At 45.7% G+C, this 72,089-nt stretch overlaps 1 protein-coding gene across 5 annotated transcripts; it reads right to left on the minus strand.

The window, feature by feature from the left end:
* Positions 1-7,569: 7,569 nt before the first annotated feature.
* Positions 7,570-57,387, minus strand: SLC39A5 (solute carrier family 39 member 5). Of its 5 annotated transcripts, XM_075591307.1 has the most exons (13): positions 57,340-57,357; positions 56,444-56,626; positions 45,100-45,414; positions 44,269-44,444; positions 42,268-42,457; positions 41,027-41,207; positions 29,407-29,576; positions 28,012-28,158; positions 27,851-27,926; positions 26,456-26,677; positions 25,770-25,850; positions 9,636-9,826; positions 7,570-8,327 (listed from the first exon to the last, which is right to left on the minus strand). In XM_075591307.1, exons 3-13 carry the CDS (start codon positions 45,412-45,414, stop codon positions 8,184-8,186), a joined length of 1,893 nt encoding a protein of 630 aa, XP_075447422.1. In that variant the 5' UTR covers positions 56,444-56,626; positions 57,340-57,357; the 3' UTR covers positions 7,570-8,183. The 5 variants fall into 5 exon arrangements, with proteins under 5 accessions (XP_075447422.1, XP_075447424.1, XP_075447425.1 ...); XM_075591309.1 differs by having other exon boundaries at positions 45,106-45,414; positions 56,444-57,387; XM_075591310.1 differs by having other exon boundaries at positions 9,720-9,826; positions 56,444-57,387.
* Between the last annotated feature and the right edge of the window lie 14,702 nt (positions 57,388-72,089).

Here is a 72,089-nt window from a genome sequence, read left to right on the forward strand (position 1 = left end):
CCGTGACGTCAGCGCCGTGACGTCGACGTCAGTGCATCGCGGGCGATTGGCCCAGCGACGTCACTGCCCCGCCTCCCTACAGTCTCCCCCCACCTCCGATCGCGGACGCTGGCTCGCCTGTATGGGCATGAAATCGCCCAGCTTCTGCAGGCAAGCCTCAGCGTCCGCTCGCCTCAGCACGGCTCCCCCCCTCTATGGCCCGGGCCTTAGGGTTGTCACCTGGCCACTTGGTCCTTCATTAGGAATACAGGAATAAGACTTCCAATGTCCACTTTGTTACTGGTGTGAACCCCGAACCCCCTAAGGATTAGGATTCATGGCGATAGACTGTCCTACGGGCACCCAGGGTCCACTATCGGGGGACCCCTGCTGGGATTTTCTAGGGCCTTCGGAACCGAAGTTAGGGCAAATTAACAGATTGGGAGTTTCAGAGGATGGGATATAACACTAATTCTTTCCAGCAAAAAAAATCATTTTTTTGATTACCAGGAAGGAGTTCCCCAAGACTCTGGGGTTTTCACCACAAAATTTCGCTCCTTCAAGCAAGGTGTGGTGGTATCAGAAAGTAGTTGCTAGCCCCAACGGTTCTGGAGATATAACCCCAAACCGGCTACTTAAAAATGGGTCCAATCCCACTTAGCCCACAAACATCACAATACAAACACATAAGAAGGGACAGGGACATACATTCACAGGAGGAACATAGCACTAAAACAGTTGTACACATGTTTCCATGACGTGGGCTGTATATTCAGGGTGCAACCCAGAGATATCATAGCACCCCACGTCACAGTGCTGTGTTTGCTGGCTCCGGACAGAATAAATACTCTTTATTGAACTGCTCTCTCCTGTCTGGTGCCTTGATCCTGCTGTTCTGGTCTCCTGGGACACTCACAATATAACATTCTTGATTAGGCATGTAAAACATTGGAGAAAGCAAACTTGCTGCTTTCTCTAATGTTTTACATGCCAAATCAAGAATTTAACAAATTTTTCACTATTTTCATGTTGGTTATATTTATACATTGATTTTATTAAGCAAATTCCTTTTTCTTCTCATTTTCCCTTTTACACGTCACTCTACAACCTGCCGGGCCATAAAGGGGAGTCTGCCAAAATCGAGAAATAAAAAAAAAAATTAAATTTTCGGACAAAATGCCATCATCCCACACTTGACTCTACAGATATAGCCACCCTTGAAAAACATAAACAAATAAATTGAGGTCAAGAAAATTAATGTGATGGGAGTGATAATGTGAAGTAAAAATAAGATTATTTGTATTATCATTAATGTATTGAATAAACAATAATAAATCCTCCACAGAACCAGTCCAAATTAATAACAAATCATCTATGTAACGACGGTAAAAATAAAGTGACAGTAAGGGTTTCTATTTCCAAACACGTAGGACGCCTCCCACCAACCCATGAAAAGGTTGGCATAGGAGGGCACAAAGCATGTGCCCATGGCTGTCCCACGTGTTTGGAGATAGAAACCCCCTGAAAAAAAGAAAATAATTATGTGTAAGAAGGAAATGAATACTGTCTAAAAGAAAAATCGCATGTGCTGGTGAGAGGGAAGGATCCAGATCCCATAAATATTTGGTGGCCAGAAGCCCATCAGTGGGAGAAATGAATAAATAGAAGAAACATCTAAAGTCACCCAGAGAAAATGCGGTGACCCGTGAAAATTGTGAAACAAAGATAATAATTGAGAAGTGTCTAGCAAATGTGAGGAGAGTGTAGAAACAATTGGTTGTAAGTAATGGTCTATATAAATAGACAAGTGTTCACTAAGTGACCCTATACTAGAAACAATAGGACGCCCAGGTAGTTAAAGAAGGGACTTGTGTATTTTAGGAAGATGGTGAAAGATGGGAGTGATGGGGTGCAAACAGCAGAGATAATCAAACTCCTTAGTTTTAATTTTCTTGACCACAATTTATTTGTTGGCCTCGATCAAAAAGTCCATACAGATATTTGTCGCAAAGAGCACTCTAGAAATACACTTTTACATGCAAGCAGCAGTCATAATCGAAGTCTATTTAAGGGCATTCCATACGGTCAATATATTAGATTGTGTCGCAATTGTTCTTGTTTAGAGGACTTTAAATCGCGACCAGTAGAGTTGACTAATCGTTTTTTATCCAGAGGATATAATAAAGAAATACTTGAAGATGCTTATTCTAAAGCATTAAATAAAACAAGAGAGGACTTGATAGATTTCAGCCATATTTCATCCAATCGTTCTAATCACAGAAGAAGTGGGAGAGTTAATCAGATTAAATTTACAACAGATCTGGACAAACATACAACTAAAAAATATTTTTTTCCAAAATTAACAGGATGCTTTTCTTGCGGTCGTTGCAAGATATGCAAATACATACTTAAGACTAAAACCTTTAGTAATATGGAGGGTAACAGAACATACAATATTTTGTCTTTTATGAATTGTAATATGGAATTTGTCATTTATATGCTTGTTTGTGGGTGTAACAAGAGATATGTTGGCTTAACAACAAGAATGTTCAAGCTCTGTATAATGGAACATATGAGACTTATTCTCGGGAGACCTGATCCATCCTGTCTCCAAACATTTTAGCGAATGTCAACAAGGATCTCTTGCTAACTTTAGATGTATCGCTATTGAACATATTTCAATTCACATCAGAGGAGCGGATAGAATTAATACCCTATATAAAAGGGAAGCTCATTGGATTTTCTGCCTGGATACACTGATCCCTAAGGGGTTAAACTCAGAATGGGACCTGAAATATTTTCTTTAATACATTATTTCTTTAAATCCTTATGAGTTATCGCATCAGCACTATAGGATTGTTGATTTAAATTCTGTTTAAGATGTGATTCAATGGTGATCACATTCATTCTATGGTAGTTTCTTTATGCTGAATGTCACTCATTTAATCTATTACTATTTTTGGTGTCTATGATATAACGTCTATTTCTATAATGTTATTGTTCATATATTTTGAACTATTTAATAGGATAGAAAAAAGATTCTATCTATACTGTCCTTGACATATAAGTTTAACATATTTGAGATCAAGGAAGATTGAATATGTCTTTATATCCAATAGCCCAGCGGTGCGCAAACTGGGGGGCGCGACCCCCAGGGGGGGCGGGAGATTTTTCAGGGAGGGGTGCAGTGTTCCAGAGACCCCGCGCTCTTCCCCCAGGCATTTAAATTAATGCCGGGGGATCACGTGAGGCTCATGCAACGGTTTACTTACCTTGCTTCAGCCAGCTTGTGTTGCGTCGCCATGGCAACACGGCGGTAAATGAGACGTGACATGACCCCGCAGTGTCATCTGACGCGGATGAAGGTAGGCGGGGAGGGGGCGAGAGCCGGGGGGAGCGAGACAGGGGGGCGCAGCACAAAGTTTGCGCTCCCCTGCATTAGACTTTCTAATGTAGCTAGTCAACATCAGTATTGTTATCGTTTTAGAGGGAGATTTGTTTGTTTACTATATGGATATGTCTTTTGCATATGTTCTTTACTTGTGTCCATTGACATTGAAATGTTATTGTAATTTTAAGATGTATTATATGGTATTGGCTCTCATGATGTGATTCACATTGCAGCTTTTTTGACATCACTATAGATTGATAAGTAATCTTATGATCCAATATTGATCATAGTAACCAATTGAGATTAGATTTTGTTGCCTATCCCTTAGAGAATGATTTCCTGAATGATTTGAATTTCATTACCTGCAAGTTATTACTAAATCATTGATTTCATCAGAGATCCACGCAGTGGTTTAATTCAATTTAAGAACATGTATATGTTTAGTGTCTAGGACTGATATAACTTTCTGATACACTTAGGTCAATTTGTTGCAATTTATTTACACATTATTTATTACAAGTTATGCAGTTTGTGTTCACATTTAATGAGAGCCTTTGCCATACCTAACTATGCCTTAGCTGTTCATTCTAAATAATTACACTCAGATGTTCTGAATTAGAAGGAGGGGCTATATCACTTACCTTTGTGTATGCTCCTGTAGACTCCTTGAGAAAGTGCTGTTAGCATGAAACGCGTGGGAGGAGATTTTTCCCTATTTTGTCCTTAGACTGTTTTTTTTTAATATGTGACCCAATAAACTTTTTTTACTTTTGTATTACCAGGTGAGCTGATGGTGGTTTTTCGCTGGGTTGCTGCTCAACCAATCCTTGGTTATATTCTGTATGCTGATTCCCCGATTGGAGTGACGCTCTGCAGTGTGGCAGGCTCCGTTACACAGGACACACACCATCGGTTACAGAGGAGACATTATCACAAGCAGCTGGGCTGAACCGCAAGAACACAGAGATGGAGGCAGAACTTCAAAGTGGAACGGGGGCTACAGAGGTAATTCACCTATCCTCCGCAGTGTAGACACCCCCACCAGTCGTTCATCATACACTCCATGGCTTACTCTCTTTGTCCTGATCTCCTCCATGTGACCGTCACACCTCCACTCAACCATACCATACACCGTTATCCCTACAATCACCCCTCCCTTCCACCACCACCTTTTAGCATCCATCTACGTATAAACACACAACACATCCTACCCCTACACAATCACTACACCAAACCATACCCTACATCATCAAACATACAATCCCCCTTCCTCTCACCCCTCCCCTACTCCCCCACCTCACATGCTCTCAATCACCTCTCCATTCAACACACTCCACTACCCTGTACCCTACACTCACACTCACTTTTTCAACCACCCCCACTGCTCTTTTTTAACCCTCCCTTAACACACTATTAACACCCCCCCTTCCCACCCACTCAACACCACAACCGTCTTTCAACCAAACACAAATAATAAATTGTACACACTTTGACAGGTCGCACAACAACCGGTATTTTCAAATCAACATCTACCGCGTGTCACACACAACATTCTACTCATAATCGGTAAGTGTGTTACATCCATGTACGCTTAAACACACAACACCTCCTACCCCTATACACAATCACCTACACACTCACTACAACATCACCCCTCCACCATACCCAAAACACTGAACCCTACAATCACCCCTCTACTCCCTCCTCCCCTAACCCACCAGCTCCCATCTTCTCATACACCACTCAACTATCCCTTTACCTCACTACCCTCCCCACTCAGCTACCCCCTCCACTGCCCTCACCACTCCACTCCCCTCTACCCATCACCACCCCCCTCCCCCACCCTCACTATCCACCTCCACTCAACATCCACACCACCACCCTCCCCTCTCCCACACTAACCTCCCCACCAACTCCACTACCCCAATCCCCTCTCCTACCCTCCCTATCCACCTCCACTCAACATCCACACCACCCCCCTCCCTCCCTCCCCTCTCCCACACTAACCTCCCCACCAATTCCACTACCCCAATCCCCTCCCCTACCCACCTCCACTCAACATCCACCCCACCCCACTCCCCCCCTCCCCACACTAACCTCCCAACCAACTCCACACTACCCTCCCCCCTTCATCCTCACCTCACCCATCCACTCCTACATTCACCCCTCCTACACATTCCCCCCTCCCCTCACCCTCCTCTACTTTAACCCCCCTCTTCTACACAAAAAACACCCTCTTTCAAACACACCTCATTAGACCACATATTATTATTCAATTTGATATACTTTCACATGTACCACAAGTATTTAATTTACCTGTTGTTCAAACCATTCCACTGTTAACCGGTAACTGTATTACACCCATGTACGCCTAACTGCTACAACTTTTACCCACCACTACAACCTTTAACAACACCGTGGTGCACAAAAAAAAAATGTATTTCACTGCCACCACTATTCTGCCACACACATTGAATAAACGTTAACACCTCACACATATAATATTGAATTCTTATACTTTTTATTTTAAACAACATCAATTTATTTTATCTATTTACATTACGGGCAACGCCGGGTCTCTCAGCTAGTAACAATATATTGTGGAACTTTGACAGCTCTGGAATATTTTTGTCAGTCTTGGAGCTTTGAATGGTTAATATATTATACATGCCTAAGCTGGCAATCATTTCATGCTCCGGTTATAAATCTGTCAAAATCCTGATTGTGTGACTAACGAAATGGCCGCCTTCTGACTTCGTGATGCAGTCTGTGAAATGCTGCAGCTGATATGCAACATTATATTACTAAATGTATCACATTGTTTCAGCTTTCAGAGTAATAGACTGATCTGTTTGTGATACTTTGTTGCCAAAGGAAAGAGCTCATAAAAAGGTGCGTGGGGGTCTGTTTTAAAAGAGGAAGTGGATATGACTTTCTAAATAGTTGCTGTAGCAACCAAACAATTATCAGAACATTTTTAAAAAAAAATGTCATCAGGAGTTAAAAAATGAAAAATGCAGCCAGTATTATCCAATACTACAGAACTGATTAAAACATTTTTTTATTTCAGCACCACTTGTTCCATTTTTTTTTTTTTAATTTTTCATATGTTGAATATGTCCAGAAAATTAGACATTCCTTTGAAACACATCGGGACTATTTAAGTAAAGAAAAGCATGCATTTGAAATGTAAAGAGAGAGGTTATGTGCAGAAGAAACAAGTGATCGCGCTAATCTGAGACAGTCACTGTAACGGCTGATCGGCTAATTGTGCAGCTGAGAAGACTAAACCAGTTTTATGAAATCCCCTGGATTTTGTGTATCCGCATCTGACACTGCATCAGTCTAGTCGATAATCTTCAACAAAACTATCCAGACGACCTTGAAGCGTCTCGCAGAACAATACGTTCACTTTTCCTCTTCAATACCCCAAATATTAAAAGGCAGAATATGGTTGACCATGATCTCTAGGATAATTTCCCCAATGTTTAAATGATGCTGCGTATTTTTTTTGTCCCTGCCTATGGGGAAAAAGTATTAAGTTGTGTTTGAAGCGAATAAGAAACAAAACACAACTATGGGCCAAGACAGTATATCAGCATGATCTCTGTAAAGCGCTACGTAAAAATAGTTGAGCTATACAAGAACAAACTATTATTATTTCAAACAGATAACTTTACCATTAAGAACCTCCCCCTGTATTTCTCATGTGGGCTGTGCTTCTACATTACTCCGAGTTCCAAATACCTGCTCAAGGACTCAGAATTTACACCCAAAACTGTTTCATACAATATTGATCAATTGCACATTGGAAATCATGTTTTGTGCATTACTTAGTAGGTTCGAAATATATGAAAACACTTTATTTTGCCTACAAACATTAAAGCAGCAGTCCAAGCTGCCGTTTTTTTTTTAAATGTAATATCTTTTCCCCCTTTAATATGTGCATCAATACAATCCACACAATGGTAAGTAATTAGCCAAGTTGCCGATCGATCCGTTCTCCTGTGATTGATCGGCGAAGATTCGGTTCGGGGGTTCACAAAAATGGCTGCCAGTGCATTGACTCACACTTCCTCCCCCTTGTTATTTTGTTTAAACCAAGTATCAAACCACAGATAAAAGGGATCAACAATTACCAGATAATGTTAGAACTAAACAGAGCCAAAGAAATAAGAAATGTATTCATTTTCACACAGTAGCAGAAAAAGTTTAAATTTTATTTCCTAAGGAAGCCAATACAATAGTTTTCTAAAAAAACAAACAAGATGTGGGACGTCCCCATAAAAAAGAGCAGAGTCATATTATTTCACATTTTCCTCATCGTATTACATTGTAAAAATGTAGATTTGCCACAAGAATCTAAAATGATTTATAGCATAACCTTACAATTGCATTTGGTTGTAAGATAAACAGAACAACATTTTGATGGAGGCCAAAAGGATGCTCGCATTGGGCGTCTAGGAGTTAATAGGCAAATATCAGGAGTGCTTCTCTTAACGAGTGTACATTCAAGCTTGGTTTTAAAAATGATTTCAGAAATAGGCACTTGTTTATTCTTTTATATTCTTTGACAATAGATGTGGCGCTGTACATAGCAGAATGACACAGGCGCAATGTTTTTCTTGGTACCAAATTCATGTTGTACAGTTCACAAGGAACCAGTGTCTCAAAGCCAAGTACTTTCGCAAAGCGTTTGAACCGAACGTGTTCCTCTTCATGTTCCTGTTTTGAAACTTGTACTTCCCGCCACGTGCCAACGTTTTGGTCACAGAATAGAGCATTATCAAAATATCCATCTCGCTCGGTTTTGCTATAAATCCACGAATACCATCTGGTCCTGGAAGAGAGCGATGCAGAACATAATCCCAACGCCAAGCAGGAAACCAAAACTGTGGAGGATGAAATCCTTAACCTGGCAGGAATCGGAGGCCCCGCGGAGTAACATTTGGGGAAGCTGAAAAGAGGTTGTGAGAGAGAGAGAGGTTGTGAGAGATTAACATTATGCTTACTCAATTGGGCACTGTGTCTATTTATCACAAACACTTTCACATAAAAAAAAAAAAAAAAAGAAGGTCATAGAATTGTAATCCAAATCCCTGTGGAAATGGGAGGGATAGACAGGCTGTCCTAAATATAAAAGAAACCCAAGGACCAAATAAAGTCTGAGTTTTTACAGGAGAGAGGAAAATGGGCAGACTAAGGGGTTCTTATCTACCATCAAATGCTAGGAGTCTGTTGGATCCCTCGGATAGCCGAGTGTATTAATCCCCAATTATTACATTGCTTTGCAATGCGCTACAGACCCATCAACACCAGTTGAATCAAGATTTTAACCCTTCTATCCCACCAGCTTTTTTTTCCCCCATAAAATTATTTCATTTTTTTAAATCCTGATCATATCCATCGTTGTCAAACCCTCAAGTAGTTTTTATGTTTTGCAAAAATATTTTAGTAAAACTATTTAGGGGGGGGGGAGGGCGAGTTTCTTAAATCTGATGGACATCTCGGCCCAGATCACTACAACGTTGGAACCCCTGCTGCAATCCCTTCTCAGTTACTTAGGAGCCTTTTACTAACCCTACATGGAATCAATATGTATTGTATACTCTTAGGCTGCGCTTATAGTGCCGGCGACAGCGATGTCACGCTGCGGTCGCTGTAAAAATCAAATTGATGACTTCCAGCGATCGTGACCAAGCTGTCGTGACGCTTCTACTATAAGTGCATGCGATGGCAGCAATACATTTGTTTTGCCGCGACGCCGGCAATATAAGCACAGCCATAATGTGCTCTGTTCAGGGATATCGGAGCTTGATCTGACGTTAAATGTCATTGACTTGTATACTAGGCGCCGTCGGATTGAGCTGCGATTTCCATTATCAGAGCTTCATGAATCTCCCCTTATGTTTGACAGTTTTCTCTCCCCAAGTCCCCGGCTTGTCTCATCGCAAGTAGGAAGCAGTGACATCATCAGTCTGGAATTAAAGCCTCATCGGATTCTACCCTATTGCTGTATCCCAGGCAGCAGGGTTAGAAAGGTTCCGGAAGATTAGCCAGGACCTGCAGGAATATGGAGGGATGGCCTTTCGGAAGTTAAAGAACATTATATTATAGATTATAATAATAATATATTATATAAACATTTTATTAGTAGAGGGAATTACACCTTAAAGGGTTTGTGCCTCAGAAATCCTGCTGTGCATGTTACTCGTGTCTGAAATAAAAACCCAATGCATGTGTCCGACTCGTTTTGCTGACGTACCATATCCACCAGCGCCACATACAGAAATATGCCAGCTGTTACAGCAAATACCCAGGGAGTGACGTGCGCTGAGCTCTGACTGACCATGGTGCCAACCAGCATGCCCAGGTAGGACAGGAAAGCCGACACAAGGCTGAAGAAAAGTACCCTCTTCACCGAGACGCCATTCTGCATAAGTACCGCAAAATCCCCTGGGACAAAAAACATTGAAATTGTGAGTGACATGAAGTTTGAGCAGAGAAAGGGTTATTAATGACAGCAAAACATTCAACAGCCTACGTGTGTATTTTTTTGTTGTTTTTTTTTAATAAAAATCTGTTTTGTAGTATTATATAATACTTACCGCATTTAACAAAAAGTATCTATTTGTAATGTGTTTTAATATACTGAGCATCATTTGGTTGCTATAGCAGGTTTTAGCACACTTCCCCAGCAGTGCAAGATCGTTGGTAAATTATCACAAACAGGAAAGTGTGGCAGTGTTCCCAGACTGTGTCTGAGCTGTAAGCTGTAACAATAGATAATGTTACCCTAGTAATATAGTAATGATGCAGAGAAGGAATAAACAGACAGGGCAATACATGGATGAAAGGGGCAGTGAGACACAGGACCATACATCCATCAGCAGTGTGCAGGGGGGGGGGGGGAAAGAGGGGCTTAATAGTAAAATTCACAGAGGCGCAGGGAGAAAACATTACAAAAAATGATGATAGTCCCCGTAACAGCAATAAATCTCCTTGTTTTAGTGTCAAAGTGTTGAGTACTTTTAAACATTCCATTGAGGATTTTGATTGTTAAGTTATTTATGGAATGATCTGGGTGTGAGAAGTGGTGTCACACTTGGGTGCAATATCTTCCTTCTTCATGGTGTGTTATTGTGCGTCTGTGTAAATTCATTCTGGTTTGAAGTTTTTGGGTGGTTTCACCAACTTACCATCCTTTGTCAGATTTGCGGCATTGAATCATATACACCAGGGGTGCGCAAGCCGAGGTGCGCGCGAGATTATCTGTGGGGACTACAGAGGCCCCGCGCGCTTCATGAAAGCATTTCAATGAAATGCCGGCGAAAGCCTCTGTAATTTCTCCTTACATTGGTTCCGACCGCTTCTGGTGACGTGTCGCCACGGCAACGTGACATCATGATGCCAGAATACCAGAGCCAAGGTAAGGAGGGATGGTTGGGGGGGGGGGTGCGCGAGGAGAGGGTGACAGCCGGCAGGGGGCGCAGGAGAAAAATATTGCGTTCCCCTGAAATACACCACATTCCTGGATATGCAGCAGAATGTTCCTTTAACATTGAATGTTCTATATTTGTGACTGGCTGTGGGATCTTGGCATATATGTTTACAAAGTTTGCAACGTGTGTTGTTGCACGGTCTTGTGCCATTAAAAGCGTCCTTCAGTTCATTATGAAATTTCTGACTAACTTCTGTCTGAGGTTTGGCGGTTGCTAGAATGCAAGGATGGGAGGTTTGGTGAAAATGTCTTAATGTTTCATCCTCTGTCACCATAGGGTTGCAAATCTTTGATTATTTTTCACATTCCCTCTAGGGCCGGGTTGTATGTAGCCACTAATGGTAGAAGTGTTTTTCTTTCTTCTTGTATTGGAGCAGGTGTTCGCGTGGGGCTTTAGGTGCAGTTATTTGATTGTTGTGGCAATAGTCTTTGGCTTGTATCCCTCATGTCTGAATGATTCAGTCACAGTTGTGAGATGCCGGTTTCGGTCTTCGGTGTCAGAGCATATGCGGTGGTATCTTATCGCCTGGCTGTGTATGATACCTTGTTTTGCGTGAGTGGGTTGGACGCTGGAGTTATGGAGGTAACTGCATCCGTCTGTGTGTTTCTTGTATACAGATGTGTGTAATTTGCCATTCTTCAGTGTTACTGTGGTATCTAGAAAGTTCACTAGGTTTGCTGAATAATGTATTTTGAGCTTAATTGATGGGTGGAATGAATTCAAGGACTCATAACATTGTTTGAGATTTTCTTCACCCTCTGTCCATATTATAAACAGATGATCAATTGTAAGGTTTGTGGAGGCATGTGGTAAGGAATCTCTCTTCAAAATTGGCCATAAAAAGATTAGCATATTACGGTACCATCCAGGTGTCCTTTGGAGCCCCCATTAGTTGTAGATAAATGTCCTTGTTGAAGCTGAAGTAGTTGTATGTGCGGATGTATTCTGTTTGGTAATTACTTCAGCGCTGTATTTCTGATCCAGGGAAGATGTTGCCAGGAATTGTAAGCATGCCTCAGTGCCATCCCTGTGTGGGGGATTTTACTGTACAGTGATTCTACATCCATTGGTAACCAGTAGTGTGTTGGGTGGTAGTTATTTGATGTTTAGTTTGAGAAAAGCTGTGGTATCTTTTATGAAGCTGTTGGCGTTTGGGACTTGTAGTTCTAGAATATTGTTCCCTAGGCCTGATATTTGTTCAGCGAATATCTATACTTGTTATAATTGGTCTGCCAGGGTTTCCTGGTTTGTGGATTTGGGAAACATCTAGAAGATACCAACTCCTGGGTTGTTAGGTATTAGTAGCCCCAATTCTGGTTGCAGGTGATTAGGGAATGATTTGATGAGATTCTGGAGTTGTTTTGTATATTCCTGGGTTGGTACTTTGGTCCGTTTATTTAGGTGTTGTCTGTTAGTTGTCTATTGCTTCTTCTATGTATTTATTTGTATCCATAACCACCACCGCGCACCTCCTTTTATCTGCTGGTTTGATGGTGATGTTGTGGTTGGTTCGCAGTTCCTTGATTGCAGATCTCTCTACGGGGGATAGGTTGTACATTATTTTTTCTGCTGTGCTGATGCTTGTATGGAAACTCGCAATCTAGCGATCTAGTTTTCAGGTTGCGTCATGTTGGTGGTGTGAAAGGGTGTTCCTCTTCTTGTTACTGTACTCCATCATTCTGTGGGTGCTTCCTTTTTTTGTGTGGAAAGGAGAAAATTTAAAACAACTTACCGTAATTTTCTTTTCCTGGAACTATGGCAGTGGGCACCTTTGGGTTAATCCCTTCTCACTCTAGGTAGGACAGGAAATAGACTTTTGCAGGTAGGCCATATAAGGCCCCTCCATCTACCTGCACCTTAGTCTTACGATTCTTCCATAGCTGAAATATATAACTGATAGGCATTAGACATACATAGGGAGGGTAACTATGTGCCCACTGCCATGGTTCCAGGAAAAGAAAATTACGGTAAGTTGTTTTAAATTTTCTCCTTTCCTGATCACCCTGGCAGTGGGCACCTTTGGGACATACCCAAGTAGTGACAATTTTAGGGAGGGATACATCAGAATAAACACCACCAGTTAATGCCTTTATCAGTTTGACCTTTATTAATACACTTTACACTTTATTTCACTACAGATTCTAACACTCTACGACCAAAGCTGGCGTCAGCTGATGATTGTACGTCTAGTCTGTAGTATTTCAAGAATGTATTGAATGAGGACCAGACTGCCGCTTTGGATATCTGTCCTGGTGTAGCCTGGGCTTTAAATGCCCATGAAGTAGACATGGCCCTTGTAGAATGAGCTTTAATGTTCAAAGGTTTATCTTGTCCTTTGCTTTCATAAGCTTTTTTAATACAAGACACTATCCACTGGGAAATTGTTGTCTTTGATGCTGCTTGACCTTTCTTCGGTCCCTCTGGTATGGTGAATAGTCTGTCTGACTTTCTGATATCTTGCATCCTTTCCATGTACACTTTTAGACATCTTACCACGTCTAATTTATGCAGTCTTTCTTCTTTCTTATTCTTTGGTTCTGGACAGAATGACGGAATCACAATTTCTTGATTCATGTGGAACTGTGATACAACCTTTGGCAGGAATTGATGCACTGGTCTGAGAACTGCCTTGTCTTGATGTATGACTAGGAATGGTTCAATGGCTGATAGAGCCTGTAGTTCTCCCACTCTCCTTGCTGAGGTGATTGCTATCAAAAACGCCATTTTCCATGATAACCATTTTAAGCCCATCTCCTGTATAGGTTCAAACGGAGCTGCTGTTAGTACATCCAATACTAGGGACAAGTCCCATGTAGGTACCCTGTTCTTGATTTGAGGCCTTAATCTTTTAACTGTCTGCAAGAACCTGATGACTAATCTTTCCATTGCCAGATTTCTTTCCAATAAGGCTGTGAGTGCAGAAACCTGTACTTTCAATGAGCTAAGACAGAGACCTTTCTCAAATCCCTTTTGCAGGAACTCTACTATTGACACAATTCTAGGTGAAAGGAAATTTTGTTTTTCTTTATCACACCAATCGCGAAAGCAAAGCCAGATTCTATGGTATACTTTTGATGTGGAACCTTTCCTTGCTTGTAAAAGGGTCTGGATCGTTTTGTCTGAACAACCCTTCAGTCTCAATGTTTCCCGCTCAATCGCCATGCCGTCAAGGCCCATTGTTTGGCGATCGGATGACATATTGGCCCCTGTCGCATCAGTCCTTTGCGATCTGGTATGTGCCATGGTGTATCTACTGCCATATTTACCAAGTGTGTGAACCAAAGCCTTCTTGGCCAGTATGGTGCTACGAATATCACCTCTGCTTGGTCTTCCCTGATTGCTTTTGGAATTAGGGGAATAGGAGGGAACAGGTATACCAACTTGAAGTCCCATTTAAAACTGAGAGCATCTGTACCTTGTGCGCTTGGATGAAACTGTCTGGCACAGTAGTTCCTTACCTTGCGGTTCTGATGTGTCGCCATGAGATCTATGTCTGGCTGACCCCATCGCTCTACCAGTTCTTGAAACACCTGTGGATCTAATACCCATTCTTCTGGGTGTATGATGTTCCGACTTAGAAAGTCTGCTGTGACATTTTCCAGTCCTGGGATATGTATGGCTGTAATTTCCGACAAGTGGCGCTCTGCCCAAAAGAGGATTTCTGCTGTGAGGTTCATCAGCTTTCTGCTCCTGGTTCCTCCTTGCTTGGCTATATACTTGACAACTGATGTGTTGTCTGATTCTATTTTTATATAGCCACCATTTATTTGGTCTTGGAAAGCTTCTAGGGCCCTTTGTACTGCTTTTAGTTCCAGCAGATTTGATGGAAGATGCTTTTCCTGGTTTGTCCAGGTTCCTTGCACCAATGTTTCTCCCATTTGGGCACCCCAACCTGTGTTGCTCGCATCTGTTGTAATTCTTACCCACTGTACTGGGTGTAGTGTTTGTCCTTTTCCCAGGTTTCGGGTATCTTCCCACCACTTTAATTCCTGTTTTGTGTGTGGGTGCAACAAGATTCTTTGTCTTGTGTTTTTGTGATTCCCGTTCCATTGTTGCAAAAAATTGTTTTGTAATGGTCTCATATGTAGTGCTGCCCATTTTGTGACGCTTAATGTTGAAGCGAATTTTCCCAGGAGCTTCATGCATTCTTCTGCTGAAGTCCTGGCAGCTTTCCTGAGCTTCTTTGTTTGCATGGCTATGTCTTGCCTCTTTGCGTCTGGTAGTCTCACTTCTCCTTTTGCTGTTTCGAATTCTACCCCCAGAAACCTTAACAGTTGAGTGGGCATGAGAAGGCTCTTGTCTCTGTTTATTAACCAACCGTGCTGTTCCAGGAAGGTTATTACCATCTTCTGGTCTTGTTGTAGTTTCTCCAGACTTTTTGATTTTACCAGGATGTCGTCCAGGTATGGGAATATTTCTATCCCTCTCTCTCTAATTTCTGCCACTAGAGGGGCTAGAACCTTTGTAAACGTCCTTGGGGAAGTCACCAGACCAAATGGCAGTGCTGTGTACTGATAATGATCTTGATTTACTGCAAACCTTAGAAATCTTTGGTGTCCCTTTGCTATGGGCACATGTAGATAAGCGTTTTTTAAGTGTATCGCCACCATCCAGTCTCCTGGTTGTACTTCTTGAATAATCAGGTTCAACGACACCATCTTGAATTTTCTTATTCTCAAGAATGCATTTACCTTTCTTAGGTCTAGGATTGCTCTGTAATCCCCTGTAGGTTTCTTTACTAGAAATATTCTGGAATAAATTTCACTTCCTCTGTCTTCCTGAGGTACCTTCTTTATTACTTCCGCCTGTAATAACTTCTTTAAAGCCAAATTCATTTGCCTTCTTTTTTCCTTGGACTGTATCCATGTTATTAGGCCCATATTTCTACTTGGCATCTCTCTGAATTCTATACTGTACCCCTGACGAATGGTTTCTAATACTCAATTGTCCTGTATTGTTTGGGCCCATGTTGCAGAAAACTGCTTCAGTCGCCCTCCTACTGGCAACTGCTGGGCCCTCTGACCTTCATGTGGGCTTGTTCTTTGCAAATGATCCTCTTCCTCTGATGCCACGAAAAAGCCGGTTCTGGCCGCCCCTCCATGTTGTTTGTCTTGGAAATGACCTGCCAGGTCTATATGCCTTTGCTTCCTTATACTGGTTTCTATTAGCCTGTTGGAAACCGAATCTTCTGGCCCTGTTTTCCTGAGGTAAAAAAGTGCTCTTACCTCCTGATGCTTTTGTTATTATGGCATCCAGTTTGTTGCCGAAGAGGAACTCGCCTTCAAATGGTAGTCCACATAAGCTGTTCTTTGATGCTGTGTCAGCCATCCACTGTCTGAGCCATAAAGCCCTTCTTGCTGATACCGCTAGCGCCATAGATTTAGCTGCTAATTTTACCGCATCCAATGAGGCCTCCGCTATGTAGTCTGTTGCCCACTTTACTTCGGACAGTGCTTTAAGAATAGCACTTCTTTTTACACCCTTGTCTATTGCCTCTTCTATGTTGGCAATCCACACTCGCATAGCCCTTGCTGCTGACGTAGTTGCTATGGCTGGTTTGTAGGATGTTCCTGCTGTAACGTATGCTTTCTTCAATACGTAATCCATCTTCCTATCCATAGCGTCCTTTAATGACGCAGCTTCCTCTATTGGGATTGTGGTCTTTTTTACTATTCTGGATATAGCAGTATCCACCTTTTTGCTGACATCCCAAAATTTTACCTCCTCTTGTGGGAATGGATACATCTTCCCAAACCTTTTAGGCGTAAATACTCTGGCGTCTGGTCGCGCCAACTCCACCTGAATGAGGTCTTTAATTACCTGATGGATAGGAAAGACTCTACCTTTTCTTTGTCTCGCCCCAAAAAGTTTATCCTTCTTGTGGGTTAACTCCTCAGTATCTTCTATTCCAATGCCTGTCTCATGGCTTTGATGAGTGGATCCACCATTTCTACATCAAATTCAGATTCCTCTTCCTGAATATCTTGATCTGATGAATCCATTTCACCCTCTGATACTTGAAAACAATCAATGTCAGACTCATCTGATGAAAAACCTTTCCCCTTATCCAGACTGGTTTGGGATCTAGATCTTTTCTGCGCCGGGTTAACTGCTTGCTGGACAGCCGCATCAACACTCTGTTTAACTGCCTCCTTCATCAATACAAGGAAAGTGCTCATTTGTTCCTTGGAATCCCCTGCAGCTGCCTTAAGACAATCTTCACATAATGTCTTCCCTATTAGGGCTGGTTTCTCGCAAGCTGCGCACCATTTAGTTTCTTAGCAACCTTTCTTTTATGTTGCAGGGATTCCCCCGTACCCTTTGAAGATTCTGCTTCTGGGAGGGTAACCGCCGAACTATTTTATAAAAACAAAATACAGGCATACCCCGCTTTAAGGACACTCACTTTAAGTACACTCGCGAGTAAGTACATTTCGCTCAATAGGCAAACAGTAGCTCACGCATGCGCCTGTCAGCACGTCCTGAACAGCAATACTGGCTCCCTACCTGTACCGAAGCTGTGCGCAAGCGGGGAGACTATAGAGCCTGTTACACATGCATTATTTACATCAGTTATGCACGTATATGATGATTGCAGTACAGTACATGAATCAAAAGTGGGGAAAAGGGAGTGCTTCACTTTAAGTACATTTTCACTTTACATACATGCTCCGGTCCCATTGCGTACGGTAATGCGGGGTATGCCTGTAAATACTAAACATACACCCTAATGTATATAGCCCATCTCTCTTTCCCATGTAGAACTAAAACTAAGGACTCACCTAGTCTTGGGAACTGAACTTTTAGGTGTCTCCATTTTCGAATCCATTTCCAGCACTTGGCTTCTCCCTGCTGAGCGTTCCATGCTGCAGTTTCTCACTCACACATACACACAGTGTGTCCGTCGCTTCTCTGACGTCATCACAGTGCTTGTGCACGGCCCGCGTGTCTGTGCACGCATCTGCCGGCCGGAACGTGACGCGCGCGCTCCCGTGCACTGTTTCCTCTACCGCAGCGTTCCCGACGCTAGCGCGGTCAATTTGTGCCTTTTCTCCGGTTCGCAGCTATGGCTGCTCCCCCCTCCGCGATGTAGCGGGCTCCTGGGGTACTTTTACCGCAGCGTACCAGATGCTAATGCGGTGAGTCTAGGCCTCCACGGGCTCTCAGCTGCAGCTGCTATGCTACCCCTCCTTTCGTTTGGTACTGGGGCTTCCTTGCATGTAAGCTTCCACGGCCCGCGGCTGCAGCTGCTCCCCACCCCACGGATGCACTGGGTTCCTGGGGTTCCCCCGACTCTTAGGGGTCTCCGTCTTGCCACCGCATGGGCGCGTCGACCGGAGCTTCAGGGCTGAGAGGCTGAGGTCCCTGGATATCTGCACAAGGTGCAGTAGGTGAGTCCCTTTACAAAATAAAAAATCCTACTCCTAGCTGTGAGGACAGGAAAAAGACTAAGGTGCAGGTAGAGGGAGGGGCCTTATATGGCCTACCTGCAAAAGTCTATTTCCTGTCCTACCTAGAGTGAGAAGGGATTAACCCAAAGGTGCCCACTGCCAGGGTCATCAGGAAATATTATTTTCAGTTGTAATCTCCTGAAGAATTCTTCTAAGTCGGAGTGTAATATAAGAATACATTGTAGCTGCTGAGTTACACTGACTGAAGGATTGATTCAGGAGCAGTCATTATGTGAATCCAGAGAGCAGGATATTTGAAGATCGTTCACAGGAGAACAGATCGTTAAGTCAGCTTAGGTAATTAGTTTTCAATAAAGGTAATCAAATGCTGCATATATTAAAACAAAATGCTGACTATTTAAGGGATATTGAAGAGAAAGAAGTTAAAGGAGAAATGTACTTTGTGAAGAGTCAAGATGTTAAGGGAGCAAAGGGCTATTTAATATCAACAAACAGTACCACACAAGGATTGTAGCACAGATTATATATACATACACACACACACACACACACGTGTAGAAAAATCATATAACATACACAACATAGTGATATAAATACAGCTAGATGATGGAACTCATCGGTGTGACCTACACCTTAAAATAATTATTGGGATTAGCAGCATGTGTGGGAAAAAGTCCTATAACACATATAAAGTGAACCAGAGAGGAATAAATAATCATATATTAGTGGAGCCGTTGGCACTAATAATCATATCCATAAAGAGATATCCATATCCATAAAGAGATATCCATATCCATAAAGAGATGCACATCAACTGTTCTCATTAAATATAATCATCTGCAAGTAGCCTGCAGATCGTTGACCAAACTAACCCAGACAATTGGCCCTCGACCACAACAGCATCAATCTCAAGCCGACATTTGACATTAGGGACAATTTGGTTAAAATAATGAAGCCTACAGCTACGAATAGTACGCTACATGCCCCGTGCCTGCATACTTAATCCACCATAAGAAGCATACCAACTAGTCCGCTTTTAAGATTTAGGAGAAATTGTAGTGATTCTCTGGACTTGTACTCAGCTCACTGTATCTAGAGCTATAGGCTCAAAGAGAGGCTATGGTTTGCAATTATGAAAACACATTGCTTAAGAGAGAGAAAGTGGTTGGATTTTTATTTTTGATCGTGTTCAACCAAATGGTTTAAATCAGGGGTGTTCCAACCTTTTTTGCAGTCCCACCAATAAATGGGAACACATTATTGGCCGGGCCGCTGTCCTGCTGCCCTCTATAGCCAGGTCAAATTAATAGCTAAATCTAAACCATGCTAAAAGGTAAACAAGTATAATAAAAACATATTACAACATTTTTTATTGAGAAAAGATAAAACTTGAAATCCCCCCCCCCCCCCAAAAAAAGAATCTGAATGTGAAATGTGTCAATGGGATTTCTGCGCTTGCATCTCATTCACAGTTTCTCAATATTAGGATTGATTTGAGGTGGATAACAGAAGCAGACGGCGCCCACATTAGCGTCTGTCTGTACAGATCTGTATTTATTTTTTAACAAAGTTCATTGGCCAAAATGTCTGCTCACAAAAAAAATATGGGAAATAATTCAATTACAATTAAATTTAAGTTATCTAAATTGATTTGATTTATGTTATGTTTTAGATTGGATAGGTTTCCCTCATCATGCTCATTTGAAAGATTTTGTATTGTTCCTTGAAATCAATTTTTCCGTTCGATTTTTATTTTTTGCTCCTTAAATCAGGTGGGCCATTCCAAATGCCATAGAACCGTTTGTCCTGCCGAGAGGAGGAGGTATCTCCACTCCTGCAGCCAGCCGCGGGCTATACGGACTTATCTGAATGGTGCAGAGACTGTACTTATTCTTGGGCAGCAAATTAAACTTTCATCCGTCGGAGGCTTATTCTGCCATTTTGGAAAAACATGAAGAGATTTGCAAGTATATTTGACTTTGAACTTCCTTCGCACACTGTTGGCCTTTGTTTGGAGACTTACCTGTCTGAACCCGTATAGCACAGAGAATGCGCCCTCTGTCACCATACAGCTATACCTCCTGCACTAAAACACACACCTACAAATCATCCTCACACATTCTCTTTCTGTCCATGCTTCTCCTCCTTGCTTCTGGGGATATCTCTCCCAATCCTGGTCCCTGCCTTATTTCTAGTTGCTCTCGTCCTCGCCTTCCACATGCAACTTCTACTCCTTCTGGTGTAAACCCCTCCAACCTCATACCCATCCCCTGCCACCCTCCCTCCTCTCTCCCTTTCTCCTGTGCCCTTTGGAATGCTCGCTCCCTCTCTAACAAGTTCCTCTCTGTGCATGACTCTCTCTCACTCCCTGCTTCTCTTTGCTATAACTGAGACCTGGCTCACTCAGTCTGACTCTGCTCTGGAAGCTGCCCTCTCCTATGGTGGCCTTTCCTTCTCCCACACTCCACGCCCTGGTGGCAGGGGTGGAGGCATGGGGCTCCTGCTCTCCTCTCTCTGCCGTTACAGAACAGTTTCTATTCCCCCCTCTCTTGCTTTTCCCTCCTTCGAGGCTCACACAGTCCAGATCTTCTCTCCTCTCCCGGTCCATGTGGCGGTCATCTATCGCCCACCTACCTCTACTCATCCCCCTTCTGCCTTTCTCTCTCACTTTGAATCCTGGCTCTTGTTCTTTCTCGCCTCAGACTCCCCTGTTCTTCTCCTTGGGGACTTCAATTGCCACATTAATGACCCCTCTCTCTCTTGGGCTTCCCGCTTTCTTTCTCTAACCTGTTCTTTTGGCCTTCAACAGTGGACTGCAGCCAGCACCCACAAGGATGGCCACTACTTAGACCTGGTTTTCACTAAAAACTTCTCTCTCTCCGACTTCTCCATTTCCCCTTTTCCTCTCTCCGACCATCACCTCATCTCATTTTCTCTCTCTTGCTTCTCTCCATCTCCATCTCCCCCTCGTTTTTGCAGAAACCTGCGCTCTATTAACCTACCAGCTCTTGATTCCACTTTACGCTCCTCCCTCTCCTCTCTCAGTTCTGCTTCAGACCCTGACAACCTGGTCAGGAACTACAACTCTGCCTTATCTTCCTCTCTTGATCTTCATGCCCCACTTTCTCTCTGCCGTCCTCGCCCTTCTAACCCCAGACCCTGGCTAAACTCCCACACACGCATGCTGCGTTCCTCCACTCGTTCCTCTGAACGCCTCTGGAGGAAATCTCATACGCTCGCAGACTTCATTCACTACAAATTTATGCTATCCTGTTTCAACTCTGCCCTCTCGCAAGCTAAACAAGCCTACTTTTCATCACTAATCAACACACACAAGTCTAACCCACGCCGTCTCTTTTCTGTCTTTGACTATCTACTCAGACCACCCTCAGCTGCCTCCTCTTCTTCCTCCATCTCACCTCAGGACTTTGCTGACTTTTTTAAGAAAAAGGTGGCGTCCATACGGCAGAACATCCCATCTGTTGCCTCCTCCCATCCCACAATGCTTCCCAACTCTCCTCCTGTCTTTCTTGACTCTTTTTCTGCTATCTCGGAGGATGTATCACTGCTGATCTCCTCTTCTCCCTCTACCACTTGCCCTCTTGATCCCATTCCCTCCCATCTCCTAAAACCTCTTGCTCCTTCTATAATCCCTATGCTCACACAGACCTTTAACTCTTCCCTCTACTCTGGTACCTTTCCTTCATCCTTCAAGCATGCAACCGTTATACCATTACTCAAAAACAGCAATCTTGACCCTACCTGTCCTTCTAACTATCGACCTGTCTCCCTCCTGCCTTTTGCCTCCAAACTCCTTGAACGTCTTGTATTCTCTCGATTGCTACACTTTCTCAACACCTATTCTGTACTAGACCCTCTACAATCTGGCTTCCGCACTGCTCACTCTACTGAAACAGCCCTCACTAAAATAACTGACGACCTCCACGCTGCCAAAGACAGAGGTCATTACACTCTGCTCATATTACTCGACCTCTCTGCAGCATTCGACACCGTGGACCACCCTCTTCTCCTTCACATTCTCCATACTCTTGGTATTCGGAACAAAGCTTTATCCTGGATCTCCTCTTACCTCTCCCATCGTACCTTCAGTGTCTCTTTTGCTAACACCTCCTCCTCCTCTATTGATCTCTCTGTGGGGGTACCCCAGGGCTCTGTCCTGGGACCCCTTCTCTTTTCTCTCTACACACTCTCTCTAGGTGACCTAATCACATCTTTTGGGTTTAAATATCACCTCTATGCTGACGACACACAAATTTACCTTTCAACCCCTGACCTTACACCTGCTATACAGACCAAAGTTTCTGAATGCCTCTCTGGAATATCATCCTGGATGGCCATCCGCCGACTGAAACTTAACATGGCAAAAACAGAGCTCCTTATACTACCTCCCAAACCTGGCCCTACTACATCCTTCCACATTGCTATTGGAAATACGATCATTCACCCAGTAGCCCAAGCACGCTGCCTAGGGGTCACACTTGATTCCTCTCTCTCATTCTCTCATATTCAAAACGTTTCTAAAACTTGTCGCTTTTTCCTCCGCAATATCACAAAGATACGCCCTTTCTTCTGTTACTCAACTGCTAAAACTTTGACTCAGGCCCTCATTCTCTCACGTCTCGATTACTGCAACCTCCTGCTGTCCGGCCATCCTACCTCTCACCTGTCTCCCCTACAATCTATCCTAAACACTGCTGCCAGAATCACTCTACTCTTTCCTAAATCTGTCTCCGCATCTCCCCTCCTGAAATCCCTCTCCTGGCTTCCGATTAAATCGCGTATCTCACACTCAATTCTACTGCTCACTTTTAAAGCTTTACATTCTTCTGCCCCTCCTTACATCTCAGCCCTAATTTCTCACTATACACCATCACGACTCTTGCGTTCTTCTCAAGGATGTCTTCTTTCTACCCCCTTTGTATCTAAAGCTCTCTCCCGCCTTAAACCTTTCTCACTTTCTGCCCCACACCTCTGGAATGCCCTTCCCCTCAATACCCGACTAGCCCCCTCGCTATCCACCTTTAAGACCCACCTTAAGACACATCTGCTTAAAGAAGCATATGAGTAGCACTGGATAATCATGGACACATGACACAAAGCTTGGCCCCCTGCAGACGCACTTACTAGTATTCCCTCCTACTGTCTCTGTACGTTCTCCCTACCTACCAATTAGATTGTAAGCTCCTCGGAGCAGGGACTCCTTCCTTAATGTTACTTTTACAGAATGTCTGAAGCACTTATTCCCATGATCTGTTATTTATATTTGTTATTTATATGACATGTATTACTACTGTGAAGCGCTATGTACATTTATGGCGCTATACAAATAAAGACATACATACATACAATGTGAGGACTCCTGTTGCACTGATTTTTCTGACTCTAACTAAGAGTCTGGGTCAGTTTGGTCAACGACCTGCAGCCTAGTTGCAGATAATTATATTTTATGACAACAGTTTACCTGCATTTCTTCACAGATATGATTATTAGTGCCGACGGCTGCACTGATATATCATTTGTTCGTTTCTGGTTCACTTTATATGTATTATAGGTCATTTTATTAGGGTCTTTTTTCCCCCATACATTTAAGTAATACCAATGAGGTCCATCATCTAGCTATATTTATAGCACTATTTTGTGCATGTTAGATTGTCTTAGGCCACAATTATTATTTTTCTACACTTATTTCTAAATAAATAAATATATATTTTTCAGAATTTGCACATTGAGTGCATCATATTTTCAGAGCGCTTTGTGTGGCACAGTTCCGGTGTGGTACGGTTTATTGATATTACTGGTATGTCTGTGTGATGTGATCTGATTTCATCTATCAATTGAAAGAACTTTAATCAAATTAACATCTTACCTGGTATGAGCTAAATAGGCAGACCCCTCCCTTAATTGTTAGCCAAATTAATGTGTTTAACTATTTAAGTCAGTCTCTCTTGGCTGTGAGCCATATGGCTGTGTGTAACATCAAAGTGTCACATTGAAAGTGTCTGGAGTTAATTTTGGAGTTGAAGTGACAAAATAATATTGCTGAAATGAAGATACTGTTGATATAATACTGAAATGGACTGAGGGGGGAGGGGGGTCTTTGGAGAAGGATTGAAAGTGATGTTCAGTTTCCATTTTGTAAAGTCAGTTATGTCTTTAGTATCCATTGTTTGTGTAAGATGTGTGTGTGGTGTGGTTTCGCTTCTACTGTAAGTAGATTTACGACTGTGTCTGAAGTAACGCCCACAGTCCTAGTGGGAGATTGTACCACGTACCTATTCAGAGAAGTTTTAAGCCAGTTCTAACCAGGTTTAATGAGCTGTAAGATGATTGGTTGAAGAATTAAGGAGTGGTTAGTATAGTCTGCCTAGTAACACATTTTAGACAAAGGAACCAAAAATGTATAAAACAGCCTGCTTGGACACTCCCTGGGAGAGAGTCTTATAGACTTTTGAATGAGCATGATCATACTTTGAAATAAACTACTTATTATCAAATGAACCCCGTTTGTCAGTTTGGAACATTGACAGTTGATTAGAAGATCTGGACCCTGCAGCTGTGAGAAGTTAACATTCTAAATGCTGTGATTACTTGAAATCTTCCTATCCTCCAATACCTGGGAAGTGTCTCCTCCTGCATCTCACTATGCCCTCCCTATTGCTTTTTCTGTTTCCTCACTCCTTGGTGAACGTTTCTGTTCCCTCCAACTTCCCCACTGCACCATTATTTATACACCTCTCTCCCAACAACTTCTTTACCCCTCAATAAAAATCACACACACAAATCCTCTATTCACACCCTCTATCTACTCCTTCCTGCTGCTGGGGATCTCCCCTAAGCCTGAACCCAGCCATGTACACATCTGCTCTCACCCACGCCCCCCTGCCATCTCTTCCCCTGTAAATGGTTCAACCTTCTGATTTAATACTGACTAACCTTAAACTCACCCCACAAATTAAGCATCCCAATTGCCTGCACTCATGGCTATTGTCCAACAGTCACTACTACCACCCATTGTGGCCAAGCACTGTCATCTACAGCACTTATTCCCACACCTGCTGTCTCCAATCATACCTCTTAGATTGTAAGCTCTTCGGGGCAGGGATTTCCTTTCCTATTGTCTGGTTTTGCTGCGTTTTATTGTATTATAATTCCCTGTACTGTATTCTTTGTGAAGCGCTGAGTACACGTTTGGCGCTATATAAATAAAGACATACAATTGCATATCAAGTTCTGATTGGCGTACCTCTGACTACACCGTTGGTCAGACCCTTGTGCAACCAGTAGCGGTAAAGAGTGTTCTGCTTTTTAGCAAAGTGTTATTTGTCTCAAAGCGTGAGAGGGCTCATCAGGGAGACTCTGCAGGCAGTCCAAAGGAAGGGTTAAACAGAGGGACTATATCTAGGTCTCGCCAGAAGCAAAAGGTTTCCTACCCCATGATGTGTGCGCTTTGGTTCTGTGACTTACCCAGTTCATGGGGCAGCTCATGACAAAACACAGCAACTGTGGTACTCAGACCACCAGACAACCCAGAAGAGAATGCAGCTCCTGTAAAACAAACAACACGCAGCTTAAATATGCACCTCAGCTACTCTGATGCATCTAGTGTTTTATTGCGTATCAAATCCCAGACTGCAGGGAAGTCTGGTAGAAGCTACCCTAATAGTGTATTGTTTTATTGCCCATTGTACTTCCTTATCATAGGCGCCATGAGAATTAAAATAAATACTCTAGTACCGGGCTACACCAAGATCCAGATTCTGACTTCAAGCCCAATGTAAAATTCGTCCCCATTGCCCTTCTGCTGCACAGCTCACAACGTGACAGATTCAGTAGTTTGGATCTCTCAGACTGTGTGGATCCCACTGATTTGCATGATCTTACTGGGTTTTTTATTTAGTTTTTTAATACCTGCAGTATCAATGATAGAAGGCAGTACTTTTCTATCAAAATTTCATTTTTGGAACCCCTAAATCTTAGTGACTTGTTCTTTTGGAGGTTGACCTCACCAATTTAGGCTGGTGAAATGTGGCCCTCCTGTATTGACAATTGAGCTGGAAGACAAGTTTATTGTATTCACGACAACAGCAGCCTCGGCCAATGAGAGAGCTCCATTCCTTAAAGTCCTGTTCATATGATCAGAGTAGCCTCACCTATAGCTAGTCCATCCGTGAAGTTGTGGATTCCGTCCCCTAGAACAACCATCCACACGATTTCTGAGATGCCTCCCACTCCTGTGCTATGCGAGTGCCCCGAGTGATCGTGATGAGAAGGTGAGTGGGTTTCAATGTTCCTTCTGGTTTCCTCTACCTGAATCTCACTGCTCCTCTGATGCAGGTCACCAGCTGTCCCGTAGACCTCACAGAACTCAGGGTCTGCAGGAAAGTCCAGATCTTAACCCTTTTGCTGCCAGAGGGGCCTTGCAGAACCATATGGAAGCAACAGAGTTAACAGTAATGAAAGGGGGATTCCGGTGTAGGTATTAATGCTGAGTGTAACTAGCCTCAACTAGAAAAATGATTATGAATAAGGAAAAGTATGTAAACTGTAGGGGAGCTGCAGAGTGATAGTACAGAGCAGTACTAGATAAGAGCACTGGTTATGGTAAAGCTGTAGGAAAAGTTGTAAGAATGCTGCAATAAGCTGTGTGAGTGCCGTCTGCAGAAGGAGATGCACAGAGCAATGGAAGAGCTAAGTCTGCGAGGAAACGCAGGGAGAAGTGTTGGATTGCAGTCACTCAGGGGTGCAAGAGCGCGGACTGTGAGTGAGGTCCAGTGAGCAGTATCCCATTTTGGCCTCTGGGGGAATGCAGGGATCAGTGTAAGAGTGCTGTGAGTTGGTAGAGATGCAGGGAGTAGTGTAAGGCTGAGATGATACTGTGTGCATGAGCGCATGAGCGCCTTCGCGCATGGCGTGGCGCACACCCGACGCTCAAGCGATCGCTGCACATACTGATTCAGGCGATGGTGGGTCGTGGCGGAGGCGTGGCTATGATGTCATGGAGCAGGTTCGCCGTGATTGGCTGAACCGTTCACGTGATGCGACCGTTGCCTGAAAATATTTTTTTTTGCACGCATTGGGGGCGGCCTCTAAGGATCCTGCAATTTGTACTTGGTGCGTGTGCGTGCACAAGCACCCTCGCACACAGTATGATCTCAGCCTAAGAGTGCTGTGAGTTGGTGGAGATGCAGGAAGCAGTGTAAGAGTGCTGTGAGTTGGTAGAGATGCAGGGAGCAGTGTAAGAGTGCTGTGAGTTGATGGAGATGCAGGGAGCAGTGTAAGAGTGCTGTGAGTTGGTAGAGATGCAGGGAGCAGCATTAAAGTTCTGTGAGTTGGTGGAGATGCAGGGAGCAGCATTAAAGTGCTGTGAGTTGGTGGAGATGCAGGGAGCAGCATTAAAGTGCTGTGAGTTGGTGGAGATGCAGGGAGCAGTATAAAAGTGCTGTGAGTTGGTGGAGGTTGAGGGAGCAGTGTAAGAGTGCTGCGAGTTGGTGGAGATGGAGGGAGCAGTATAAGAAGTCTTATAAGTGTTGATCTGTTTGCCTCACCAGCAGGATGCCCAAGTTCCCATAACACAGTTGTGCAGCCCTCATCCTGGGCACGCTTTTCCACCTGGGGGCGTCTCTGTGTATTGGAGAAGACACACAGAGTAACGTAGATGTGGAATAAATTGGAGGCAAAACATTGTCCCTTTATCAGGATCACTCACCTTTGTCTTTCTGTTCCTCAGCAGCCCCATAAGGTTCTCAATTAGGAAAAGCAGGTATAGACCACCCAGTACACAAAGCCCCTTCAGGACCGGCTTCACAGAATGGGGTCCCTCATCCTGCCTGGACTCTTTGTGTTCTTCCTGTGCCTGCAACACAATGTTACTAGAGACTAATTGTACCTGCCCACTGACTCCAAGTTACCTGTGTCATGGAATCTTTCTGCAGATCTTACTGTACTATACATGTTTCACAGAGATTTAGCATCAGCAGTGTCAAACTTCAAAGGGGGCTTACTAGTGTAGCTCCCTTTTGAGAACCACTAGTTAGTATAAGGGGCTAACAGCCTTAGTGTGGGATCACTCCTGTTACTCCCCTCCCCATCATGTGATGTAGGATGACTTGCAGAAAGGATAGCCACTCCCCAATAGGTATCGTGATGTCATCATAAGAAGATGGGAGGCTCCCCGGAAGGTTCTAGAACCAGGTTCCTAGGGAGGGACAGTTGGAGGGGGCCTCACCGTGAATCATGTATATAGGTTTAAGTGTATAGTTGTGTGTAGTAATCATGTCCTCTCACGTTTGTTTTTCAATTAGGGAACGTACCCTATATAGTTATATATAGTAGTAATGTCCTAAGATTGTTCTCATTCAAGAGGAGGAGTAAGCATGTGCTCAGCAGGGAGTTCTCAGAGTAGAAAATTCAGAGCACAGTAGGATCGGGACCACTGGAACATCCTTAGCAAAGTCCCGATCCAATAAGCCTGAATAAGGTAGGCACTACACAGATTGATGGATATTGCTCCCCGATGGATAGTGTACAGTATTCCCACCGGCAGGTCCTCAGTAAACTCACGATCTGATAACCTAACCATTACTAAAAAGGGGGAAGGGGGGGGAGAAAGTGTGTGTGTGTGCTGAGCACTCATATTTTAAGTGAAACGTCTTTGTCTTTTGTCACAGAAATTGTATTTGTGATGGTTTTAATTAAAAATCGAAAAACAATTTCAGTGTCAAAACGCAAAGAAGTTTGACTTAGAATGTGTGTTTTAGCTATTTGCAATTCTATATTTATCGTAACTGTGAATTCTGTGTGTGTGTTTGTGTCAGTTAGTGTGTGTGTGTGTGTGTGTGTGTGTGTGTGTGTCAGTTAGTGTGTGTGTGTGTGTCAGTGTATGTGTCAGTTAGTGTGTGTGTGTGTGTGTGTGTGTGTGTCAGTGTATGTGTCAGTGTATGTGTCAGTGTGTGTAAAACAAAAACAAACAAACCCACTGTTTTCCCACTATAATGCAGTTTTCTATATAGAATCCCCAAATCTCACTGATGTTAGTCCGCGGACGTCCTAGGAGAAGCTCTGGACCTAGTGATCTGCAAATAACAGGAGGTCTGTGACATACGTGAGGCAGGAGGTGCAGTAAGGCATCACCACAGAGGGTCCCCACGGCCAGGGCCACCAGGAACCTCAGCAGGTAGCGGAACAGAGGGCGTCTGAGGAGCGTAACGAGTGTCACGGCCAGGAGTGAAGGGGCACTGACCAGGGTGACAGCAAGTGTGCCCCAGCCCAGAACTGCAAGACAGAAGACACAGACACCAGTGAAAAGGGGCACACGACATGTATTATCATTGGTTATCATTTTCATTTAACAGATTCAACATGCTAAACCCATTAGTTCTGTTTGGACTTATAAGTGACGCCCCTTTTTTTCCCCATTAACCATTCCACTGCTGTTAGTTCAACATAGTAAATGAATGATAGTGGCATAGCTAATGCATTAAATATAGGTGTTATCCCATTTTAAAAAAAGTATACTATACATTTTTTTTTACAATTCAAATGTTAATGTCTACATAGTCGTTAAATACTTTAGTACGTTTTTACAATCTTTACTTAAATGTATTTTATGATAAGAATCAAAATCAAATTAGAATTACATGGACCCAAAGAAAATAGAAAGGAGAACATTTTACGAAGGTTGACTGAATTTAAGAAAACCAGTTACAGTGATAACCTGATTTAAAAGACCCTTCCTTTGCTTGCTATGCTAGATGGACTGGAACTACTGTATCAAGGAACTTATTTTATTTGTGGGAACCATGCGTACCCTTGGTTACCATTTGATTGGTCCAGATCATGTTATGTGGAACACGTCATTCCAGCCATGAGACATTTTACCCATTTGAATGCAACAAGATTCAGGTTGGACTCATGGAGACACAAAAAAGGTCAACATCATACAAACCCAGATCTATTGCTGAAAAGACTGACACCTTGTTGTTTCTCACTCACAAAACCCTCAGTCATTCAGGTTCACTGGATTTCAAACATTTGAGCAAAACTGAATGGTTCTTTTCCGCTTTGTTGCCAACTTATGGTCTTATGCGTGCAGTTGACCAAATAAGAGACCTTGCTAATCTGATGGAACAAATAAGCAATGACACTGCAGACACTTTGGGACAAAACCACAGAAATGCCTGCTATAGGAACTATAGCTTTGCAAAATCGAATGACGAACTATATATTGGCAGGAAAATGGGGAAAGAATGTTGTACCTATATACCCGTTAACAACAGTACCATTCATGATCTAGTTCAGCATATTCGAGACTCAGCATCCCAACTCCATGCAGAAGGACAGACTTTCACCACTTGGTTATCTAGTTTATTTCCATCCTGGGCAATGTGGCTTAAACAACTTATTTTTTGTGGTTTGGCCATATTGTTCGTTATTATTATGTTATATCTGTTACTTAGGTTGGGATGCTGCATGTGCACTCATCTTCCGCAGTTGAAGTTACCTCACAAGGAACAAAATCGTAACATAGAAGAAAGTAAGAGTCCAGGTTGGGGGAAGAGAGGGAAGAAATCGAAAAGTTGATGGAAACACAAGTCTAAATTTTCAGTGAGGCTTCAAATCGCCTCAAAGTTTGTAATGTGGAAGTATAATATTTTTATATTAACATACATATGTATAACTATAAGAAAAGCCATGCTTTGTGTTACAGTGTATTACGGGAAGCAGTAGAGTAGACATATGAAAGAAGTTTAATTCTTCTCTGAACTTATTCTCACCTTTATAAAAGCTGACTATTTGTTATCTTTTCCTAGATGGGCCGCTCGCTTTACTTCTTATCTGTAAAAATTCCTTTGAGCAGTTAGGTGAAGGAGGGAAAACAGCTAAGGGTTTTGGCGGAGTGAGGGTATCTCAACCCCTTTATAAAACACTGTGCTTGGAGTCCAAAGAATCACATTGCGTTATAAGCGAATCGCGTTAGAAATAATGTACAATTGTATACATTGTACAATAAAGTATTTAAGATACCAATAATCGTATACAATAAAGTATTCATAAATACAAAAATTGGGAGCCACGCTTGCATCGCGTTATAACGGGGTTAAGACACAGCAAACAGCACGGAGTTAATCCAAAAAAACTGTAATCAAAACATAGACACACGTAAGGCTTACGTGTGTCTATGTTTTGACAACAGTTTTTATGGATTAACCCCGTGCAGTTTGCTGTCTCTTTACTGGTCCTTGGATTGGTTCGTATGCTGTGTGTTTCTCTATGGGACTAGCATCTGCTTTTTTGCTTCATTACAGTGTGCTGACTGGCCTCTTGTGGAATATATATGTAACGGGTTTTGTGAACCGGCCTGACCCACCCAATCTCACATTGGCCCCTGTGGTCTAACCGGTCCCCATTACAGTGTGATAGTGTCTGGTGGTGCACCTGTTGGCTACAGGACTCCTGAGTCTCCCGCATGATGGTGTGTGGGGAGGACCCGTCCAGACAGGCAGCTGAGGTAGTGTGCTGAGTCCTACCTAGTTCCAGTGCAGCGCCTCCACCTCATCAGGGTCCCTTCGGTCACTTGGGGATGGTCCTGGCGAGGAACTCCTCTGTGGTGCTCCTCTCTGTGCAATTACTCCACACATGCACACGAGAGGGTTGGTAATCAAGAGCATCTTTATTGCTTGAGGTGGGCTAGCTGCCCCTCGCAGTACTTTCTCTAGCCACTCATCATCATTCAGTGCTTCCCTTTGAAAGGTGTAATTCTCCTTTAATAGGGATTCCCTATCCCAGCCGGGATGTCTTTACCCTGTGCCAGGTCCCTGGACACAGTCTTCTTACCCAGCTACTATAACATAACTCTACTCTTCTCAGAACTCCCCTTAACCACGCAGAACTCAGAACTCAGAACTAACTTTTAGACACAGTGCTGTGCCTTATGTACACTCTGGAAGCTGACACACCTCTGACATCACTAACCATGGAGTCAGAGCCTGTGACCACTCCCATCCATACACAGGGCACCCCACCAGGGTGTGAGGGCAAACCTCCATAATTACTGCTGGCATGCCCACAACTTACCAGGCCTTACTGTCAGCAGGAGAGATGACTGTAGCCATTTTACATGCCCGCTACATTCTCCCCCTGGTGAATCCCATCGTCCTCGCTGGGACCTAAATTTAAATACCTTCTTCCAGGAAGCACTGTAACACATAACACATAATTGTTAACATCACAGATTGTACATTATACAAAAAAAATGACCACAGCGACATCTCGCCAAGCCCGCCCCGACCAGCAGCCACGAGCCCGCAAAATGTTTTAGTACCCCCTAATAATAGTGACTCGGGTCAGGTTTCTTAACCTCTCTACCACCCATGTCCAGGACCATGACATGATAGTGCCTAGGCAGTCCCCTCTCGGGCCTATAGGTCACCCTGTGTTTGTGTATATTCCTCCCTATACTCCACACTCGCATCAGGTGATCTATTCTGTCCTCTGCTCTCCTTCCTGTAACTTCACTCCCCTTATTGACTAGGTACATCTCGATGGTTTCCCTAAGCCACCTTTCTCTGTTCTCTTCTATCTCCTCCATGAGGGGTTCAGGGACATAAGGGTACTCCAACCCGTGGGAAGACTTATATCGAGCCATTATTGCCCGTTCCGCTCTACTGATCCTAGTTAGGTCAGCCCTACCTGCCCTCCCAGGTAGCACCCATGATAGGGGTTCGTCAGGATCCACAGGATCGGACAGTGTCTCGGGACCCATGGGCTCTATCTCCCTGTGCTCAATCTTATACCACCGTTCCTGCAGCTCCCTATCTCGCTGTTCAGGGGTGAATTCTCCCTTGGCCCACCAAAAATCAACTACATCCTCCCTTCGAATAAGGAATCGCGTACGATCCATCCAGGCCGCATAACCTTCAAAGAGTGGGGCCCACCAACGGTGTTCCTTGAACCTATGTGAATCCCCTGAGTCACTTTCTTCCGCATCCCCCCATGAGAATACCCCCGATGTCCGTGCTGACCGTGGTACGGACCACCGTGATGACCCCAGGGCCTTGTCCTCGGTTTTATTGGTCGCAGGAGGCAACCACCGGCCTACCGCAGCCTTTCCTAATTCTCCCCCTCCCCAAGAATTGCCCTCCGTAGCGCAACTGCGCTGTCTTTCCCCAGTCCTTCTCTCCTCCCCCCCCAAAGGTATGTCCACAAGTTCCAGGCTAGGCGGGGACCCCGTGGGACAGGTGATGGGGGCAGGGGTTTTACCTAGGGCGTGGGGTTGGGCATAAGGGCAAGATGGGATACGCCACGGGACTACGACCCGTTCCCGGCTGTCCATGGACTGATCCAAGGAGGATAGCTCACCCTCATCCGTCTGCGGTTCTCCCATCCAGCTCTTGGGCCCTTGAGGTGATCGGGGACCTTCACCCGATCGCCGGAGAGTTGCTGCATCCTTCCCGTCTGTTCCGCCGTCGCCACCGGAAATGATGTCCTCACCGGAACCGGAAGCGCCGCCATCTTGGGTAGGACCCCCATGCGGGATCTCTTCCTCAATGACGACATCCGGAAGCTCCGCCGTCGTCTCCACCGGAAGTGGTATCTTCTCCGCACGTGCGTCTTGGGCCTGGCACGGCCTTGTTTCCGCTACACCGTCTACCGGAGCAAGGTAAGTAAGTGGCTTTCTCTTACCATTCCGCAGGGGTGTAGGCATCTCTCGCCCGTCGCCACCATATCCTGGGGCGGAGGGACTCCGTCTCTCGGCTCGCCGATCTGCGGGGGACGCCCTGCTTTCCAGGCTGCTACTCACGCTACGGGGTGTCGTCCTCCCCGGTTCTGTCCTGGGCCTCGATTTCACCTCCGCTAGCTCGCGGAGATCCTCATCCGAGTATTCTCCCTTCCCCGACTTAGGGGTCACCGATCGGGGCGATAGTCTTTTTCCAGTGCGGTCGGGGGGTGACCCGACCGTCTCGGTTGCTGCTGACCCAGCCGATTTAATCGACTCCAGTCCCCTTTCTCCGGGACTTGCACGACTGATCCACAGTGCACCAGGGGACTCGGCGGAGCGCCTAGCCGTATCCCCCGGGGGGTCAGCAGATTGGATCGGAATGAACGTCGGCATTGGCCACAAGTATAATGTCCCACATTGTGGGCAGCGTGCCGCTGTGTTAACAATGCCTCCGGGCAGCCCGCATTGAAGGCAGAGCCCGACCACCGTCTCGGTGTTGGCCACCCTGACTACCAGTACCCCGCCGGGTACCGAGTAGGGCTGGGTGGAGACCATAGTGCCCACAGTGGAGGAGCAGGCCATTCTTTTAGTAGGGACCACTTTCAGTATGGGTCTCTCCAGGTCAGTGGTTCCTCGCAACTGACCGGTAGAAGCTTCTGGGCCAGCCGCTTCGGCTCCTCCTTCCGCTGGCATAGCTGGAACCCGCCCCCAGGGGTTGCAATTATGGGCGGGTCCCACAGGGGAATAGCATGCCCCTCAATTAAGGCCGCGCCTTTCTCAGTCCTGGTGGGCGCGGTCTGCGTTTTCGCGCCAATTTCCTCATCAGAGTGGGATTCTTGGCCCGCGGCTAGTTCCCGCCTTCTCCTGGCAGCTGCTTTCCGTGCAAAATATCCCTCCTTTTTGCACGTTACCTCCGCGGCCGGAACTACTTCTTGTAGTGGCGCCGTCTGGATATCAGTCCCTGGGCCCAGTGGGTGCATTCCCACAGGCCATAGTTGAAAATCACTCCCCCTGGTGGAAATCAGGGGAGGGTCCCATAGACTAAGCGGTTAACTCAGCACAGGGGCCGAGTGAGTCACTGTCCATGAAGGCGCAGCCATAGCTTTCGCGCCATACCCCCCATTAGGGCGGGGCTCTGCTGTTCGCGCCATTCCCGGCCAGCTTTTTGCAAGTTCTGAATCAGCCATTTTCTCTGCGACTGGCCCACGCGGTCTCCCTAGCAAGCGGGAGCCGCCATTTTGGATAGCTTTTAAGCCCGAAATGTCAGTTTGTTTGCTTTCCTCACTGGGTTCCCCCCCAGTTATCACAATGTCCTCACACTCTTCAAGGGTGGCCCCTCGGTGTCCCAGACAGGACCAAAACGGGGCAGCCACAGCCTTCGCTCCACTCCAGAGCAGACTAGTTAAAGACAGCTCAGCGACAGTTTGCTCTTCAGTGGGGCGCACGCCACGGGTGCCTTCCCCATCAGCCTCTGGTCGCCATTTTGGGCTCTCCGCACCACGCGGATCCTCCATTCCTTGGGTTGTCACGCTCTCGTACCAATTATCGTACATGGGGCTCCGCTCTGCGGGGCAGCCACCACGCCAGTACAATAAAGATTGCTCAGATGCACCACCACATGTGTACCTGATCTAGGCTGGACTCATGTTGCACTACCTCAGGCTAGGCTCACTCTCTCAGTGTCTGCTGTAACTCCTTCCTCCCAGTCTGTGCTCCCTATGGTAAGTGTCTGGAATGGGCTAGAGTACTCTGGCTCTGCCATGCAGTACTTGGGGCGTCTACCTCTCTTGGTCAGCCTAGCGCAGACCCTCTCCAGGATTCCTGACCACGTTAACAGGCTATCCCTTCTGGCGTCCTACCAACTAGCACTACCTCAAAGTGACTCGGTCAGCTATAGCCCGGCTCCAAACCCCTCACTCCTTTCAGGCCCCTAGGTCGTCCCTGCGAACTGACAATACCCTGCCAGCCCCTGACCACCCCTAGGTCCGTCCCTACGCAGCACAGAGTGGCAGCAGACGCTCTCCCTGTTTCCCAGTGTGCCTAGCTAGAGCCTGTCCTGTTGACAGATCTGATCTCAGCAGCTCGCCTCCAAATGTAACGGGTTTTGTGAACCGGCCTGACCCACCCAATCTCACATTGGCCCCTGTGGTCTAACCGGTCCCCATTACAGTGTGATAGTGTCTGGTGGTGCACCTGTTGGCTACAGGACTCCTGAGTCTCCCGCATGATGGTGTGTGGGGAGGACCCGTCCAGACAGGCAGCTGAGGTAGTGTGCTGAGTCCTACCTAGTTCCAGTGCAGCGCCTCCACCTCATCAGGGTCCCTTCGGTCACTTGGGGATGGTCCTGGCGAGGAACTCCTCTGTGGTGCTCCTCTCTGTGCAATTACTCCACACATGCACACGAGAGGGTTGGTAATCAAGAGCATCTTTATTGCTTGAGGTGGGCTAGCTGCCCTTCGCAGTACTTTCTCTAGCCACTCATCATCATTCAGTGCTTCCCTTTGAAAGGTGTAATTCTCCTTTAATAGGGATTCCCTATCCCAGCCGGGATGTCTTTACCCTGTGCCAGGTCCCTGGACACAGTCTTCTTACCCAGCTACTATAACATAACTCTACTCTTCTCAGAACTCCCCTTAACCACGCAGAACTCAGAACTAACTTTTAGACACAGTGCTGTGCCTTATGTACACTCTGGAAGCTGACACACCTCTGACATCACTAACCATGGAGTCAGAGCCTGTGACCACTCCCATCCATACACAGGGCACCCCACCAGGGTGTGAGGGCAAACCTCCATAATTACTGCTGGCATGCCCACAACTTACCAGGCCTTACTGTCAGCAGGAGAGATGACTGTAGCCATTTTACATGCCCGCTACATATATATATGAGCATAGTGTTGTATTTACATTTGTATATATAAATGTAAATACAACACTATGCTCATCTGCATGTCTTAGGCAGGTCTGCAACCCCGCCTTTCACCATTATCACCCAGCACACAGCACTTCCACTGCAGCAAGGGATTCTGGGAAATGACAAGCAAATGAGCACACAGTGCCACGGCCGTCACATCACCCACGTGAAGCGGGTGCAGTTTTCGGCCATGGTAGACGCACCATCGATGGGCGTGTCTAGGGGCGTGCCAGTGACATCACAGAGCTGGTTCGCCCTCATTGGGCAAACCGCTCACTTGACCTGTCTGGCGCACCGAAAAATCAGTCTCAACTGATTTCTCGCACAAAGCGCGCCACTTCCTGTTTCCACGCGCCCCGTATGGGCGCAATCACTGCCTTAAGGCAATCTGATTGCGCTGCGTGCGGAAGCCTCTGCGCGGTCTGAAGCAGCATGGCCCCAGCCTAACCCTCTAGGAGCACCGAGTTGAGTAGGACTGGACATTGCAGAATAAAAGAAAATCTTGAACATTAGACAGAGGCCAGAAAATGTCAGCGTATTATAGCCACCTATAAAACAGGTGTTTATTAGGTCTCAGTGAAGCTGTGAATTCCAGTGAACATACCCTACCATCATTTTACTGAGTCAAGGGGGTGAGAAGGGGGGGGGGGAGAAAGAGAGGTGAGAAAGGGGGGGGAGGGAGAAAGGGGGGGGGGGAGAGAAAGAGAGGTGAGAAGGGGGAGGGGAGAAAGAGGTGAGAAAGGGGGAGGGGAGAAAGAGAGGTGAGAAAGGGGGGGGGAGAGGTGAGAAAGGGGGGGGGGAGAAAGAGAGGTGAGAAGGGGGGGGGGAGAAAGAGAGGTGAGAAAGGGGGGGGGAGAAAGAGGTGAGAAGGGGGGGGAGAAAGAGAGGTGAGAAAGGGGGGGTGAGTAAGGGGGGGGAGAAAGAGAGGTGAGAAAGGGGGGGGGAGAAAGAGAGGTGAGAAAGGGGGGGGAAAGAGAGGTGGGAAAGGGGGGGAGAAAGAGAGGTGAGAAAGGGGGGGGAGATAGAGAGGTGAGAAAGGGGGGGGGAGATAGAGAGGTGAGAAAGGGGGGGGAGAAAGAGAGGTGAGAAAGGGGGGGAGAAAGAGAGGTGAGAAAGGGGGGGGGAGAAAGAGGTGAGAAAGGGGGGGGGAGAAAGAGAGGTGAGAAAGGGGGGGGGGGAAAGAGAGGTGAGAAAGGGGGGGGGAGAAAGAGAGGTGAGAAAGGGGGGGGGGAGAAAGAGGTGAGAAAGGGGGGGGAGAAAGAGAGGTGAGAAAGGGGGGGGGGGAGAAAGAGAAGTGGGGTCAGGGGGTCAGGTAAGTGATTAAAAGCCTGCATCTTAAAAAATCCACGGGAGAGGGTGGAGAGGCGGGCAGTGGGCCAGAAACATATCCGATAAGGAAAACCTTATTTTGGGCTGTAGTCAATGTGGCTGGTAGGGGAAAGAAATTTCTTGATGGGTCTGAGCTCCCTTTCAACACTCACCAGTTCTGGCAGGTTTTTGGCTTGCTAGTCGCTCTGAAGTCCGAGGAGAACCCGCATTGAGGCCTGTTTTCTGGTCTTTTGGGGATCCTTCTTGCGGGTCTGGAACGGATAAGCCCAGGGATCTAAGAAACAATCCAGTTTCCTCTGGGTACCTGATGGACATATATTTTCCATGTTTTATTACGACCATTTTAAATGGAAACCCCACCGATAGCGGATGCCTTTATCTTTCAATAATAGAGTTATGGGCCTCAGCTCACGCCTTCTGGTTATTGTGACTTTAGACAAGTCGTTAAAGATTTGGAGGGATTCGTTTTCAAACGGGATATCTAAATTTTCCCTGCTGGCAGACATAATCCTCTCTTTGGTTGAGTAATAGTGAAATTTCACTATGATGTCTCTCCGCCGTTTAGGATCCTCGGATCTGGGGCCCAGGGCCCAGTCAGTTTGGAGTTAGTGTTCTTTCAGGCCAGGGACCAATGAGATGAAAAGCTTATTATGGTATTAGCAGAGGTTCTCCGTCAGGACTGCCTCAGTTATATTCCCAATTCTCAATTTTTGCCTTCTATCCCCGTTTTCTTGGTCTTCTAGACCGTCCTTTAAAGAGTTTATATCGTGGCCCAGCCGCATTATTTTATCATCCGCTGTTGATTGTAGCTGGAGGGCCTCCTCCATTGTGGTTTCTAACCCCCTCTGTTCTCTGGGACAGGGAGTTCATTTCTGTTTTGAGCTCGCCAATAACGTTTTTCAAGTCGTTCTGGAATCCTTGGCACATTCTTACAAAGAGAGCCTCCGTATATTGTTTATTCAGCGCTCCTCCTGTATCTAGATGCGCCTGTTTTCGGTCTGTCGGGAAGCGCACGTGTTCCGTCGCTATCTTGCGTGTCGGTACTCGGCCCCGCGGAGCACCGAGTTCCCCCGAAATATCGGGATACATCCTGGGTTGTTTGTTTAAGTTTCCCAGCTATTGCTGGACCTTCTGGACGAAAGCCGTGCCCAAAAAGTTAGAAGTTTGGGATCAGAAAAAGCTTTCTTTATCTAGGTGCAGTAAGAGGGTCTCAGGAGCTCTCTCCCTAGCATCCCATCCCCTGCGACGTCACCGGATGTCTCGCAACACTAGTTTCTTTTAATGGGGCGACATGACAGTTCTTCATAGATTGTGATAAAGATAAAAATTGGACTAACACATGCTAAGCGCTCAACCTATAAACACAAAAGTGATATACCTACAAGTGCAATAATATACAGGAATAATAACCTCTATAATGCAGCAAACAATGTGAAACCCCCAAAAAACATACGAATGAAGCAAGGGGATGGCTGCCCAGGGACAAACAACAAGCCTTTCCATATAGGCTGATATGAATGGAAGTGAAAAAAAGAGAACCGTCCTTGGCGCACTACCAGATCAATAAACCTGGATGAGAGTCCAAAACGTCCATACGTCCCACTGATGGTATTCTTGGGTTCTCTAGAAGAGTGGATCAATATCTGAAATTAAATGAAACAGAAAAAACCATTGCGCAGTACTCCCTGGCTATGGAGATCACACACAACAGAAGCTAACTACTAAGTTGTGTGTGATCTCCATAGCCAGGGAGTACTGCGCAATGGTTTTTTCTGTTTCATTTAATTTCAGATATTGATCCACTCTTCTAGAGAGCCCAAGAATACCATCAGTGGGACGTATGGACGTTTTTCAGAGGTTTTGGACTCTCATCCAGGTTTATTGATCTGGTATTGCGCCAAGGACTGTTCTCTTTTTTTTCTCTTCATAGATTGTACATTATAATTCAGAGCTTTCGAAAGCTCACAATTACTACAAAAACTCAAAGAGTACCATAACAGCACATAAGGAAGTATATTTATCCTACTGAGAAATCAAAAGTCTACAAAGAATATATATTTCAGAATTTTAAACTCCCCATGTCAGTAAGATCTTTGGATTAATTGCATAATAATGGAAAAATAGTGACTTCTGTTAGTGAGATTCCACTAAAATCAGCGAGACTGCCTCAAGACACTCAGCAAATCAGCAGGTGTTGAAAGTCTCTAAATCTATGCAAGTCCATGATCAATACATCTACTAGATCTTTCAACTATATTTATGTCACTGAAAGTATAGGTTGCTTCACATACATTTTGGGGACGAGTGAAGACAAATCCCACCAGTGGGTCTGAGCAGGGAGCTACAACGTTTATATAATTTTTCACTGTTATATGCACATTATATGTCACTATTTTTCACAAGAGCATATTGCCATTTATTGTTTATGGTCACAGTTAATGATCACTTTTAGTGTTTAGCGCCTTTCTTTCACCGTCACTAAAGGGTGCAGAGGTTCATAATTACGCTTCTGGCTTCTGCTTTCCCTTTGACAGACCAAACCTAACCTGTTCCCCCCTCACTACACATCAAGCGCTGATCATTCCTGTGTCATGTGGCATCCCAGGAGAACAAGGACTACCTATTTTCCAAAATAGCATGCGTTATCAACCCGGAGTCTACCCCTTCAGAGGGCATTGCCTTCACCAAGGGATTCAGTCTTTGTCTCTGCCCAATGTGACCTCTGTCATGAGTGTCTGGCCTGTTGTACATCACAAACCTTGTAGCAGTGACTGCTGGGAGTCTAGCTGTGCAGGGTCAAGCTGATCGCTGTGCTGGATGCACACGCGGCTGTCTATCTGATAGAGCAGTGCCGGGCAAAGGAGGGTGAACTGCTGCGGGGTGATTTCCGATACCCAGCCCAGCCCAAAGTTCAGCAGCAACTGCTTCACATTCAGGCACTGCAGGGGGGGGGGAGAGACGGCAGGTCAAGAGCAGAACAAAGCAGGAGAGAGATTTGGGGGGGAGATGTACCAACATAAAGAAAGTGCACATAGATGTTTGTTTTGATGCATTGCTCCATTTTCTGCTTGCGTTTGAGTCAAATGTAAGGAACGTCTTCTTATAGTTCACCCAAAAGCAAGAAGAAAATGGAGCAAATTGTTGACCAGAAAAGTTTACGCCACCTCAGACTTGGCCGATTTTGTTTACGCAAATACAAGATTAAAAAAAAGTTATGCAGAGACACAGAATTTGCTAGATCTCATAATCTGTGCATGATGTAACTCCTCCCTAACTGCTTGTCACTCCCAAAATCGCAATGTGAGGCTCTATTGATGTCTATGGGACCAACGATGCTAAAAAAAAATTAAAAAAAAAAAAAAAAAAATCAATGGAAGTTTGACATGTTTGAGACACTCACAACTTAGCCTGCCAGCCCCACACGTACATCAATTCTCTCTCTGCAGTTCACTGTTCTAAGAATAGGAGGGAATAGAAATGAGGCCAGGGCAGAGCACAGATTGCAGCTCACATTTACCAAGCAGTGCTTCTATATTAGACACCTTCTGGTGCTGGACAGCTCACTGCTTAGTGCCACTTGGTATACATGGGATCACCCAGGTGAACAAAGTCATCTTTGTTGCCAGGCGTTGAGGCCCATATATACCAAACTGCACTGTCAAAAGTGAACAAGCTGTTAAATGTAGTTAATAATGCCCTGCTTACGACTCAGTTACGTTGGCATTACCCCAGTGGCCATTTTCTCTTCATGGTGGATAAAGTGACATATTTCGGCAAATCGGGGGACTCTCTGAAGATCGGGGAACCTGGGTTGTGGTGATATTAAAAAAAATACGAGCAGCAGAGACTGCGGCTTTAAGGTTGTGCCCAAAGGAAATGTGCTGCATATAAGGTTGTGCTATTCACAGGATGTGGTATACAAAGGGAGACTGGGGAACTTTGATATACAAAGGGAGGCCCTGAAGGCCATGTTATGCAGAGGGCTGGTGGCTCCCTTACATCCTCATGTTGATGAGAATTATGCAGTCGCAGCAGGTGCTCCAAAATGTCCCTTGGCGGCCACCGTCTTCCTTCTGGGTGAATAGTGCCCAAATTCCCAGCATGCTCTGTGACTCTCCTGGGCTCAGACACCTGCATCACGGGCCTCTGTGTGCGCACCGGATGGGTAGTAGGGACGCTGACGCTCTCTCTGCCATACCCAAGGAAAAGACAGAAGCAGAAATGTGTAAATGATTGGAATTTCGTGGTTTTTAAACATCAACGCCATCACCACAAGAAGGACGAGCTCAGTCTGCATGGGATAGTGGATGGAACAGCTTATCGGTCTACAAGCCCAACCCTGTCCCACCTATCTGCCCCAGTGGTAGTCAGGTTGCCTTTCCACGAGGAATAACCACTACTGCTCTCGGACCACTGACCATTTCATGTGTAATTGTCCTGAAGCTAATAGAACAATAAAAAAAGGACAACATCTTTGAAGAGCACAGTTCTAGAAGCTGTATTTGCCCTGTAGATGTGTCAATTTATTGCAGGCTGTAATATTTTTGTTAGACTACACAGTAGTTAAAATGCCTGAGATTAGTGCTACTGGGCGCCCGGGCCTGATTTTAAAGACGTACTGTACTGTATACTTATTAACCCCTCTTTAGAATTAATTTTAGAAATCTGACACACTATAAACTAATATCATCACCGACATCATGCTTCCAACACTGGGGCCGACAACAGTTTCCTTCTGTGATCTCCTACAGGGCAGGACATACAAAAAGCAACCAATAGGCCGGGCAAGGTTTTCAAGGATTTCTACAATTAACACTTAATTAACTAATTAACCTAACAAAGTATCATCATGACAACTGGTTTATGTTTGTGTTGCTCTAAAAGCCAAACCTGCTGTTTGCTCTTGAGAGCTTAACTTGGGGAGCCCCGAGTTTGTAGATCAATATGATGTATGGGGGAAAAAAAAACCCTCTTTGGCTTGTCGAATAAAAATAGGTGGAGATGGATCTAACGTTTCCTAAAATTATTCCAGCGCCATATTTCAAGGTTGGGATATATTTGCAAAAGGTTGGTTACCAAAACACTCTGTGTTACGGTCACCCTAATTAACAACTGTCAAATCCTTTCAACCCATTTATGTATCTGACAACAGTATTGGTGCAGGAAGATGCCTTTCTATCATCAGCTTTTTCATTGAAGTTCTATCTTCACAGATCACATAGAATTTGTATAACAAAAAGTATAAGGTATAGACAGCACTCTGAAAACGAAATGTGTAAGAGAACAATAAATCGAATAAAAGGTCCAACAGTAACAAAAACAGGGACCACAAAAGCCCCCAATAATACTCACACAAAAAACTCAGAGTTCCCAGCACTCAAACAAGAAATAATAATAATAATAATAATAATAGGTCCAGCACACAGGAATACGTCAACCAAGAAAATATTTTACTGAACAGATTGAGCAAAATAATCATATATAAATAGAAACAGATGCAGTCCATACACAGGATAGATGGAGATACGATATGATAAGCAGTAAAAATAAGGGGGGGGGGGGTAGGGGATGGGACTGTAGAGTGAAAAAACAAGGGAGGGAGGGAGGGGGAGAGAGAAAGATAGCACAGAGGGAATACATGGGGGCAATGTTTTGGGGGGAGAGACCCTTCAGGCCCATTCCCGCAGATTTTAAAAAGTAATCTATCACAGGAGCGTCTCCGTTATGGTAATGTGTCGGCACGCATCACGATAACAACGGAGACGCTCCTCAACCCCGAAACGTTGCCCGCTACCTTTCTCCCTCCCCCACTTTTTCACTCTACAGTCCCATACCCCCTTTATTTTTACTGCTCATCAGTCCAATTTCACTTGGAATTCTATTTTTTACCATTGATCCTGTGTATACACGGTGTTTCTTTTCATTTACGTATACCCCATTTATCCTGTGTATGCACTGCGTCTGTTTCTATACCAAGTTCACATGGTTTAGCACAGTCACCTTGTATTGTTCTTCTGCTTTGGACCAGCCCGTGTCAGAGGAGTGGCTATGCTGGAGGAAGGGGCTGTGTGATCCAGACTGGAGTGCACGTGGCTGTGTTTGTTCTCCTGAACTTCTAGCATGTCCAGGTGAGAGACGTGATCATGCCCTAGTTCAGTGTGTTGTATCGTCACCACCTACAAGGATAGGAACACTGTGTTATCTCATCCTTGGAGAGCATAACAGACATATATCCCATTACTCATACACAAAGTGAGCGGCTATTCTTTGCCCCACACTCAGGAGAGACCGCTTATTATCCAAAGCTCAGCGAATGCAACCATGTAGTCAGACTCACTTATTACCCTGTTTTTAGAGGGAGGGAAATCGCATTATTTCATCCTCAAAGGCTTTAATCAAATTCTCAGAGAAATAGAGCCATTACCATTCCAGACTTGGTGTTTTCCTAGGGCATAAGGAAGCTCTCACTTTTTGTGAGTACTGTATTCTACTATACATTGTCCTGATAATGCAGTGAGAAGATTAGTGTAACTCTGGCATCATTTCAGAAAGCACCCACTAATGCCACCCTATCCTCAGAAAGAAACCCATTATCCTAGCCCTCCTATTTTTCAGAGAGACCTTATAGTGGCCAATCCCTGGAGACCATCTTTATAGAAAGGAAAATGTGCCAAGTCTTCATAGGACGTCCTGTTACACATTCTGCTCCATATTCAGATATCAGTGTGTTCCTGTAGTAAACCTGAAATTTCCACCTATATTTCCCTCTGCAGCTCTTCCCATCGGGCCTTTCAAGGCCCTCTCCTCTCTGCGATAACAGTGGCCATATACCTGCACCTTGCCCAGCCCCAGGTTCTGCAGCAGCTGTGTGAACCCCTGGTACGTCAGGGTGTCATTCTCCCCATACAGGTGGAACAGCTGTTGGAGGTAATATCCCTGCTCCTTTTTGGCATCTTCCAAAGATAGTGCATTCCCCCCATCTCGAGGTGTCCTGCCCAGCAGGGCCCGCCTGGGAGTCTGTTGCCTGCTTGAATTGAGGCTTGGATGAGAGGTGGTTTTCCCCTGACAGGCAGAGAAAGCCCAGAAAGTCCATAGGTTGAAAACGAGCACCAGAGATACTTTATGGTCCATGGATAGGATCATCATCTGAAAAGACAGAGAGAGGATAAAACATTTACAAAAACGCCACTGATCTAATAAAAGCATCTACACAGAAACTGAACTCCCACCTCGGTTAGAATTAGGGTAACAACCTCTTGCAGTCCTTTTTCGCTTACTTCTTAAATGTTGGAGAGCCCGTGAAAACAATACCTTGGGTCAGATTGTTGCTTCAATCAAAACATTGAAGGCATCCTAGCAAGTGTCCACAAATGCCACTCTAAATATGGATGTGCAATTCTCTAACACACCAACCAAGTTACTGAGATCAAAAATGATACCAAAATAAGTGTCACAGAGGTGTATCCACAGGCGAAGCACAACATGGCAAAGTGCAACCCGCTTTCTCACCATGCTCATAAGAAGAAGGTGAAATAAGAGTGTGCCTTGATTTTCTTTAGCAAACATGGAGTTTTTTGTATGTATCTTTATTTATATAGCGCTCTCCAGGTACATAGTGCTTTGCAACAGAGGTCCCCACCTCCAATCCTCAAGGACCGCTAACAGTGCAGGATCTGAACCACCTGTGCTCTAGCAGGGGTATCCGTAAAACCTGCACTGTTAGTGGTCCTTGAGGACTGGAGTTGCGGACCTCTGCTTTACAATACACGGGACATAGTGTAACACAATGGGAATACGTACTTCAGATAAAACAAAAGGGAAAGGACTCCCTGCCCCGAAGAGCTTACAATCGAAGCGATTATTTATACCAATTTTTGCATTCTGCGCAATATTTTATTCAATAACAAGATACAGTATATGGAAATCATACAGCAGAAAAAATACAAATGGATTCAGGCTGAAAGATGGCCACCATAATTATTCAATTCACAAAAAGCAATTTCCCCCAGATTCATCAAGTTCCAGTAGGGGGTTGACACACCCGAATGGATGTGAACTGCTTGTGACTCGCGTTGGGGTTAATCCCCATTCAGGTGCATTAACCCATAATGGAGCTTGATGAATAATGAATTTAAAATGACTTTCAATGCATCGCACAAAGTTATTCCAACATTCAATTTTACAAGTTCACCACTGATAGTATTTGCTGTCCGTGAAGATGCTAGTCCATATTATTTCAGGTCATTGTCCTATGTGCAGCATATCTCTGTCTGTATAGGGTTGGGATTGTGGCTCAAAACATTACGGGCTATGGATTACTTTATTAATGAACACCTCAGCCTTTTGACAGGATCGAATGTTGGAACAAATTTCTTCAATGCACCACCATTGTGTGCGCGCGCGCTATACTTTTCTAAAGATTAAAACGCAGTAGACAATTGGGACAGAAAGGAGACAATCTTGGGCAGAGTGCAAGATTAACAGTACTAAAATCAGGAAATCACATCTGAAAAATAAATAAAATTGAGGGGCGGGGGAGAAATCATTTAAAATGCAACAGGAAGCGTTAATTAAGGAAGGGAAAAATAAAACAGTATTTTCCTTAGACAGAGGAACAAATCTGTGAGGTAGGGAGGACACTCAATTGAAGGCAACAATAAGCAATGTTGGAGAAAAGGAACAAGCCACATTAAGGAAGTAAGAAGCCCTTGGACGAATATTTGAGACACATGAAAAGTTTCAAGGGAATCAACATTGGGAAGTATGAGGCTAAATCGGCACTGTTTGCGGACGATCTGCTGCTCCTTGTGTCTAATCCCGAGGAGGCGTTACCCAGCATATTTAAACCTATTGAGGAATTTGGTACATTTTCAGGGTTCAAAGTTAATGTCACATAAGCTTATATTAATCAATCCTCACAAATACGAATGATGTAACATGAGGAGATGAGAAGTTACCATTTGACAAGGAAATGTATAAAATATCTAGGTATTAATATTGCAGCGGACCTGGGGAAAACTATATGTAGACAATTTTAAGAGTATTTTTTCAGAAGGAAATTAAGGAACTGGGGAGATCAGGGCATCAGGGAGATGCCAACTGGTCAAAATGGTCAGCTTGGCCAGAATTCTCTACCCCTTGCAAATGTTACCATTACTAATAAAACACACAGATACCAAAGAATTAAATAGAGCCTGTAGTAGCTTCATTTGAAGAGGAGGGCGACCCAGAATAGCAATTAAAAAACTGCAACTATGCAGAGAATTTACGGGACTGAATTTCCCTGATATCATAAAGTATAATTTAGCACAGGGGCACGCAAAGTTTTGACCTTTGCGTGCCCCCCCCCCCCCAGCCTTCTCACCTCCCAGCTCGTGCCCCCCCTCCCCCCACCACCTGCAAGGCTCCGGCGTCAAATGACGTCAAGTTGGATATCACCTGACTCCACGGCGCCATTTGATACCGGTTACCATGGTGACGCGTCGCCGAAGATCAGGTAGGAGAAGCTGCAGAGGCCTCGAGCGGTCCCCCCGACACTTAAGTGGCTTGGGGTAGAGCGCAGGGCCTCTGTAGCCACCGTATCCCCCCCCCAGAAATTCTCCCCCCGCCCCACTTTGCGCACCACTGATTTAGCATATAAGGCATGTGGGAGATTGGATATAGGAGAAAAGTTTCCACTCAAATTTAGAGAGCGAGCAGCAGCAGCAGGTAAGGCCTATCAAATACACACACACACAGTGGGGAGCCTTGCGGCGAGAGATCAAAGATAATATGTTGGTAAGAGACACTTACGCAGCATGGGGGACAATAAGGTCGAGTATGGGATCATACACAATCTCTAAATTTCTGCATATTAAGGGAAACGCAAACTTCCTTCCATGCGAAAATCAGGCATCCTTTCAATTGTGGGAAGGGAAGGGCTTAAGGTGTACAGGACATTTGATAAAGGAAGACCAGGAAAGGATGCTTACCTTTGAGGAATTAAAGGAAAAGTGGGAGATACCTAGTTCACATGGTTATTCGTATGCACCAGGGACACATTATTGTAAATCACTGAAGAACTATAAAAAGGAAGTATTGGCAAATAATATATTTGATAATTTCTTTAGTCTTTCCAGAGAGAATAGGTACTAAAATGTATATATCTGATAAAGTGTAAGAGACAAAAATCATGAGAGGCTTTTTCAAAAAGGTTTTAGAGGCCTGGAACAAAGATTTCAAGGAAATAACAGAATTAGATATACATTCTCTCGTTCCATCAGAAACGTGGAGAGAGATGCAACTAAAACTGACACGAAGGGCATATTGTGCTTTTAACATAAGTTACAAGTGTAGCACACTTTCCCCCTCCCCCTGGGGGATGTGTGGCTACGATGTGTGTAGGGTGCGATACCTGTTTCTCACAGGAGGCCTGAGCCTCCGCTGCTGGGAGTCTGGGATGTACCTGAGTCGATGATCGGTAGCGCCTCCACCTGTACGGGATTCTATATGTAGAATGACCCTGTTACAGGAACCCCATGCAACAAAACACACTTGGGTAAGTATAACAGTTTTACTGCGCTATATATATATATATATATATAGCGCAGTAAAACTGTTATACTTACCCAAGTGTGTTTTGTATCTACTATATATTTCAGAAAGCACTGTATATCTGCGTCCCAAGGGCCAATCGCATAGGACCTTGGACCTGTCACTCCGGCTCAGGCCATGCCCGCCCCCGCACACCTCTCATTGGCCTGCGTCCAACACCAATGCCACACTGTCCCACCCCTCACTGAGCTAATACTTCCACACTGTCCCACCCCTCACTGAGCTTTGGGAACGCTTTGTATTTGCAGCACAACCTTCACTGCTCTGGGGCCACGCTTCACAGCTATCAAAACCCTCAATCAGGTACAGAATCAGCTACACACAACACCTACACACAACACACGATAACACCAAACACTGCACACACACATTCACACAACACCAAACACTGCAGACACTGCACACACACACATTCACACAACATTCACACAACACCAAACACTGCAGACACTGCACACAAACACATTCACACAACACCAAACACTGCAGACTGACTCTTCAAAACACCACCCTCGCCCACCCCCAACCCCCCCCCCCGTTCCACGCCACAGATCTCCCTCCGCAACCGCACACCCTCTACAGGCCGCGGCCTACAGTCAAACACCATCGGCACCGATCGCCCTCCCGCTACCTCACACACTGTACGGCCCGCGGACCGGGACGCACGCCACAGATCTCCCTCCCGCTACCGCGCCCCTCCCATCGCCCGCTAAACAACATCGCCACCGGCTACCTACTCACTTCGGCAGCCTCTTCCGAACGCCAGCGCACGACACACATCTCCCTCCCGCTACCGCACACCCTCTACGGGCCGCGGACCGGGACACACGCCACAGATTTCCCTCCGCAACCGCAGACCCTCTAGAGGCCGCGGCACCGATCGCCCTCCCGCTACCTCACACACTGTACGGCCCGCGGACCGCCCACCATGCCACACATCTCCCTCCCGCTACCGCACACCCTCTACAGGCCGCGGCCTACGTGTGGGGGGGGAATCAGTGTGTGTGTGTGTGGGGGGGGGACAGTGTGTGTGTGGGGGAGGGGGGGACAGTGTGTGTGTGGGGGAGGGGGGACAGTGTGTGTGGGGGGGAGGGGGGACAGTGTGTGTGTGGGGGGGAGGGGGGACAGTGTGTGTGTGGGGGAGGGGGGGACAGTGTGTGTGTGGGGGAGGGGGGGACAGTGTGTGTGTGTGTGAGAGAGAGAGGGGGGGACAGTGTGTGGGGGAGGGGGGACAGTGTGTGTGGGGGGGGGGAGACAGTGTGTGGGGGGGGGGAGACAGTGTGTGTGGGGGGGGGGAGACAGTGTGTGTGGGGGGGGGGAGACAGTGTGTGTGGGGGGGGGGAGACAGTGTGTGTGGGGGGGGGGAGACAGTGTGTGTGGGGGGGAGACAGTGTGTGTGGGGGGGGGGGAGACAGTGTGTGTGGGGGGGAGACAGTGTGTGTGGGGGGGTGGAGACAGTGTGTGTGGGGGGGGACAGTGTGTGTGGGGGGGGGGGACCAGTGTGACTCCCGGGCAACGCCGGGTCTCTCAGCTAGTATATATATATATCTGTCTAAGACATGCAAGACATATACAGACCTGTCTAAGACATGCCACCCCGGCTTTCACCATTATCACCCAGCACACAGCACTTCCACTGCAGCAAGGGATTCTGGGAAATGATGTGCATGACTTCTTTCTCTCACTCTCTGCTCCTATTTGCTATAACTGAGACCTGGCTCACTCAGTCTGACTCTGCTCTGGAAGCTGCCCTCTCCTACGGTGGCTTTTCCTTCTCCCACACTCCGCGCCCTGATGGCAGGGGTGGAGGCATGGGGCTCCTGCTCTCCTCTCTCTGCCGTTACCGAACCCTTCCTATTCCCCACTCTCTTGCTTTTCCCTCCTTTGAGATTCACACAGTCCAGATCTTCTCGCCTCACCCAGTCCACGTGGCGGTCATCTATCGCCCACCTACCTCTACTCCCTCTGCCTTTCTCTCTCACTTTGAATCCTGGCTCTCTTTCTTTCTCTCCTCAGACTCCCCTGTTCTTCTCCTTGGGGACTTCAACTGCTACATTGATGACCCTTCTCTTCTTTGGGCCTCCTGTTTTCTCTCTCTAACCTCTTCTTCTGGCCTTCAACAGTGGACTGCAGCCAGCACCCACAAAGATGGCCACTACCTAGACCTGGTTTTCACTAAAAACTTCTCTCTCCGATTTCTCCATTTCCTCTCTCTGACCATCACCTCATCTTCTCTATCTCGCTTCTTCCCCTCTCCATCTAGGCCTCATTTTTGCAGAAACCTGCGCTCTATTAACCTACCAGCTTTTGATTCCACTTTACGCTCCTCCCTCTCCTCTCTCAATTCTGGTTCAGACCCTGACAACCTGGTCAGGAACTACAACTCTGCCTTATCCTCCTCTCTTGATCTACATGCCCCGCTTTCTCTCTGCCGTCCTCGCCCTTCTAACCCCAGACCTAAATTCCAACACACGCATGCTGCGTTCCTCCACTCGCTCCTCTGAACGCCTCTGGAGGAAATCTCATACGCTCGCAAACTTCCTTCACTACAAATTTATGCTGTGCTGTTTCAACTCTGCCCTCTCTCAGGATAAACAAACCTACTTTTCATCACTAATCATACACACAAGTCTAACCCACGCCGACTCTTTTCTGTCTTTGACTCTCTACTCAGACCACCCTCGGCTGCCTCCTCTTCTTCCTCCATCTCACCTCAGGACTTTGCTGACCTTTTTAAGGAAAAGGTGGAATCCATATGTCAGAACATCCCATCTGTTGCCTCCTCCCAACCCACACCGCTTCCTAACTCTCCTCCTGCCTTTCTTGACTCTTTCTGCTATCTCGGAGGAGGATGTGTCACTGCTGATCTCTTCTCCCTCTACCACCTGCCCTCTTGTTCCCATTCCCTCCCATCTCCTAAAACCTCTGGCTCCTTCTATAATCCCTATGCTCACACAGATCTTTAACTCTTCCCTCTACTCTGGTACTTTTCCATCCTCCTTCAAGGATGCAACAGTCATACCTTTACTCAAAAAACAGCAAGCTTGACCCTACCTGTCCTAACTATCGACCTGTCTCCCTCCTGCCTTTTGCCTCCAAATTCCTTGAACGTCTTGTATTCTCTCGATTTGCTACACTTTCTCAACACCTATTCTCTTCTAGACCCTCTACAATCTGGCTTCCGCACTGCTCACTCTACTGAAACAGCCCTCACTAAAATAACTGACGACCTCCATGCTGCCAAAGACAGAGGTAATTACACTCTGCTCATATTACTCGACCTCTCTGCAGCATTTGGCACCGTGGACCACCCTCTTCTCCTCCACATTCTCCATACTCTTGGTATTCGGAACAAAGCTCTATCCTGGATCTCCTCTTACCTCTCCCATCGTACTTTCAGTTTCTCTTTTGCTAACACCTCCTCCATCGATCTCTCTGTGGGGGTACCCCAGGGCTCTGTCCTGGGACCCCTTCTCTTTTCACACTCTCTAGGTGACCTAATCGCATCTTTTTTGTTTATATATCACCTCTATGCTGACGACACACAAATTTACCTTTCAACCCCTGACCTTACACCTGCTATACAGACCAAAGTTTCTGAATGTCTCTCTGGAATATCATCCTGGGTGGCTTTCCGCCGACTGAAACTTAACATGGCAAAAACAGAGCTCCTCATACTTCCTCCCAAACCTGGCCCTACTACCTCCTTCCACATTACTGTTGGAAATACGATCATTCACCCAGTAGCCCAAGCACGCTGCCTAGGGGTCACACTCGATTCTTCTCTCACATTCTCCTCTCACATTCAAAACGTTTCTAAAACTTGTTGCTTTTTCCTCCGCAATATCACAAAGATACGCCCTTTCCTCTGTTGCTCGACTGCTAAAACTCTGACTCAGGCCCTCATTCTCTCCCGTCTCGATTACTGCAACCTCCTGCTGTCCGGCTTCCCTGCCTCTCACCTGTCTCCCCTACAATCTATCCTAAACGCTGCTGCCAGAGTCACGCTACTCTTTCCTAAATCTGGCTTCGCGTCTCCCCTCCTGAAATCCTCTCCTGGCTTCCGATCAAATCCCACATCTCACACTCCATTCTCCTCCTCACTTTTAAAGCTTTACACTCTTCTGCCCCTCCTTACATCTCAGCCCTAATTTCTCGCTATGCACCATCCCGACTCTTGCTTTCTTCTCAAGGATGTCTTCTCTCTACTCCCTTGGTATCTAAAGCCCTCTCCCGCCTTAAACCTCTCACTGACTGCCCCGCACCTCTGGAATGCCCTTCCTCTCAATACCCGACTAGCACCCTCTCTATCCACCTTAAGACACATTTGCTTAAAGAAGCATATGAATAGCACTGTGGATAATACTGGACACGATACATAAAGCTTGGCCCCCCGCAGACGCACTTACTAGAATTCCCTCCTACTGTCTCTATACGTTCCCCTACCTACCAATTAGATTGTAAGCTCCTCTGAGCAGGGACTCCTCTTCCTTAATGTTACTCTCATGTCTGAAGCCCTTATTCCCATGACCTGTTATTTATATTATTTGTTATTTATATGATTACAACATGTATTACTACTGTGAAGTGCTATGTATATTTATGGCGCTATATAAATAAAGACATACAATACAAATGAGCACACAGTGCCACTTTTTTCTTCAAAACCATTTTTAACATGGTTCCCTATAGGCTTAAGCTTGCTGCATGGTCACAGCTTTGAGCACAGCCAGGGTTAAGATGATAGCCAGTAAACCCACCCACAGACAGCCGTTTTGACCTTAATGGGTCTCCCATGTTTTAATACAGATGCTTCTATGTGTAACACAAATACAATTTAGAAACCCCCAATTTTTTTTTAAGATAATGGAGGTAAAGGACATATTTACTTACTGTACATCCTATTTATTTTAATGCGTAGTTTAAGTGGGGTACAGTTGTAACTCCTCCTTACCCGGCTCTAAAGGATGCCACATCACATTAACTATACAGATTGAGCACTGCCAGTCTCTCAGGCCTTTGCAGGGTGCAGGCTGGGCGTGAATAAGCTGTTAGGCAAAAGATTGGCGCCAGGAACGTTTATAAAACAAAAAAATGCTTTATTTGACAGTAGTTAATAACTCTCCAAAAAGGTGTATACATACTTGGTACTTGTCAGAACTCTTGTGGCAAACAATATACTTCGATACTTCATCTCATGGTAGCTCTCACTCCTATGCTGGGGAGGTACTTGACTGGAGTGCCTACTATAAAAAGGATATTGAGGGGACTGCTTGCAGGGAGGCTAAGATACGGTGAGAACCCACTGGATGGGCAGGTTCTATCTGAATGCAAGCTGCAGTATCGGCAGCTCCATAAGAACAGTAGCAGTTAGGCTGAGGTAGGGGAAGCTCTATTAGACCCGCACACTGTAAGCGGCATCCGTCTCCCACAACTTAAGGTCCCCATTCCTCTAACACTCTTCAGTTTCTAACTGAATATAACAAAAACACTGACAGGACACATCTTAGTATACATGACTATACACACACAAAAATAGTTACAGGACTCACAGGGAGGGCCCCAGTCAGAACCTGCTTCTAGAGCACAGGGTGGAGCTATATATACACTCTATGCTCCCTATCATGATATAATTTGTCACAGGGTGGGCGAACCCTGCGTGATCCCACCCAATTAACTCCTTTTCAGAACAAGTAGTCCCCAAAGAAGGGTCTACACAGTGTTTTGTGGTTTAGCAAATAAAGCCCAGAGTGTTAGGAACTCTACAAACATCAAGCCTAACAATATAAAATCAGTTCTATTGTTCTGTCATGTGGGGTAATAATGGAAATGGCTAATGACACATAGACCATCGGTGTTACAGAAATATTTGGACTTTGCAAGAGTGTGACTATGAAAGTATAGTGAGGATTAATGTAAGGCGGAGAGCACACGAATCAGAGTTGGTTAAATCAAAGGTAACCGAGATGGGCAAGTGGTAGCAGGTTTAGGCAAATGCCGACCTACAGTATCTTATGTTTGAGATGACAAAGACAAAAAGATACTGAGAGACCGCCCAACTATGTCGTGCAATGTATGGCTGCAGCGTAGGGTGATGTGTTTTCATGCTGTGCACAAGAAATAGTTAAAAGTTGAAGGAGGTTTGAGATCATCCAGTGCAAGTGCATAAAGAATGAGTGAAAATAACATGCTTATCTTGCTGAGGTAGCAAAATGTAGCACAGATGCTTGTCGAGAGAGAAATAGAGGGGTGTTGTCGCTCATAAAGTAGAGAAGAATGAAAAGACATAACGATGCATCAGGTTTTTAGTGGAGCAGCAACTGCATGTGATATTTGTAAGGTAGTTGGTGAATACCATATACTATATCACTAGAAGAGCTGGGGAGGGGGAATAGTCACATCTTAGATTTGCACTGGAGCAGTGCGGTTTGTATCTTATTGGGTGTTGGATTTAAAGTTCATTTCCTGCCTCTGTCACCTTTTACAAACTTGGGTGAATCCTTTGACATCCCTGTTCCTCAGCTTAACCAACTGCTTTTAGATAATCATATTATTATTATTATTATTATTTGTAAACTCTCCTGTTCTAGGCAATTCCGGACATTAGAAATCTGAAGCACGATTCAAACCCAGAGAAGGCGCCCTAAATGTCCCTGGAGTAGAACTATAGAAAAGGCGATTGGAAATGAAAGGTGCTATTACAGGATGTTATTGGTATTATTACTGCTAACAAAATTCACCGAGGAGCTTATGTTATATCCGCCAAAGCAGCTGAATGTTCGTCAGTCGAAATGTATTATTAAGTCAATGGGGACATGGACTTCAATAGTACATGTCGACTGAAGGACATTCAGAATCTCTGCATTAGTACATTACTGGAGGTGCTTTGCAGATAACATCCAAGTGATGAGTGGTCAGCTGCTATATTTGACATATAGGAATGAAAGTGGTCTGGGTCTCAGTCTCCTTGCTTAAAAGCTGAAGCAACAACATTAAAATACACCAGATTTATCAAAGAAAAAATAAATGGGATTTCTAAATCTAGTGCCCGTCATACAGCTGGGAGACTTTGATCAGTAGGTTACATAATAGTGGACATGTATTTATATTTCAATCATCTTCAGTGTTACCTATTAGCTTCTGAAGATGTATTAATTAACCTGCGTGATAAATGTGATTTTATTTCAACTCCCAAATAAATGTTCTAGACACAGGTCTGCATGGACCTCATACGTGAACGAATTGGGGCTTGCATATTGTAATCTTGATCTTTTACAGGCACCCAAATATCAGGGAGCCAGACATGCCTTGAGAGGTATTGAGAATAGAGCAGCAGGAGTGACAGCTGTGCATGTCTGATTTATAGAGACACTGAGCGAGAGACATAACTGTGTATATTAGACAAGCCATATGTGTGAATCCGATATTGAAAGAGCAGCAGGATGAGATGGCAATGCAATAAGACCAGTGTGAGAGATGGATGCAAGATGCACAGCTTACAGCTAGAAAACAACAGAACCATAAACACATGTACATCCTATGCGGTGAGAGACAGCTGTGCTTCCTATAGGTGGATACTCACCAGATAGTAGGGCAGATCCTGGAATTAGTGTTGAGGACAATCTGTGTGTACTGTAGATAGATGCTTTAGCAGGTGATTCCAGGTGGTCCTCTAAGTAAGACAGTGTTGCTTTGGAGTGTCCCTCCAACCCATGTGAGTTGTGCTGGTCAAACCTGTTTGTTTTTCCACTGCCACTATACTTGGCTATAGAAATAACAGGCTTAGCCTTGAATGGGGGAAGGGTGCAATGCCATGGCTGAGGCTTGTACTTACTCAGGCAAGTTAATATTTAATCTGTGCATTGATGAGTTTTACAATGTTAGTTCACCACTGGAGTTGGATAACCCTGTTGCATATAAAGGTTAAAGTATTCTTGTCAGTAAGATTTGAATCTTAGGGGGGGGGGGGCACAAAACATAAGGCTTTAGTGGAAGTCTGATCTCCTAGGAGGTATCGTGGCAATTTATAGGGCTGTCAAGGTAGCGAATAAGTGAGATAGACTTCCAACGAGTGAGATTCATTCTATTTGAATGATGCCTCACAACCCTCTTTAAATAGCCCAAATTGGTATGAGGTGAATTAGCTCTCAATAACTGAGCTCCCTGATGTGCCATTAGACTCACTTAAAGCCATTGAAAAGTTCAGGAGTACTAATTACATAAATCAGAACAAACTCCTACAAGTAATGAAGTCTTATGATCCCATTATTCATTATTGACTCAGCAAAGAGCTTCCCCTATGGTTACTTGTCCCAATTGTTGCAATCCGCTCTGTTAACTTATTCACAATTGGCTTCTGTCACTGTGGCAGTGTTAAGGGAATAGGTGGACGGTACAGGGGATTAAACAAGTGTTAAGGGAATAGGTGGACTGTACAGGGGGGGAGGAGGGTGCAGTTAAAGGGCTGACTGGCCTTACCTGAAGCTTCCTGCAATAAGTGAGGCGACACTGACTACATTCCAAAGTGTCAAAGTTCATTCCAGGTAGAGATAATAAGGTCTGTCCTGGGAGGGTCTAGAAGAGCCCAGCTCCTCCCTGAGAGACAATGCTATCACAGACTGGGCGGGCTGGATTCCTCGTCACAGCCATTAACCCCTTCATGTTTCTTAATTGCACACCCATTCAGCAATAAAAAGTGACATGGATTATAAAGGAGCCCTTGCTGGTAACTCAGGGATTGACAAGTGTGTGATGGTATTCAGTGGTAACGAGCGCAACTCCTTTACTAACAAACCTACAGCTGAAAGCAGCAGTTGATGGGTAAAAATTACCCCTTCCCTGAAATGTACACAGGGGATCTCTTTACACAGTTAACCATTAGACAGCTCTGTGTAGAGATAAATACATTTATATATGGTGTATCAGTGCAAAGCACATTTTGCTTTGACACACTCTGCTGTAGTGTAATTGTGGCTGCGTGAAATGTAAAAAGTGGGTAACTTAAGCTTCTTATATTTGATGCAGCTAGTAAGAAGTAGGGGTTATACCACTTCAAACGTCGCTGGGATTTTGGTTGCAGAATCCGATTTATATCCCTTTATAAGTGCATCCTAAAGCTCTTACCACCTCTTGTTGACAAATTGCAATCTGATGCACACAGGAAAATATTTGGAGCAAAGTACCTTGTTACATTATGGCTGAGACATGTTTGCTCCAAAACTGCCTATATGTATCTGTGCTTGTAGGTCTGGAATCCATCCTCACAGTAGTCTTTTCTAGTGGGGTTTCAGGGTGCGGTAATTATGGGGTTGGAGGATACTAGAGTCAGCTCTAAACTTTTTTTGTTGGAAATAGGAAAAAATGTTGGTCGGTCCATGTCTCCTTAATACAATTCTGAATCAGAAGGTTGGGTCTAAAGCAGGACTTTTTTTGGTGGGTGGATTTCTTGTTACTTTAGTGGCTCAGATGGTCCAGCGGAATTCAACCATGCTGCTTCTGTTTCAAAGGAAACCTGGCTGCCAGTAATTTAACCCTAAAATTTCCCTGGCAAAAATACTTGCCAAGGAGAACAATATGGCGGCCACATTTGTTGTTTTATGCCAGAACCTGGCAACATTTAAAAGTTACATACAGGAGAAGGAGTGGCTCAGTGAGTAAAGACACTGACTGGCACTGAATTTGAAGCAGGGGAACCTGGTTCAATTCCCAATGTCGGCTATTTGTGACCTGGGCAAGTCACTATATATCCCTGTGCCTCAGGCACCAAAAACATAGATTGTAAGCTCCATGGGGCAGGGACTGTGCCTGCAAAATGTCTCTGTAAAGTGCTACGTAAAACTAGCAGCGTTATACAAGAACATGCTATTATTATTATACTGGCAACTGGAGGATACCCAGAGCTAGGAGAATCACGATTAAGTCCTTCGGGACCTGTCCCCCTGTTTTTTTTTTGGGGGGGGGAGGGGGTGGAGAGTGTTATGGGAGACCAGGACAATTACAACAGGGATCAGTACACTAGACCAGGGGTGCGCAAAATGGAGATTTTTTTTGGGGGGGGGCGTGGGCGGTTGCAGAGGTCCCGCGCACTGCCCCAAGGCATTTAAATTAATTGCAGGGGGACAGTGCGAGGCCTTTGCAACCTCTACTTACCGAGATTCAGCCGGCTTCAGGACGCGTGACCATGGCAATGCGGCGTCAAATGATGACACAGGGTCATGGTTGCCATGGTAATGTAATGTCAAATGACGCCGCGGGTCACGTGACGAGGTAAGGGGGAGGGGCGCGACATTGGAGGAGAGCAGACAGGGGGGGGCAGCAAGAACGTTTGCGCACCCCTGCACTAGACAAAAGTGAATTTATTGGAAAAACTTTCCACAAACCTCCAGTACATACATACTTCTCTCTCTCTCCCTCTATCCCTCCCCACGGTAACTGGGGGAACAACCTAAAGTCCAAGGTGTGGGGACCTCTGTACAGAAGTTTACCCCGATATACATTCCCAAACTTGCACCACTGTCCTTTGTAGTATGCAGGGCCGCAGACACATTTCTAGGGGCCCAGGACTAGAGTATATCAACCCCCACCCCCAAATACATTAAAAAAAAAAACCCACCCCCAAATACATTTTTAAAAAAACCACCCCACACCCCAAATAAATACAAAATTAACCCCATCCCCAAAATACATACAACCTCCCACTCCCCCAAATAGATACAAATCCCACCGCACCCCAAATACATACAAAAAAACACCCCCCAAATACATACAAAAAAACACCCCCCAAATACATACAAAAAACACCCCCCAAATACATACAAAAAAACACCCCCCAAATACATACAACCCGCCAAATATATACAAAAAAAAACCAAATATATATTTTAAAAAAACACCCCCCCCAAATACATTCAATCCCCCCCAAATACATACAAAAAATCCCCACCACCAAATACATACAACCCCCCTCCCCGCCCACATACATACAAAATAAATACATACAAACTTACCTTGGGGAAGGTCTCAGGCTTCAGGCACAGCTTGCTTCTGGCACGTGCCGACGTCAGAGAGGCCCGGCGCACCAGCGTCAGAGGCTCGGCGTGGGACAGTCAGTGAGGGAAGCCTGTAGCTGGGGGAGAGCTGGGCACAGCGGCAACAAGAGGACTGGAAGCAGGTCAAAGTTGGGCCCAACTGCTTTGTCCGGCTGCCAGGCCACCAGCAGCCACCTGGCTCGGGACACTTGTCCTAGCTCTTCACCCCCCTCCCCCTGTTGGCGGCCCCTTGTAGTATGGCAGCACTGCCTTGCTCTCCGTGAGCCAGCAGCTTCAAAGTTCCAGCCAACGCTTCCCTCCACACTCTTCCCGGAACACCCTGTGACAGCTTGATATATTTAAAGGCTCCACTTGGGCACTCCGAGAACTCTGCAACAAGTCTCTGGAACCAAAGCCGGGTCTCCTTCTCATATATCCCTCCGTCTCCACCCACCAACATGGAGGACGAAGGGCCGACCAATCCCAGAGCAGATTGTCTTCGGGGTCCAATCAGTAAGTGAGGGCTTGCCTGGCTTGGACCAATTCTGAGTGAGGGGAGGTTACCGAACTTCCAGGACAGCCTACAGGGGCAGGCTTAAGTCCAGCAGGGGATTTTAATGGACCAATGGAAATCGGGCCTACAGGGCAGAGTCCAGGCAACGGTTCACCTGATCCTTCCAATACCCCCGAACGAAGAGGCGACTCAGTGTCTGGGCCGAGCAATTGTCCCCCCACTGGGTGCCACTTTCCCCACACCTGAGTCCATAGCCCGGCCTCACTTGACAATGTCCCAAGCTACTCTCCGTATCTCTCCCAGGATCTCCTTTGTGTGGAGATTGGATACTCATATAACCATTGTCCACACAAAGGACCGCACATTTAAAACATTTAACATAGGTTAACCTCTGGTCCCCGAAGTGCTGGAACAAGGCTACAAAATATAACATTAGCCCAATATGGCCACAGTGTACAGATGTGACTATACACACATGAATAAATATATTATTGACAGGTAGGGTTATGGCGGATTTGAGCTTTATTTAAGAGCAGCCAAATCTACCTGTACCATCACCGGGAGATTGCTGCGTAAACCCTTTCACTGCCCTTATGACATGGTATGGCACGGGCGCTGGCACTGCAGGGTCCCCCTTTTTGCCTCTTAGGGGAGATCGTGTTCACCGCTCTGATAAGGTCACTCCACCTCCTTTTGCATCATCAGGGGGCTGCCTGCGACCATGTGATCACTGCAAGAGGTCACATGGTCGCTATCACGGACGTTCTGTGCTGCCGCACATCCGCCATTCTAAAGGGTTACGTAATGATATTCAGTGGAACTTTTTAGTTCATATATGTTTATTTTTATTTAGGGACTACCAAATTCAGGCAAAACCGGTGGGAAAATGTTGCATCGTATTTATCAAAGAAGAAAAACCCCATTGGTTTAAATGGGAGCTTCTTAAAAGAGGATATTTTCTTTTTTAATCCTATAGCATAAAGCATTTCCATTGATATTTATGCTGCTGTTTTTGTACTGGTTTTGCCTCATTTCTGCATCTGGGAGACTTTAGTAAATAACAACCTATAATCCTTATACTATAAGTGTTATGTATCAGTCTCCCGGCTGCAAAATTACTGCAAAACTGGAGCAACATAGCTGCACCATATTTATTAAAGCAAACGATCCCATAGTAATCTATAGGGCCTTTTATCTGGTGCAATGTTTTTGCTTTAGTTTTGCTCCAGGTTTTCCGCTGGGAGACTTTGATACAGAAAACGGCCCAGGTAGAGATTAATCAGGTTAATCACCCCTGACCAGAAAAAATGAACACAACATTTTAGCATATACAGTAGGCCAGGACTTGAACAGTTTTTTCAAAGGGGCCAGATCAGAATATATTTAGGAGCAGAAGGGCCGCACGCCTATTGTGATGTATGATACTTTAAAAATGGATATTTAAACCTTTTTAATGTTTGGAGGGATGCTAGAGACCTGGTGCTGACCACATCCCGGATCTCTCGTGTTCTGCATCCCCCCTTAGACTCTCTACTTGGCCTCTCGCCTCCGTGCCTCTCGGAACTTGGGCAGGCTGTGATAACCCAGGGCTTGTCTTGTGATTGAGTACTGGCTGACAGAGAGATGGCTCCGGACCTGCATGAGGAATCTCGAGGGCCGCTTGGTCACTCTCCCGCTTCTTCAGCAGCTCAATGACTGCTAGTCCCTCCGCAGTGGGGGTGTTGGGGCCCACTAGTAGCTGCTGCAGGGGTGATCAGGGTTCCTGACACACTGCGCGAATGCTTCGCTGGATTTTTCTCCTGCTTCCAGCGATCTGGCTCCCACTGACCCGGGTACCAACTACACCTGGACTTCTATGTCCTCTTAGAGCTCAACATCACATCCTGTGCACCAGCAAACTAGCTCATCTTTGCTCGTACACTTGTAGCGGCTTGCCATTGTCTGCAGCCACTCACAGAACTATTGCAAAGAAAAATAAAACAGGGAAGGGACCTACTGTTGTCTGCAGCATTTTATTGTGCTTCTTTGGCTGAGGTTCTAGGTTGAGGCTGTCACCACCCAGGCCCACTGTAAGAGTTCCAGTCCAGGGTTTTGCTGGATCTTGCCCTTACATGGGTGTTGTGGCCATCTAGGGTCCTGGCAAGTCACTTCCTGAATTTGCTGCACCTGTTCCAAGGCTTAAATAGTGGTCAGTGTCTCCCAGCTCCTGCCTGAGCATTGTATGCATTTCCTTGTGATCCTGGTCCTAGTTTTCTGATTTCTGAGCCTGCCTTGTTCCTGAACCCTCCCTGTTCTTTTGGATTCCCTGTTGCCGACCTCAGCCTGTGACGCCAACCACCGCTCCTGTGCCGTCTGCCTTGACCCCAGCCTCTATCCGGTCTTGCACCTTTGCTGCCTGCCTTGACCTCTGCCTGGATCACGACTACTCTAACTGGACTCTGTCCCTTGGCTCTGGTCGGTGATCTTATACCCTTACCTCAGCCCTGAGGGTCCGCTTAATATTCAGAGATGAGCAACGTTACACCCACTCAGTGTGAGGAGGCACACAAGTAGTCCACACACTGATCCTGATTATCCCACGGCTATCACCAGAAATACAAAGGTTTGTCACGGAATGGGAGGTAGCTCTATGCCCCGGCTTGTTATAGTGAGTCCTTAAAAAGACTAAGCCAGCCAAGATAGCACCTTGGTCCATCGGACCAAGTGGTGTTTTTCGCACCATCTGACCAAGTGGTGTTTTTCGCATGGATGAGTGAACTATGCTACCATCCTGACATCAACTTCTGGTGAAACTTTGGTCTGTCAATCCCTTAGTTGATGATAGTCTTTCGGGGTGCTTCTCTATTTCTCTTCATGCAGAAGTCTATGCACTGTGTCTACATAGGACTCTAGCTGTAGTATTTTAGACGCTTTGCTTTGCTGCCCGATTGCTTGGTTGGTTGTGTTACGTTTGGGTTTGCAAACCTATTCTACCAATTGCACTTTATGTATAATACTGAAACTTTAATGTACTTAGGGGCTGATTATCACTTTACTAGTATTGATGACAACGGGCTTCATGTGACGCCTCTGCGCCATAAGGCGTCCTGTTACCATGGAAACTTGACGCTGGTGACGCCGTGACATCATGTTATCATGTCAACACGCCATTTGAAGTCGTGGAGCCATGTTGACTGCACCTTGCAGGTAGAGAGTATGTCGGGGGAGAGAGGATGTCGCTGGTAAGAGAAATACATATATGAAATTTATAAATCTAAAAAAATGTATTGTAAAAAATCTCAGCGTTGGCCTTCAATAGAAGGTGGCAACCCTGAGTATAAGATCACTTGGAGGTAGTGTATCCATCCACCAGGCTGTGAGGGCGGCAACCCACCCAAGAGCTTCTTGCTCCCACCCTCCCCGGTAATCCCTAACTCACACAGGGTAAGTCCCACTTTAAAGACCAGAGTATCATTTCTGAGGGTAATGACAGTTCTGCAAATGCTGCATACACAGGGCTCCCAGACACACAGCTGTCACACACAGGATTACTAATAAAACATTACAAATTCTAAACTAACTTGGTGGGTAGCATCAGAGCAGACGGACTACAATAAGTCAGGCACGTAAGCTATTAACCAAGAGGTTTAATAGGACAATTACAGTACAGAAAAAAGGATATGATACAGGGACGGGCTTGATAGCGGTGCAATCGGTGTGACCGCACCTGGCCCTGCGCTCTTCCCCAGCCCAACTTCAGTAATCACAGTTTAATGTTGTGGTGGTTAAATTAATCACCACAACGTTTAAACTGTGATTGCCTGGCGCGGGGCCTCTGTAAGTGCCGGCATCTCCTCCTGCTACCACGTGATGACGCGTCACCATCTCAACGCAACGTCACATGAGCCGCAACGACACGACGGGAGGGCGGGCAAGAGGTCACGCGCATCACGTGACATCACGTCGTCAAGGCGACGCATTGCCGCAGGAGATGTCGGCTTTGGTGCAGGTAAGATGCCCCTGCCAAACTCCCTCTGCACAGAGCCCTGCCAAACTCCCAGCCGGCCAATCAATGGGACAAAATAAAAGGGGAAGCAAACAAGAAATAGCACTTACAAGTATAGGTAAACTTGGCCAAGGCTAGTCCATGGAGAGCGGAAGGGTCCTGCGTTGAAAAGAGGCAGATGGGTCCCAGAGAGGCTTAACACACACAGGAACCAGTTTAAGTCTGAAGGTTTCCCAATCTGCCTGCACTTTTAAATCTCCCACCTCCATAGGGAAGGGCTCGGGTTCCTGCAGCAGCCAATCACAGGACTGCTGAAGGGACAGAGAGCCATAAACCTAGAGCAGAGAAAGTGTAGCAATATGGTGAGGCAGGGGTCACTGCTCCCTGCAGGAAGAGGATGTAGGAGAGATTAAAGCTGCAGTTCAGTCAATATCCAGCATGTGTGTTTTTTAATAAATCAGTTCTGTAGTAAGAAAAAATACTTTTAGCATTTTCTGTTTTTAAAAAAAACCTCTGAAAGACCAATTTTCTTGTATTCTATGTTAACAACCATTTGCTAAGGCACTGCCCCTTCATGTCCTGTCACAAGCCCTGGCACACCCCTTTGTCAGCCCTGCCCTCCCTCTAGCACATGTCAGTGCAGGAATGCTCATGAATATTCATGAGCTTCCACTGACAGACAAGCAGAATATAAACAGATCCCTTCACTAATTATGTCACCAAATTTTGCAGATCAATACATGGAGAACGAATTGACCTGCAGCTATACAGTTCTTTAGGTAATTAGAGATTGCACACATGAAACTATTGAAGTAAAAAAATAATTAAAATAAAAAAATACTGAACTGCAGCTTTAAAGCAGCTTTTGGGAAAGTTTGACACCTCAGTGGGCACAGGACAGAGGAAGTACTGCAGGGGGCATCTGGTGGAAGTGACTAGAGTGGGTAGGCCTGCTTTCTATACTGTTAACGAATATACATTCTGCAAAAAAACTATAGACTACTGTAAAGACATTTTTACTTATATTTCTATCCTGAAATGAATGTATCAGACAGGTGAAAAAGGCAGCAGGTTGGGCCTAACCTTTATGTGAGAGAAGCGATGCGGCCCCTTGCGTCCCAGACAGAGTTGCCACCTTCTACTGAAGGCCAACCCGGAGGTGGGAAAAAATCCCTTACTTGGTGTGGCGTTGTGCAGTGGCGTCTCCTGGCATCCTGCTGCAATTCCCCCTCCAACTGCAGTGAACATGGCTGCGCGGCGTCATTTACGAGACGCTGCGTAGCATCATGAACGCAGCCGCACAGCCATGTTCACGGCAGTTGGAGGGGGAACTGCCGCAGGATGCCGGGAGACGCGCCGTACCCCGCCGCCACCCGGAGACTGACAATGGCAACCCATAGCCCAGAGGTAAGTGCCCGAAACCCGGAGTCTCCCGGTCAAACCCGGAGAGGTGGCAACCCTGGTCCCAGGGCCTATGTTCTAAGCGTTGCAAATGGCTTTTATGGTGTAAAATAGGAGCATGACAAACTTAATTTCATGTGCGCCTGTCTACTAAGCTCACATTTATCCAGCTGTCAAAAATGATTTTTTCCCCCCCATTTATTTTGGCACACAGAAATAGGCAGCGCTTGGCGTTCAGATGTAAATGGCATGTACTAAAAAAAGACTATTTCTGTGCGCCACAAAATCAATTGAAAGTGTGTTAAAATAGTCTGTTAGGTTCAACTCAGGGTAAACCCTAAAAAGACTCTTAATACTGCTAGTGCAGAATGAAGTAGCTACTGTATGTATCAACCCAAAATGTATTGTCACGCTCATCGCTCGCGCATGCGGGGCTGGCGTTCCTGGACATTTTTAGTTATTTAAAAATTCCATCTGGATGGCGACCCTCAATCAAAAAACCTGGACATGTCTGGGAAAATATGGAACACAGAAAAGAAAAGGGGGAGCACAGGTTGAGAGGTAATAGAGGATGCTGATAATCTCTACCAGGTATCCAATTGGGTGTATCAATACCCAGATGAATAATCTGGGCTGTGATGAAATGGGGGATGATAAGTGTAGTGGTATAAAAAAAGTCACATACACAGCCTTGTGCAAGTGCTTTTGCATAAAGGTATCTTTAATCCTTTCTTCTTCCCTCTGGCATGGATCCCCTGAGGTCCTTCTTGTAATCGTCCTTCTTTGATCTGCCTGGTGTCCACCTTGTTCTTGCTCCAGTTGTCTCCTGCTCTGAATCGAGGTGTTCCTCTCACAAAGAAAGGGACAGGTTAGATCAAAAACATACACAAGTGTAGATACTATGTGATGGCGGTAGATACTATGTGATCTTCTCTTACAGATCCACCATATACAGAGAGATTGTCCAAGTATATGGTGGATCTGTAAGAGAAAATAAAGACACCCTTATGAGGGTCCGCTCACACTGGCCCGTGTATTATTTTTATTTATTTATATTCGCTGAACCACCTACCCCCTCCACCTAAGGTATCTCCAGACTGCCATTATTTGGCTCCCTATATCATTTGATTGTCCTGCTGATGCCTTACGAGAGGAGGAGTGATGATCAATGGGAAGCGCATACATGTGGAAACAAAAAATATATCTAATGGTGCAATATTGTTATATAACAGGTAGGGTGTCTTCCCTGGCTCCAGCACCATAATCCCCAGATTGACTGGCTCCAGTCACAACCCCTCACCTGGAGAGACCGGTGTCAAGACATTTGTCTGGTTTCGCCTAAAGCCCTAGTAGGTGCCACACATCCGGAATCCAAGAATCCCCTCCTTCCGGACGCCTACTGGGAGTTCAGAGATGTCTTCGACAAAATTCAGGCGGAGGAATTACCACCCCATCGCGCCTACGATTGCCCGATCGAGCTTCTTCCTGGCGCGATTCCACCCAGAGGTTGTACCTACCCGCTTTCCCCCCCCCGAGACCAAGGCGATGAAACTTTACATACAAGAGAACCTCCAGAGAGGCTTCATTCGTAAGTCTTCTTCTCCGGCAGGAGCAGGCTTCTTTTTTGTAAAGAAAAAGGATGGCACACTTCGTCCTTGCATTGATTATCGTGGTCTCAACAAGGTGACTGTCAAGAATCGGTATCCTCTTCCCTTGATTGCCGAACTTTTCGACAGGTTACAAGGCGCCACTATCTTCTCCAAGCTGGATCTCCGTGGAGCCTACAATCTGGTTCGGATTCGTAAGGGAGATGAGTGGAAGACGGCCTTCAACACGCGTGATGGGCACTATGAGTACCTCGTTTTGCCCTTCGGTCTCTGTAACGCGCCAGCCGTCTTCCAGGATTTCGTTAACGACGTCTTCAGAGATCTGCTGGATCAACACGTGGTGGTCTACCTAGACGACATCCTTATATTCTCCCAGAATCCCCTGGAACCTACTCGGCACGTCAAACAAGTACTTCAGAGGTTACGGGAGAACCGTCTGTTCGCCAAACTTGAAAAATGCCAGTTCCACCAGTCATCCACGTAATTTTTGGGTTACATAATCTCTGACACAGGACTCGCGATGGATCCTACCAAGGTGGAAGCTGTCTTGAATTGGCCCCGACCCCTCTCTCTGAAAGCGGTACAGAGGTTCTTAGGTTTTGCCAACTATTACCGCAGGTTCATAAAGAATTTCTCCACGCTGGTCGCACCCATCACAGCCCTCACTCAGAAGAACACCAATCCCGCACTGTGGTCCCCTGAGGCCATCATGGCTTTTCAGGTTCTCAAGGAAGCCTTTGTCACAGCACCTATCTTGGTGCATCCTGATCCAGCACAACCCTTCACTCTCGAGGTGGATGCTTCGGACATAGGGGCAGGGGCGATCTTATCCCAAAGGAAGAACCCACAGGCCAGACTGCATCCCTGTGCTTTCTTTTCTAAAAAATTCTCCGCAGCAGAACGGAATTATGACGTGGGTAACCGTGAGCTCCTCGCGATCAAGATGGCTCTGGAGGAGTGGCGTCATCTATTGGAAGGCGCTGAGTACCCCGTCACCATCCTTACGGACCATAAAAACCTCTTATATATTGAGACTGCCCGCCGTCTGAGTGCTCGGCAGACACGTTGGTCCCTCTTCTTCACCCGGTTCAACTTCCTTATTTCATACCTCCCGGGTTCTAAAAACACTAAAGCTGACGCACTGTCTCGTCAATTCTCTGTAAAGGACAAAACCGAAGATCCTCAAGAGACTATCCTTCCTCCGAAATGTGTCCTGTCTGCCAGTACCTTTGATGCACTGTCGGAGATCACCAAGGTTCAAGATCAAAACCCTCAGGGTCTCAGGGTGCCAGTTGGACGACTTTTCACACCCCCTACCTTCCGCCAGAAGGTAATGCAATGGGGGCACGCCGCCAAGACGGCAGGTCATCCAGGGATCAAAAGGACTATTGACCTCTTGCAACGAACCTTTTGGTGGCCAGGCATGCGCAAGGACATTCAACATTTCGTCTCAGCGTGTTCCACCTGCGCACAGAACAAGACTCCACGGAATAAACCTCCAGGACTCCTGCAAACCCTTCCTATTCCCGATCGTCCATGGGAACATCTCTCGATGGACTTTATTGTCGAACTCCCCAAATCTAAGGGTATGGACACTATACTAGTAGTGGTCGACCGCTTTTCTAAACAAGCGCATTTTATCCCACTCAAAGGTCTACCCAGCGCCCCAAAACTTGCCGAGGTATTTGTCAGGGAGGTCTTCAGGCTCCATGGATCACCTCAGACCATAGTTTCTGATAGGGGGTCGCAATTTGTTTCGAGATTCTGGAGGGCCTTCTGTAAGAAACTTAACGTGGCGCTTCACTTCTCCTCTGGATACCACCCACAGACCAATGGTCAAACGGAACGAACCAATCAGTCACTGGAGCAGTTCCTTCGTTGTTTCATATATCGGACTCTCAGGACAATTGGCTCGACCTACTCCCCTGGGCAGAATTCGCTCATAATAATCTCAGGAATGAGTCCACACTACAGTCTCCATTCTTTTCTAATTTTGGCTTTCATCCCTCCACCCTCCCTCAGTCTGGGCCGAGTACAGGAGTTCCAGCCGCAGAAGAGAGGATTCGGGATCTTCAAGCTTCCTGGTCTAAGATTCAGGATAATCTCAAGCGGGCCACGGCTATGCAGAAAAGGCAGGCTGATCGCCATCGTCAGAGACCACCCAATTATGCCCCAGGTCAGAAAGTATGGCTATCTACTAAGAACATACGCTTGAAAGTCACATCCCCAAAACTGGCACCCCGATTTATCGGCCCATTCTCTATATTGGAGAGGATCAATCCAGTTACCTACCGATTCAAACTACCTGCTACTATGAAGATTCCCTCTGCCTTTCATTGTTCTCTGTTAAAACCGTTTATACCCAATCCTCAGATCCAACACAACGCACCTTCCCCCAGACTTGTCAATGGACAAGAAGAGTTTGAGGTACAATCCATCCTAGATTCTCGTATCTCAAGAGGAGGGCTCCAGTATTTGGTGCATTGGAGGGGTTTTGGACCCGAAGAAAGGGCATGGATTCCGCAAGTCCAGGTACACGCCCCCAGGCTGGTCCGGTCATTTCATCTCAAATTTCCACTTAAACCTGGTAGGGATCATCCGGAGTCCGACCCTGAAGGGGTGGGGGGTACTGTAATGCCGCTACCCACGGCGCCCGCTGCGGCTCTTACCTCCGCTGTCGGGGCACGCGGCACCCGGTCACGTGGTCTCCCTTCTCTCCCTGCAACTCCTGCTGCCCATGCGCGCCGCCGGGGTAGACCTCCGCGCGCGTCTACAGTTCCAGCTTTTCCTCCCGGCGAACTCAACCCGCCCCTTCCGTCGCGCGCGACACTATGCCCATCTCCACTGCCGCCAATGTACTTGTTCCGTCCCCACCTGTCCTGCATCCTGTCTCAGCCTATCAGCGCTCTACCTTCATCTGACATCACCACTGGGGGTTCTCATTGGCTCCTGTCAGTATATAGTGTTACCAGCCCAGAGCTGATTGCTGAGCATAGTCAGTCTCTAGTTGTGCTTGCTACAAGCTACTTCGTAGTCTGCTCTTGTCTTCCATTACAGACCCTTGCTTGAACCTGGACTCCCGATCTCTGGCACCCTCGAACCCCGGCTCGCCCTACGGACTTCTACCTTCTCCTCTCCTCGACTTTGGACACCGACGACTCTTGATCTCTCCAACCCCGGATCTGGCACGTACCTCTACCACTCTACACTCTCCTGTCCCGAACCAGGCTATCTACACGACTCTGCTAACTGGACCCGCTCACGCGGCTGTAGGGCGGTGGTTTTCCTGTATCCCCACCTCGGCCTCGCGGTCCAGTCCGGTTTGTGGTGAGCACTCCTATATTCCCGTGACAAAGAGGTAAGGAGGCGCTGGTAGCGGGAGTCCCCGCAGCACGGGTCCTTACAGGAAGCCTCTCTTCTTTCCCTATTACCCTGACTGACGAGGTGCCGTGTGTGCTGCTAACATCATATCAGTCATCCAGCTGTGGGGTTTTATCATCTGCATAGGAGATAGAAAACCACTGCTCAACCTTAATATTCCACATACATTAGTGTTGTATACTCTAAGTGGTGCACGGGAAATAGAAACACTCTATATATAGGCTGGTCCAAGATCAACCACAGAAAAGAAATCCCATAGATTTGCACTCAACTTAAAATTATATCTGAGTAGATAGAAACAAATTTCCAAACCATATAGGATACCAGAAGGTTTTTAAAATACAGAACAGTACAGGGTGTAGGCGACGCGCTAACTAATGACGTCAGCCGGTTGCTGTTCTGGAGTTTGAGACGGAGCGCGAGTGAATGCCAGTGACCCTGCAGCTGACTGGTTGTATAACACGATTGGGTTTCAATGCGCACCACATTAACTGTGCACAATTTAGGCAATGATTTGATTAGATTCTATTGCGAGGAGCACATAACATGGGATCATTATTGCATAGCATGTGGTGACGCTCTATGGGTATTTTGGGCTTATTAAAGCCGGTTTACCTTGTTTGTCAAGACTCAGCATGGGAGGCATATTACAGCCTGCCCGCGCGGACATTCAAACCATCAGCTGTTGGTGATACAAATAGACGCATACTATTGAGCTTTATTATTGTATGATTATAACATCTATTCATATCAGAGAGTGTACCTATCTTAGGCACCCATATGCGCTATCTACCATACCATATTGCACGCTGGCATACTCCGTTGTCACCTTCATTAGAGCACCTTTTAGGTGATTTTATATATAAGTTAAATTTATAAATATATGTTTTATGTATTTTCATTAGAAGAGTTAATTAGTATTTAATAAAAGATTTTTTGTTTTGTATTTTAAAAACCTTCTGGTATCCTATATGGTTTGGAAATTTGTTTCTATCTACTCAGATATAATTTTAAGTTGAGTGCAAATCTATGGGATTTCTTTTCTGTGGTTGTTCTTGGACCATCCTATATATAGGGTTTTATCATCTATCATCTACCACTACAGAGTCAAGCATTTGCCACTGATCTCTGACATGCCTGATTGTATTTGATACCACGTGAGTCTCTATTCAGCTGATAATTCACTTCACATTGTTTGATTCAAACATTATTTGCACTATTTTGTGCTCTTTATTTTTTCACATATCGATACCTGCGCTCCCCTGACTTCCGAGACATTCTAAGATAGTGAGAAACCTGCAAAAATCTGAACA

The sequence above is a fragment of the Ascaphus truei genome, chromosome 3 (assembly GCF_040206685.1).
Source record: "Ascaphus truei isolate aAscTru1 chromosome 3, aAscTru1.hap1, whole genome shotgun sequence".
Taxonomy (NCBI): Eukaryota; Metazoa; Chordata; class Amphibia; order Anura; family Ascaphidae; genus Ascaphus; species Ascaphus truei.

Bases quoted from the DNA above. Each gene is read 5' to 3' on its own strand.
- SLC39A5 (XM_075591306.1), bottom strand. From the start codon at position 45,414: ATGATGATCCTATCCATGGACCATAAAGTATCTCTGGTGCTCGTTTTC. The intron at 41,208-42,267 runs GTAAGGGAGCCA...CCCCCCCTGCAG, and splicing joins ATTCTCATCAACATGAGGAT to TGCCTGAATGTGAAGCAGTT. The intron at 26,678-27,850 runs GTGAGGCAAACA...ACTTTCCTGCAG, and splicing joins GGAACTTGGGCATCCTGCTG to ACCCTGAGTTCTGTGAGGTC.